General features: G+C 37.9%; 4 protein-coding genes across 4 annotated transcripts; all 4 read left to right on the forward strand.

Annotated features, from left to right (window-relative positions):
• The first annotated feature begins 8,848 nt into the window (after window positions 1-8,848).
• LOC120341189 (uncharacterized) lies at window positions 8,849-10,885 on the forward strand. Its single transcript, XM_039409662.2, has 3 exons — window positions 8,849-9,140; window positions 9,353-9,526; window positions 9,747-10,885. Exons 1-3 carry the CDS (start codon window positions 8,858-8,860, stop codon window positions 9,977-9,979), a joined length of 690 nt encoding a protein of 229 aa, XP_039265596.2. The 5' UTR covers window positions 8,849-8,857; the 3' UTR covers window positions 9,980-10,885.
• Window positions 10,886-17,156: 6,271 nt separating this feature from the next.
• Window positions 17,157-20,077, forward strand: LOC144432099 (uncharacterized). The gene is made up of 3 exons (XM_078120159.1): window positions 17,157-17,470; window positions 17,631-17,804; window positions 19,041-20,077. The coding sequence occupies exons 1-3, from the start codon at window positions 17,188-17,190 to the stop codon at window positions 19,271-19,273; spliced, it is 690 nt and encodes a 229-aa protein (XP_077976285.1). The 5' UTR covers window positions 17,157-17,187; the 3' UTR covers window positions 19,274-20,077.
• A 3,755-nt stretch (window positions 20,078-23,832) lies between these two features.
• Window positions 23,833-24,986, forward strand: LOC144432020 (uncharacterized). Its single transcript, XM_078120026.1, has 3 exons — window positions 23,833-24,132; window positions 24,345-24,518; window positions 24,808-24,986. The coding sequence occupies exons 1-3, from the start codon at window positions 23,850-23,852 to the stop codon at window positions 24,984-24,986; spliced, it is 636 nt and encodes a 211-aa protein (XP_077976152.1). The 5' UTR covers window positions 23,833-23,849.
• An 11,062-nt stretch (window positions 24,987-36,048) lies between these two features.
• On the forward strand, window positions 36,049-39,079 carry LOC144432073 (uncharacterized). The gene is made up of 3 exons (XM_078120115.1): window positions 36,049-36,273; window positions 36,433-36,606; window positions 37,731-39,079. The coding sequence occupies exons 1-3, from the start codon at window positions 36,102-36,104 to the stop codon at window positions 37,961-37,963; spliced, it is 579 nt and encodes a 192-aa protein (XP_077976241.1). The 5' UTR covers window positions 36,049-36,101; the 3' UTR covers window positions 37,964-39,079.
• Window positions 39,080-72,089: the final 33,010 nt, after the last annotated feature.

The following is a 72,089-nucleotide window of genomic DNA, read 5'->3' on the forward strand; positions in this document are numbered from 1 at the left end:
GCACCAGCTCATTTGCACAATAATGTTTTCCAGCAAAAGAGACAATCCTCACTCTAACACCTACTTGTTATATAAAAAGTCTATTTCATAACGCTCTATAGAAATTTAAAATTGATCGCGCAAAACTGCTATCTTCAATTTTCGATAAAAGAATACCTCTATCAAGTATGTAATGTACATAATCTCACACATTACATACACTCACTCGCTACATAAACGAACCAGAGATGCTATTTTCCGTTTGTAATATTTTTGCGATCGACGTCATGTTTTCGTTCACAATTCATTCGCTGACGTTTCATATTTCTGAATTCAATTCATGTAATCGTTTAAATTGTTCTACACTACAGAGACCCATTCCGGACGCACAGAGAATTCAAATCTTATTTTAATACACGTATACGTTTACTTTGGTGTTTTTAAGTTTTGCTTGTGGTCTTCCACGAAACTAATAAAATTGTGTTACAATTGAGTTATGTACAAAGCTTTTGAATACGAAATATACAACATACCATGCCAACATCGCTGCAATAAAATTTGAAACGTATTATAATCCGACCCCTTAAATTTCGAGACATTAGAGTTTTACTGGTCCCGTTCATATTTATGGCATATTTGCAAATATGATAATTATATCTAACATACCTACCAGTAATATTACGAGTGATAATATATATAAACCTTTTGGCTAATGTTCAGAACAAAATCCTCCAAAACTTTGCACTCCTCTAGGTATCAGTAGTCTTATCAAGAGATATTATTGATGAAAATGTGAACACTCCCATCTTTTATGTCATTGTGGTATCAATATTTCAAATTCTTACAAGAATTTTACACGCCTATTTACAGCCGCTTTACTGAAGCCTTATTCCGAGTGAATGTGCGTGGTAGCATATAGATACAAATAGTTTGTTTTATAGATACATATAGCTTTTCAATAGAAAAATTATTTTGAATTTTTCTAAACCTTTGCGTCTTTCTAGATGCCTTTGGTGGTATTGCCGTAGTATGTGTACCAGATTAAGGTTAGAACATAATTTTATTTCAATTTTCTTTATTTTAGTTCTATAATGAGTTCGGGGACTGTTTGTGTTAGCCAAGTGAATATCCCCCTGCCCATAGATTGAAGTCTTTTTACACAATTTGGTGTAAAGTAGTCAAACAAAATTAGTTAACTCCCTATTGATACACATACTTCTGGAGCGCCACATTGGTCTCTTGTTCAAAGCCTTCTGCAGAGAGCGATACTTACAATAACGAATGAAACTATATAGCTTGTGCTGCTACTATTTGAATTAAACAAATATTTTCTGTCTACTGATTTATATTTTACGTCCGTTCTCATCAGATTAATGAGACAATTGAAAATTTGTACAAGGCGACAAGAGCTCTTCACATGTCAGATACAAGATAAGTCGAAATCAAACTTGAAAAAAGTCAGTGAATTTACTTGCTTTTATCGGTATGTATATAAAAAAAAATTCAGCACGTCCAGCTACTATAACAGTGGGTCTCAACCTTTTATGGCTTGATGGCCTCCTGTTTTATCATTCCAGTGGTATTTATATGGTTATTTTGGTTGGTAGATTCCAAATCTCATTATGTTCAAACAACTCGTGCTCAGCAAAGTGAAAAAAAAAGCTGTGAAATAACGTTCACGCATTGAAAGTAGAAAGAATGTTTTTGTGTGAAGAAATATTAAACGAGAATATCGGTCAGAGACCGGAGACTTATCGTAAAATTAGGGGATCCCCCAAAACAGCGCTCTTACTCCATAGTGACACCTTGTGTCCCATCACTAATTAATTAATAACTCGCTAATTATACGACATAATTTATCCAAAATCGATAGGCTTCTGGTTCGACATATTATGAATGAACATGCAAAATCTGGAGCAGATTCAATCTCGCTTTCGTGAGATATCGCGTGCATCTAACAGAAACAAACAAATACCTACCAACATACTTACCGATTAAAATCGATAAGTAATCAACTCTGCGCCTAGCATTGTGCCCCCCTTTGTTCTCCACTCCTCCAGGGGCCCTCGGTTGGGAACCGCTGTACTATAATATATGCTCAATCCTTCACAGCTGCTGGTACATACCAAATGAATATAAACGACGGAATAGTTGTTTGCAAATCATTACAAATGTCGGTAGATATTGGCTGGAACCGATAGACGAGTAGAAAGAATCCGGTTATCCGGGTTTTTATAAAAGAATAATATTAATGTATATACATACTATCGGGCTCATACAACAGATGCACGATCATACAAATAGTTTTTTATCATCGGCAATAAAACCGTTTGCAGGTACCGTCATGGGAGATATCCGTCATAAAAGGGTTTACGTTGGTCAATTACGGCTTATTCTAAACATGGTATTTTTCCTTTGTGCATTCTAGTTTCCATGTGACAGATTGGCATCATCGGCAATAAAACCGTTTGCGCGAACCAGAATGCTGGTGCCATTTGAATGGAAGGCGTTTCCGCGAATGGCTAGATGTGAAGATACGAAATAATGCATGAGGTTGATTGTGGCGTCAAGTGAATTCACATCAAGGAAAGCTGAGCGATACTCCGTGAATTTTTTATTAACATGTTTATCTTAAAGATTAAGCTGAAAATTGTTGGGCGATATCTTCGTGAAATTTGTTTTGTTAGAAAATCAAAATGACAAAAATATTACCGCTTTGTCTCTACAGTACAACATACTCCGAATGCGTTAGGAAAGTTAAATTTCTTGGATCCAAACCCCGAATTCGATAGGCCATAACGAACCGGCAATTTTCCACGTAAAATGGATTCAATTTTTGTCAATGGCTGCTTGTTGTGGAGTGGATGCATGAAATCACATAAAAAATACTAATGCCGAGAGAAGTCTATTCCCATCTGCCCCGCCACTGTATTGCGAAATCTGAATAATTGAATAAGGATTGGGTCCTTCTGTTGCAATAGATCTTGCCGTTCTCATCAAAACTTGAAAAATAAATGTATTTTCATCATGGAAATGTACTTATCATATCTTGAGCCACTTCAGACTGTCTGTATGGGACGTAACACTTCAACTCTGTACAATACACATTGTTTTCCCATCCCAACTCCGAACAAGGCTTGCGAAAAGAATCACTGATTACGTAATGACGAACCGCATTCAAATCCTGTTGAAAATTAACTCAATCCTCATTAATTGGTGGGTGATTGTAATGAGGTCGAAGCGTGCCATGTGTCGCTCATGCATGGGAACTTTCATCATACTCGATAGGAATGAGAACAATCGCGGAACAAGAATAGGAAATAAAGATGAAAACAGAAAAATTAAATGTACTTTGGACATGTGGAAAGCCCTTGTCATATATTCAAGCCACTTTAGACTGTCTGTCTGGGCCGCAACCCTTCAACTTTATACAATATAAGTTGTTTTCCTACACAAACTCTGAACAAGGCTTCAGGCCAGCAGTCACTGATTACGTAATGAGCTTCCATACTAGAAAACAGGAATGCAAGAGTACTCACTCGAACATCTTTAACCTGCGACAACAAACTTAGATTTAACGCTCTAACAGGTCATCGTGCCATACTGGTTCGGAGCATAGTACTGCTTTAGTATATAATTTTTTTGACATAAGTACTCTTCAGTAAGGCAATACTACATTTAAGTAGCTTGAGAGAGCGACAAGGACTTATACTTTCGATCGAGCTTGGATCGAGCGTAGCCTAGTGAATAAAGCGTTGACTTGACTAACTTGGCAGCACAGGGGACACATCCCAGACTCAAAATTCCACGTCTACCGCATCATCCAAGGTGTAATGACTTTGGTAGGTCAGGGGTGTGCAACCTGCGTCCCGCGGGCCAAATGCAGGCTTCATGAAAAATATATTCGGCCCGCGGAGAAGTGCCAACTTTGAATGATGTGCGGCCCGCGAAACGAGTTTCCAATAAAAATTGGTACGTGCGTAATTCTTCAAATGAAAACATTTTTCTTCGCTTACTTTAGCAAGTGCATGATTTGAAAATTCCAGGCGACAAATCTTACGATGCCAGTTTTTCTCTTGACGTCGACTGATGATACGACCACCGATCGTTTTAGTCGGATAAACAATTCAACAAACCCAAGTAAATAAATTGCGCTCAACATGCTGTCCGTGTCTGAGCCTAGGCTTGTTTGTAAGCGAAGAATAGTTTGCACACCTTCGAATTGGACTATACGCTCAGGCAATTCATTTTCAATATAAAGCAGACTTTGTCACTGCCTAATTCAAGTATTACTACGAAAAAATATAAAAATAAAACGTACTTTCGACATGATAAGAGCTCTTACGATATCTTGGGCCACTTTAGACTGTCTGCATAAAGCGTAACACTACAACTTTATACATTAAAAGTTGTTACTTACTCTCCACAAGGTAGTAGACAAGCAGTCTCCAAATACGTCATACGTCATACGTCGTGACCAAATGTCGTTAAAGATGAACATTTTTCCTCCTTAACTTTCTTTTGTCATGGAACGATTTTCAAAGGTCAGACGCTAAATGTCAGTTTTTCTATCGACTTCGACTCGAAATACGACCACTGACTGTTTTTTCAATTAACCTAAAATAAATAAATAGCGCGAACCATATTTAGTGTTTGACCCCAGATCATGTCGTACAAAATCTAAAGCTTTAACGGTGAACCCCATATAAACCCGGAAGTGCTGATATAATTTCTTCAGTATGTCCAATAGGTAAAATAACTCAATCCAGTTTCCCAAATTCCAAGCAAACTCACCCCGCATTTCTGTAATACAAATCGCGACGCACTGGTACGAAAATTGCACTTTAGTAACGATTTATTACGATAAGAAAATTGCTGATTAAAAAACAACTTGTTTAAGATATATTGAGAACCGACTTCATAACAAAATTGTTGAGGAAACCTCTCGACACCCTGTATGTGTACATTCATTCATTGAAAATATGAGCTTGTTATCCGCATTTAAATAAAATAATGTCCAATATGGAAGGCCATATTTCTCCACCAAAGTTGATTTGAACAGATTTGATCATTTATATCAAGTTCAAAATGCGGCACATATTTTGCAATTATTTGATAAAGTGGATTAATGTTTGCGTTTATAGCCCAAACTATTACAATTTTATTCGGCATAAATTAAGATTTATCACATCTAAAATGTATGAATCCCACAAAATAGTTACCGCCCCTCAGTTCTGTTACTGATTGAACTCTAATGCATTAGTTCCCGACTTCCTACAGCCCTGTATATCCTTTTCACGGTGTGAAGGGAGCTGTATACTTTTCCAATGAAATGGGACAGTACTGCACAATTGGCCTGCACAAGTAACAATGCTTTACGCCGAAACTTTTTATAGTACAAAATGTTTCCTGTTGTCCCTTGCAAGCTATATCAAAAGGTCAGTACTTTCGATATTTTATTTTACGTTATGAAAGCCCATGGATTGTTTAGATCACCGGTTCTCAACAAGTAGGCCATTGTAAGGTTTTATTTGTGTCACTATAGGTAATTTTGATTGTAGCAGCAATAAATGGCGATGCTGTTTTCTGCTACTGAGTGGTAATGCTCATTCCAATTATTATTACGAAAATCCCCATTTATGTGGGAAGATTATGTTTTTCTTGTAGTTCTTCCTTTGCCTAAAAAAGTTGATGGGCCCAGAATTTTTGTTAAAAGAAAATGGGTAACAAAAAATTGGCCATAGTATGAGTGAAAATAATAAGCTCCATCCGTGCAGTGAACATTAACAAATTGTTTGAAATTTTTGAATGTACTTTGGGAGTATTAATAATCCAATACAATTCTACAGCCAAGTTGTATGCGATGGGGCTTTTTCTCCTCCTTGTTCATTTTTCGAAGTTCAAAACTGTAGGGCAGGGGTGAGCAACAGGCAGCCCGCGGGCCACAACACGGCCCGCCAAGCCATTTAGTGTGGCCCTTGTTAACACTCAGATTTTCCCCATTAAGCATAAAATCATAATCAGACAGTTTATGCTTGAAAAGGCACTCACACGGGGTAAAATACATAATGTAATCCTGTTGTATCCGCTAAAACCTTCGTCGTTTTGCCTTTATAGGGCTATGCGATATCCGCATTCTCTTCTCTCGCTATTCCTGCGGCTATTCTCTGGTTGTCGCTAAAGTATTTCGTTGTTGCCTGTTTCATAGCACTTGTGTATAATATTATATTGTCATGTAATAATCCTTCATTGTGGTTGCTGGGACTAGAATTTGAAGCAGTTTAGTAATATATTTTGCTATTCTGCAAAAATTAATTTTTGTGTGGCTCAGCTTGAATGTCTGAAGTTGGTTATATGACCCGCCGACAAATATGTCGCACATCCTTACTATGACGCGTTTGTCATTGTCGTCGTCCCCGCAGCGACACCTTATGCTTATCGAAATACAATTTTAAAATAATAACTGTAAAAGTAATACAGCTGTGAAAACAAAGAAGGTATGTAGTACACATAAAAAAGTAACCGAGATTGCTGTAATACACATAAAGAACATGTAATTCAATTCAATTATTTCTCGCTCCCTCCTTTCTAAATTTAAACTCTTGCATACAATACACCTGCAGCAGTTTAGCGCATTCTGCCACACTTGACGAGTGATGAAAATTTGTTATTTCCAATAATAATGCGATGAAATAATTGAGAATGCATTGGAAATGGACCGTTACACGCCTTTCTTTTCCAGTGTTCCCTGCTTCCTAAATGTGCATTCTTGCCTGAAATATAAATACAACAATGCAGAGCAGTGAAAACCATTGTCAATGTATATGTTACATTTAACTAGTACACTTCCCATTTGAGTGTTCCCTGTTTCCTAAATGTGTATTCTTTTCTGAAAAAAATATACAACATTGCAACGGAGTGGGAACACTTGCCAATGTACGTTACTTATAAATAACTTTATGAACTAATAATTGAGACCGCTTATACAGTTCAGTGGGCCATTACACTTCCCCATTTTTCCGTGTTCACTGTTTTCTAAATCCGCATTCTTGTCTAAAATAAACCGACACAACAACATATTACAATGATTTAAAATTCCATTATACATACAATTTTTTCAACCACAGCGCAAAAAGTAAATGTAAAGAAGGCCAGGTTCGGGCAACTTTATCAATGCGGTAAGCCGGTCGTTGCCGTATTCAAGGCATCAATTTTTAGTTAATTTAGATTAGTACAATAGTACACTGGCACTGGAAAATGAGTTATTTCGAGGTGATAGGGATTTTCTATCCAAGTATATGGCTTTATGCTTGATGAACATTTTCAAAGCGAGGTTTGTATGTATCAAATAGTGGAAAAATAGACGAGAGTAGACGAGATGAAATGTAATTTCATGAAAACATCAGCGTGAAATATCGTTGACAAAAACGCTAGGATAGGATTAGCCGTCTAAGGATTAAAATTTGGTGTAATAAGGGCAGTTCAGACTAACAAATTCTGTTACAGGTTATTAAGAATCAATACCAATACATACATACGATCAATAAAACACAGTGACAGACGTATAGTAACTATATTAAGCTAACGAGATCAGAATCGTGATATTTAGCTACTTTATGTATTATGATTTAGAACAGGGTGGTCTAAACCCAGGCCCGCGAGCCACATGTGGCTCGCCGCTTCATTATCTGTGGCCCGCGTCACATTCGGAGAGTAATCAAAAAATCGCATTTCGTGTTGTTTCGTCATAAAATCAATCAGAAAAATCATTTGACATATTGTCATCACTGATGTCACTAAATTAAACAGTGTTATGGCTAGCAGGGAAAACTAGCGATGTTGAATGATGTGCTTGGCAGTCTAAATTGTTATTTGGCTTTCTAACTTTTTGGTCGGGAATATATGCTAACAATATAGGCATTATAGAAAACTAAAAATCAAATGCGAATTCTATTAGCTAAGAATGGCTATGCCTATGGTTTGTTTTGTATTGCACTGTTTACCTATTCTTGGCACTATTGTGGCCCGCGAACAATGCAAAAATAATAATGTGGCCCGCGGAGCCGACAACCTTGGACCACCCTGATTTAGAACGATTATGCCTATCCTAATTAATTTGAAGTAATCATGTTATAACTAGCTAATTAGCCGCAAATACTATCAAACTTACTGTTGAATGTTTTTCTAAGTAAATTATATCAAAAACATCTTAAAAATAGTGTACGACCGTTTCAAATAAATTTAAATTTAGTGGAGATCAATATAAAATTTCTCGATGGTTTTGTAAGCCCATGCAATTCTTCTACAAATTCGTGGCAATATATACTCACATCATTATTCGATATACACCCTGTATCAGTGTTTCCCAGCTTACGTGTCGGTGACCAAAGCTGAGTAGCATGAAAATCTTCTTCGTGTGTAGCTCGTATCTATCTAAAATCTAAAAGTTTCTGATTTTATTACCTAATCAATTATTTTTATATTCAATATTTTGCTTTGAAATGTTTCCCCATAGTAATTTGCAGGAAAGCATTACAGCTTTAAAACTTGGACACTTCAATTTTGCTCAAGTTTAGCCACACCACGATATCAAAAAATCGCTGATGACAAGCAAACGCAGCTGTCTCTCTTCGAGTTCTTAATGTAACGTAAAAATGATGTTTACATATTAGGCACTACATGTCATTTAGTATTGGCGAATACCCTTGAGACGCGAGATTTTACAAAATTTCTTGTTATGAAAAATCAGGGTCGTTGAGAAAGGCTGGGACCACTGCCCTATTAAACCCAGGCATGAATTTCCAATAAATCATAATTAGAAACTGAATACTTGATTCGTATTAGCAGTTAATTAATAAGATACCATAAATTAAAAAGCATGCCGTCCTTTTGCTGTTTTGAGTTCACCTGCTCAGCGGATCATTGCAAGTGTGGCAAGGACTGGAAATCTAAAATCGTGCATAGAGTAGTATCTGTAGAAAATCTGATTATGAATATCTACTCTATTCTCTCCACCACATGGCTGGTTACTGTAAATGACACCATAACACAAGGATTATCTAATTACTGTGGAGCTGGGAACGAAGTCAACTGTACAGTAACCGGAGAAAATTGCATAGTTTGCGTGGATCTTGGAAAAAATAATGAATGCAAAGAGCTAGGTAAGGCATATTCAGATCTCCTAACTAATCTGAGACTGTTTGAGTTAATTTCATCTCTGCTACAGCATCCTTGTATAACTTGCTTACTTCATATAGCAGCAGCGAGGAATATCATTCATTGCCTGGGTATGTATGCGATGCTCAAATCGCGGGCCTGTCATCAATTCTCCAGAATATTTAAATGAATTCGAATGAAAAAATCCTTTTTTTAGAACAAGAAGTTGATGAACTCGTCGTGTTTTGGCTTCTTGTAGTATCCGCTATCCTGAGACTAATTGTAACAGCTGTTTTACTGCTCATGGACTGGGTATGCAGAATCGAGAAATGTTGCATAAATTGCAATAATCCTCATCGCAGAACACTGTACGCTTTGCAGTTTTTTGCAGGTAATTCGTTTATATAACTTTATTGGTAAACGGAATGTGATGTCAGATAAATACAGTCGAATTGAATAGTAGCTTTTCTAATTTTCTTCAACACCGATAGATTTTTGTATTCAATGCGCCAATGTCATAGTAGAAAAAGCATTTCAAATAAAAGGGCATTTTAAATAATTGCATAAACATGTACACCGGCCGGATGTTTAGATATATACTGATTATTTAGATTTGATTGGTCTGACGGCTTCCAGTATCTACACGGCATACAATCAAAGCCAAAAGCTGGACGACCCAGTTCCGGGAGAAGAAATATGCGGAAGATTCGGTGCCGCATTCATCGTCTCGTGGGTTCTTGGTTCCCAAACAGTTTTCAAAGGACTGTGTCTGTGTCTATGTGACGACGAGGAAGACAATGAAAGTGGAGGAGGCGGTGGAGGAAGCGCTCAGACAACCATGTAACGGGCAATTACTGACGGAAAACTTTCCGCATTCAATAAAACGACTTTTTGTGTTGACCTATAAAATACCACATACGGACAAATCGCAAGCGAGGAAAATTTCTGTTATGTCGGCTGTCGAGTGCTTGTTTATATAACTGTTCGATTCACAGCATCTTCCTACCGCAACCATGCAATATCGCATGGAACATCGCGTGGATTCGAAATGTTCATATATCTCAATTCCGTAACAGTAAGAATTAAAACCCCGCTTTATTGATCTGCATTTAACAAATCTTTTCCCGTCTTTGACAAAAACGACAAATAATAATTGTAGTCGATATATTATCCGCTGATTTTATTTGTTCACATTAGAGATCTATGCTTGTCAAAAACTTTCACTCCACTGGCTGATTATCGATAGTTATAGTTTAGTAAAATCGCCTTTGCTTTGCAGTTTTGTTAATAACGTGGAGTTGGAATGCGCCGTCAATGCTGATTCCACATTGTTCCATATGTATATAGCTTTCTTCCATATGTTTCATTCTGTTTTATGTGTAGCTTTTAACTGTGACCCCTTTCAAATATTTGAATATTATGTGACCCATTACTGGTGCCATGCTGTACTACATATGTATGTAGATATTTTTATATGTATGCAGCATGTTGTTTTAATTAAATGTAGCTTTTAGCAAACTGCTTTCAAATTTTCGAGTATAAGTCTATGTATCCATATTTTGTGTTGAAATCCTATAATTTTTCTTGAGGTAAACCTTCTTAGGACAGGTGGAGCAGTTGTGCTATCGGTTTTATATATGGATTTTAAATTGCCAAATAATTTATAATGAATATATAAATGGTACCGATTTCAAAATTTCCTTTCAAATATGTCATTGGATGAAGCTTGAAACTGGCAAGAAGGAAGAAGCTTTTTTATTTGGTTTCTATTTTCTAATAGCTTACTAAACACTAATAAATATAAAGCAAGAAGAAAGTAATTTGATTTTATATGTTTTTTGTGTGGGATGGAAGCATCACATTCAGTTTTAGCTGTTTCATCATTTTGTAGTTATCGAATGTTATTCGGAGTCTTACAATATGCCTTTGACTGGATAAATTACAAACCAAACAAGAGTGCCTTTCATTCTATCAAATGGAACATAAAACTACAAATTTTTGTTGCAATTTCTATAGGAATGCGCCCACAAAATCGAGCTTAATGACAGCGGCAGAATTATTTGTATGCGCGCGTGGGGTTATCTGCATATTCAGTATTCTGACCGATATTCTATTTTTAAAATGTTAGTCGGTCGCGGTCAAAAGCATTTTAGCCACCACTTATATAAGGAATGCGGGTTCTAGTAATATAGCCCATGGAGAAACACCTCCGAATTTGATGAAATCGAAGCGATTTCTGTAACCTTGTGAAATAGTGCAAGAGAACAGAACTAAATATGCTATTTTTTCATCGATGTCGATACTGATTCAATATGTCTGAAAAGCACTGATACAGCGATGATGATGCCAACTTTATTTAATGTATTGTAGTGAAATATCACAAATACTCTGAGCCTGAATATTCCGTGCGCATACTCCTAAAATGGTACTAAATTCGTTGTGTGTTATATTTGCCGAACATGAAAAAAAGTGGCAACGCAAATATTCAATTATTTTAGGTTTAACTATTTATACATATAGAGCAGGGTGGTCCAAGATTGGCAGCTCCGCGGGCCACAAAATCACTTTTGCATTGTTCGCGGGCCACAATTGTGCCAAGAACTTCGCTCGTTTAACTTCGCTAGTTGCCTATTTCGATATTGAATTTACTGAATATTTTCTGACTCGCATTCCTTTTATCAGGGGTGGCCAACCTGCTTTCGACCGCGACCGACTAAAATTTTCAAAATAGCTCGCGATCGACTAACCGGTAATAAGGTCGTACATGAACGTTGCACGACTTTGTGGTCACATTCTTAATGAAATCGCCACAAAAATTTGTATTTTTATGATCCATTTAATTTGAATATAGAATTTTACCCGAAGTAAATGTTTAATCAGCTATATATTTTTTTAACCTATACAATACAAATCTAACATATTAAATTGTATATATATATAAAATTATAGCTTTCGAGGAATTGTTTAACACGCTCCCCAGCTGACTATACAAATAAAACGAAAACAAGTTCAACCACAACATAATAGTAAAACGATCCGACCGTTTTTCAAGAGTTTCGAGGGTTTAAAAAGTGTTTCAAGCTACAAAAAGTGTATTACAGAATTTTTTTGTTCACATTCATAATGAGAGGGGGTTCCAAAACGCAAAACCCACCCCCAGATCCATTTGTACACTTCTTATCCAAAAATGCAATTTTAGTTATAATTTAAGAATAAAAGTCTTACCCCGTGGAATAATTATTTTATTGCTTATTATAATGATACAATAAATATTAGCATGACATCCTGCCAGAGGACGGAGAGGTTATCTTCAATTTATAATGGGAAACAAAAGTAATTCCCTAAATTCGAGTACAAGCTTCGCACTAGTACTAAGTATCACGACGTGAAATGTTTCAAAACAAAAGCCAGTTAAAATAAACTCTTATAACATTCCTTGTCGGCTTGTAATTAGATCTATTTATTTAAATAGTCACTGTTTGTTCCTCTGGCCTTTAACTAAACGCCACCATCACCACTACAAACAGGCAACCAATAAAGCACTGTGACAGACTATAGTAATTATATTAGGCCGTGAAGATCATAATTGAGATAAGTTTTTTCTAATGTTGCTGTATGTAGAATGATATAAAACAATGGTTCCCAAACGGCGAGGCGTAGATAATTTTTTAGGGGCGTAGACCAAATAAAAATACCATTTTCAACAACGTATTTGTGCAAAACTAAAAAATTAATACTCGCGTCGTGATTCGGCATATACCCTAAATATAAATGATAACAATAGCATCTTGAATCAGTGGAACATTTTCGAAAAAAATATATTGCTTAAAGTTTGATCGAATACCTGAATAAAGATAGTTTCTGCAAGCAGGGGCAATTCCTCTGCAAATGCTGAAATGCAGCATCCATTGATTTTTCGCATATCAACATTAGACATGTATTTCCGCGAGGGCGGCCATTTGCTTAGTGCGTCTTGAAAACTATCAGAATTGTGTTGAACATAACTGATATATAATTGAATATGTTACATGTTGGATTTAATATAAATGTTTTATTGTTTCCTATTTTAAATGTTGTATATAGGAATTAATAAATTTATTTTACCGTTATATGTTTTTTGTTACGTACTGTTTTTTTTTTCGCGTAAGTCCGTGAGTTTTTCCCTGACAATTATTCGACCTAGTTTGAGAATCTGAGTTAAGACAAAAAATATGTGAAATACGGCAGAGCAACAGTCAAAGCATAGTGACAAACAGTAATTAGATTAAGCCATCGATATCAGAATTGTGATAAGATAGATAGATACACACTGTCATACCACATGTGGTATTTTCCAAGAGAGTAATTCATATCAAAAGCATCTTGTTGAACTAGAACAATTTTGAAAAAAGTTCAATTGAGTAAAGTTCACTAAAATTCTTCTTTCAATAAACCGGGTGTGCGCGTTATACGTCGACGCGCATAATATATAAGTCAGATAGTGCTTTATTGCCTATTCTTTATTGTTCCTTATGTATGAAGAAAACTCCAATCTAAGCATTTTATCGCTGGGGCGCTTTATATCCCGGAGACATTTTACTCAGAGATTTATATTCTAAGAAACCTTGTATAAGAAGCTCGTTTTAAATTTGATTAAAATATAAAAAGTAAAAAAAAAACATTGTAATGATAATACACACATCAAGGTAGTTAGGTCGCTAATATGATGGCAATTATTTTGCCTGTTTCATTTAAATCTTCACAAGCTGTCAATGAAATCAGAAATCTATAGCATGCATTCAAATCCAATAAAATAAGACTTAATCATATGGCGATCCACGGTTCTCGTTGGATCACCATGGTGGGTATTGGATTATTTAGTCAGTTAAGCATGGGCTTAATAGTGAAGGAAGCCATAACCGACCAGCGGTTAGAATTTCGGCTAGAAACTAAATTCTCACTTCAAATAGAAGTTTTACAGTTTCAATCCCAGCTCCATATAGTTCAAAAACATTCCTCTTGATTCTAATTTCTGCAAAAACATGACAGATTTGAATACATAGAGTCCCATGTTATGGTATAACAAATTCTGGTAACAAAAAGTAGTCTTGTTACGGTTGCTCCGAGCAGGACTCCAAGATAGTGGTACCCGGCCGTTCATGGCTCGTGGCCCTTTCCGGAGGCTTTTAAATAGTTCAATTCAAAGTCAAATAAAACCAAACAATGAGAACTTTTAAAGACCGTAGATTGCAAATTCTAAAATTTAGCCTCATTTTCTATTACGGAACGGCGAGTTTTCGTGTAAAAAGTGAAATCGGTTTAGCGCCTATTATTGTGCCCCTCTACAACTGCTCGGCGCCCCTCTCGGTTGGCCAAGGGTTCCCGGTCGAGAACCACGGCTCTAAGGAATCAATCGTGTAGATCAGGAGTGGCAAACACGTCGATGACCACGTCTCGAGTAGTCGATCGCGTTTGATTTTAAGTGTATTCAATACCATAACCCAAAAATTATCTTGAACCAGTTTCATACATCGCTTGTCGCATGTTTTGAAACAGGAAGAACACAGCAGGCCTACTGTACATGCGCCAAATACGGTAGATAGAACATATTATTACGTAACAAGTTAAAGGGTCGCCGCTGCCAAGGTTTAGAAATGAACGTGCCAATTATCGGGTGTCTTGACTGGCAAGCCATCCCACAATACCTCCTCAAATATACGAAAGTTATTATCTCGCTATTGCCAGCAATAGCAGCGTCATCAGAATGTCCAAAATTTTCTAATTCCAAGCCAGTAAAGAATCTGACTCGGAGGAAATTGTAAATAGAATACTGAAGTTTGAGCAGTCATGTAACATTTATTATTTAGGTATATATAATATTTTTCTCTGTTTGGATAATACATGTAGGGGGGTGTTAAACCTGTATTGTATGATTTGAATAAATCTGAAATTAATGGAACATGGAAAAAACAAGTTTCTGTGGTGATTTGATTAAGAATGCGCCAAAAAAAAAACGATTTTATTGGCAGTAGCGGAATTTAAGATTCCTGTGTGTAGATATCTGAATATTCCGTACTGATTCGTTTTTGTGTATGACCTTATTAACGATCAGTCGATCGAGAGCTATTTTGGCGATTTTATTCGATCGCGGTCGAAAGCAGTTTGGCCACCCCTGGTGTAGATCAACATGCTCAAATGAATTGAACCATGGTTTATTATGTTTGGCATAGCACGCTCAACTCAGTAAAATAGTCGGTCTATGTTGAATAATGGACTGTTCCATGTCCAGATTTGTAAACTTTTAACTCATTCATTTTCAAACACGTGAAACAATTCAATTATTTCTCGCTCACTACTTTCTAAATTTAAACCATTGCATACAATAAACCCGCAGCAGTTCAACGCATTCGACCACGCTTGACGAGCGATGAATAATTGTTATTCCCAATAATAATACGATGAAATATTTGGGAATGCATTGGAAATGGACCGTTACACAACTTCATTTCCAGTGTTCCCTGCTTCCTAAATGTGCGTTCTTGCCTGAAATATAAATACAACATTGCAACGCAGTGGGAAACATTGTCAATGTATATGTTACATTTAACTAGTACACTTCTCATTTTGAGTGTTCCCTGTTTCCTAAATGTGTATTCTTGTCTGGAATAAATATACAACGTTGCAACGCAGTGGGAACACTTGTCAATGTACGTTACTTATAAATAACTTTATGAACTAATATTAGAGACCGCTTATCTTATAAAGTTCAGTGGACCATTACACTTCCCCATTTTTTCGTGTTTACTGTTTTCTGTAAAATAAACCTACACAAAAACATATCACAATGATTTAAAATTTCATTTAGACATACAATTTTTTCAAGCACAGCGTACAATGAAATGTGAAGATGGGCGGTTTTAGTCAACTTTTTAATGCGTTAAGCCGGTCGTTGTCATATGCAAGGCATCAATTTTTACTAAATCTAGATTAGTACAATATGTTCTCGAAAATATAAAATGTATTTGGCCCTGAAAAATGAGTTATTTGGGCGTGTTAGAAATTTTCTATCTATATGAAGTGCACGGCTTGATGTCTGTGGAACATTTTTGAAGGAAAGTTCGCATGTAGTAAATAAAAGATAAATAAGTAGACTAACGACTTCTGCTACAGGTTATTAACAACCAATACCAATACAAACGACCGATAAAGCACAGACATGACAGACGTATAGTAATCAAAATATTCTAACGAGATTAGAATTGTGATGTAGTTTTAGTAGCCTAATTATTGTCAAGAATTATGTTGTAACTGATGGGCAGCACATACTATCCAATATACTGTTGAATTATTTTTTGAGGAAGATTCAAAGTAAATTATATCAAAAACACTTTAAAAATAGTGTAATATAGTTTCAAAAATTTTTATATTCAGTGAAGTTCAATATAAAATTTCTAGATAGTTTTGCAAGCCAATGCAATTCTTCTACAAATTCGTGGCAATATATACTCACATTAAAATTAGATATACACTATGATATCAATGTTTCCCAGCCTACAGGGTCACCGCCCAAAACTGGGGGGCACGAAAATCAAAATTTATTTCGCGGAACTTGTCTATCTAAAATAAATCTAAAATAAATTTTTTTTATGCAATATTTGGTGTTGGAATATTGCCCCATAGTAATTGCATATGCGGGAAGTATTACCAGGTAAAAATTTAGGAACTTATTTTTTGCTTTAAGTTAGGCCACACTGCGATTTCAAAAATTCGCTGATGGCAAACAAATGCCGCTTTTTTACTTCGAGTTCTTGATTTAATGTAAAAATGATGAATATATATTATTTATGCAATTTTACGACCATTAAAGTACTACATGCCGTTTAGTCTTGGAGAATGTCCTTGGGTCGCGAGATTTTACAAAATTTATTGTTATGGAATATCATGGTCGTTAAAAAAGGCTGGGACCACTGCCCTATTTTAACCCACGAGTTTCCAGTAAATCATATTTGGAAACTAAATACTTTATTCGTATTAACAGGTATTTAATACATAAAATTTCCTAAATTAAAAAGCATGCCGTCTTTAGGCTGTTTCGAGTTCACCTGCTCAACGGAATATTGCACGTGTGGCAATGACTGGAAATCTAAAATCGCGCATAGAGTAGTACCTGTGGGAAACCTGATTATGATAATCTACTCCATATTCTCCAATAGATGGCTGGTTACTGTGAATGATACAATAACCCAAGGATTATCTGATTACTGCGGAGCTGGGAACGAAGTCAACTGTACAGTAACCGAAGGAAATTGCACAGTTTGCGTGGATCTTGGACAGAATAATGAATGCAAAGAGTTCGGTAAGGCATATTTGTATACTTCTAACTAATCTAGGACTCTTCGAGCTAATTTAACCATTGCCACAGCGTTCCTTTATATTTGACAATGCTTAAATCGTGCGCATTTAATCATTTCTGCAGAATATATGAATTGAATTTAAATGATAAATCCTTTTATTAGAACAAGAAGTTGATGAACTCGTCGTGTTTTGGCTTCTTGTAGTATCCGCTATCCTGAGACTAATTGTAACAGCTGTTTTACTGCTCATGGACTGGGTATGCAGAATCAATAGATGTTGCATAGATTGCAATAATCCCCATCGCAAAACACTGTACGCTTTGGAGATTATTGCAGGTAATTCTTTTTCATTACTTTATTGGTAAACGGAACTTTGGTGTTAGGTAAATACAGCCGAATTAAGTAGTAGCTTTTCTAATTTCTTCTTCAAAATAACCTGTGTTAGAATTTTGTATACTCTACGCCAGGCCTGCACAACTCAAATTACTACGAGGGCCGCAAGCATAAATCTGAAGGCCCGGCGGGCCGCAACTTGTGCCACATACATATTTCACAAGATGAACTACAAATCAAAATAATATTGTGAAACAGTTAAATTTAATGAAACACTTTCATTACTGGGGAGCTTAAAAATATGAAGAATCTTATTTCTTGAGAGTAAAAACAAGGTACAGTATTTTTGCTATGAGATGGCAAATATGTATTTGGTGGTTCATCTACCTTGAAAACCCACCCTTCATTTTTATCATTTCTTTTTTATTAGAATTAGGTATTGCGTGTTGCAGTATAAACTGACTGCAGGGAAATATTTTACTCAGGTTCAGTTTTGTAAAATCGTCCCAAATATGTGCATCTACCATTATTGGATATTTCCATTGTAGGCTAGACAAACAATTTGTTTAGTAGCAATAGATCTTCCTCTGTTGTACTTTTTTGACTGCTAAATTACATTTTTCTACAAAATCTGCTCCAATTTATTTGAAATTTTACAGTAAATAGCAAAATCTTTTGTGCGAGAATTTCTGCACCATTCATAAATGAAGGAATTGTTTTTTAAGTTCTAAATTTGAATTAAAAAAAACTTCAGTTTCATAAGCTGCTAGTAAAAATTATTGGGTTTATTAATAGGTTGCTAATATGCACTAATGGGTGTGAGATTGTATACCGATATTGTTTTAATCGTGATTCAGTCTGAATACTGAGATATCTAAATCAGGGTTTTCCAAACTGGGGGGCGAGGGGTCGCGAAGGGCACACCAATTTCAAAGTTCGATATTTATTGAAAGTAGTGCAAAAGATAAATCTCACGATTTCGAATATGATCGGAGAAGCGGAGCTGGCATAGCAATGCCGGCGTGTTTCTAAATCACCCGCGGGCCGCACAGAAGTATCTAGCGGGCCGCATGCGGCCCGCGGGCCGTATGTTGTGCAGCCTTGCCCTAGGCCTATACGGCCTACGCAAATGTCAAAGTAGAAAATTTTGAATATTTGCATAAACATATAAACATCTAATAATAGATCAATTTGTACACGGGTCGGACGATTGGTCATATATATATATTTATCATTTAGATTCTATTGATCTGACGGCAGCTAGTATTTACACGGCATACAATCAAAGCCGAAAGCTGGACAAGCCAGTTCCGGGAGAAGAAATATGCGGAAGATTTGGTGCCTCATTCATCGTCACTTGGGTTCGTGGTTGCCAAGTAGTTTTCAAAGCAGTGTGTCTGTGGCTATGTGGCAACAAGGAAGACAATGCAAGTGGGGGAGGGGGTGGAGGAAGCGCTCAGACAAGCGTGTAGCGGACAATTTACGGACGGAAGACATTGCGCATTTAAATAACGACTTTGTGTGCTGACCTATAAAATAACACATACAGGCAGATAAATTACATCAGTTAATATATCTTACAGATATACCGCAAATATTTGATTCACAGCATCTTTATACCGCTACCATTTAATATCGCATGGAAAAATCCAGTCGATTCGAAACTCTCATATTTTTAATTTGTAATAGCAACAAGTAAAACCCCTCAGATTGATTCGTGTTTTACAAAACTTTTTCCGTCGATGAAATATCCACTATGCCTTTTTTGCAGTTATAGAAACATTCCTTACTTTTTGATAAAAACGACAATTTCAATGCGATTGCGTTATTATTCGCTGTTTTACTCACATTAGAGAACCATACCTGCCAATGAAATCTCCAGACCACCCGCTAGTGATCGATAATTTTGGCTTGGACAAATCGATTTTGCTTTGCAGTTTCGCAACGTGGAGTTAATTTGCGTCTATCTATAAGCGCTTTCACATATTTGATTAGTATGTAACCCAATTACTAGTGTCACGCTGATCCACATATGTATGTAGGTATTTTCTATATAAATGTAGCATGCTGTTTTAAATGTAGCTTTTAGCAAACCGCTTTCCAATTTTCTAGTAGTAGGCTATGTGCCCATATTTTGTGTTGAAATCCTATAATTTTTCTCAAAGTAAACCTACTTTTTAGAGGTGCAGCATTTGCGCTATCGATTTTGTATATGATTTTTAAATCGCCAAATAATTTATAATGAATTTATAAATGGTACCAATTTCAAAATTTCTTTTCAAATATTTCATTAAATGAAGGTTGATATTGTCTTGGGATAAGCTTACTTGTTTGGTCGTCTGCTGCTCACTAATAAATGTATAGAAGCAAAAAATGAATCGATTTTATGTGTTTTTCGTGTGGAACAAAACAAGCATCACAGTCACTTCTGTCTATTCCATCATTTATTTATTTTTTACTTGTAGTTGTAATGATAATACAGACAATATATATGTCCAATAGGGAAGGCCATATTTCTCCACCAAAGTTAATTTGAACAGATTTGATCATTTATATCAAGTTCAAAATGCGGCACATATTTCGCAATTATTTGATGAAGTGGATTAACGTTTGCGTTTATAGCCCACAATATTGCAATTTTATTCGGCATAAATTAAGATCTATCACATCTAAAATGTATGAATCTCACAAAATAGTTACCGCCCCTCAGTTCTGTTAGTGATTGAACTCTAATGCATTAGTTCCCGACTTCCTACAGCTCTGTATATCCTTCTCACGATGTGAATGGGAGCTGTATACTTTTCCAATGAAATGAGACAGTACTACACAAGTGGCCTGCACAAGTAACAATGCTTTACGCCGAAACTTTTTATAGTACAAAATGTTTCCTGTTGTCCCTAGCAAGCTATATCAAAAGGTCAGTCCTTTCGATATTTTATTTTTACGTTATGGAAGCCCACGGATTGTTTAGAATTTAGATCACCGGTTCTCAACCAGTAGGCCATTGTAAGGTTTTATTTGTGTCACTATAGTTAATTTTGATTGTGGCAGCAATAAATGGCGATGCTGTTTTCTGCTACTGAGTGGTAATTCTCATTCTAATTAATATTACGAAAATCCCCATTTATGTGGGAAGATTATGTTTTTCTTGTAGTTCTTCCTTTGCCTAAAAAAGTTGATTGGCCCAGAATTTTTGTTAAAAGAAAATGGACCACAAAAAAAAGGTTGAGAAGCAGTATCTTTCTGGAGACCCTCCTGCAAAGCATTGCTCTACTGTTAAGGTTTCATTCTCTTACCAGATTGATCTAGCGATTGATCTCCTACCAGATTGATCTGAAATGTGCAACACAAGCTTGTTCTTTTCAAACATGTTTATTTAAACCCAATCTAGTGGAGACAATTAAAAAATTTCAAATTTTAAAGTTTTCTCACAAATATTGAAAAATAGTATTGTCATGTAATTATTAAAAACTGGTTCAATCAAGTCCAGAATAATAGTATATATATATAATTACTTTATTCTCATTCTCGAATACCCGAAAAAAAATTGGCCATAGTATAGGTGAAAATAATAAACTCCATCTGTGCAGTAAACATTAACGAATTGTTTGAAATTTTTGAATGTACTTTGGGAGTATTAATAATCCAATACAATTCTATAGCCAAGTTGTATGCAATGGGGCTTTTGCTCCTCCTTGTTATTTTTTCAAAGTTCAAAACTGTAAAGCAGGGGTGAGCAACAGGCAGCCCGCGGGCCACAACACGGCTCGCCAAGCCATTTAGTGTGGCCCTTGTTAACACTCAGATTTTCCCCCATCAGGCATAAAATCATAATCAGACAGTTTATGCTTGAAAAGGCACTCACACGGGGTAAAATACATAATGTAGTGCTGTTGTATCCGCTAAATCCTTCGTCGTTTTGCCTTTATTACTATAAGGCTAAGCGATATCCGCATTCTCTTCTCTCGCTATTCCCGCGGCTATTCTCTGGTTGTCGCTAAAGTATTTCGTTGTTGCCTGTTTCATAGCACTTGTGTATAATATTATATTGTGATGTAATAATCCATCATTGTGGTTGCTGGTCATTTCCCAGCAACCAGCTTCCTAGAATTTGAAGCAGTTTAGTAATATATTTTGCTATTCTGCAAAAATTAATTTATGTGTGGCTCAGCTGGAATGATGTCTGAAGTTGGTTATATGACCCGCCGACAAATATGTCGCACATCCTTACTATGACGCGTTTGTCATTGTCGTCGTACCCGCAGCGACACCTTATGCTTATCGAAATACAATTTTAAAATAATAACTGTAAAAGTAATACAGCTGTGAAAACAAAGAAGGTTTGTAGTACACATAAAAAAGTAACCGAGATTGCTGTAGTACACATAAAGAACATGTAATTCAATTCAATTATTTCTCGCTCCCTCCTTTCTAAATTTAAACTCTTGCATACAATACGCTTGCAGCAGTTTAGCGCATTCTGCCACACTTGACGAGTGATGAAAATTTGTTATTTCCAATAATAATGCGATGAAATAATTGAGAATGCATTGGAAATGGACCGTTACACGCCTTTCTTTTCCAGTGTTCCCTGCTTCCTTAATGTGCATTCTTGCCTGAAATATAAATACAACAATGCAGAGCAGTGGAAACCATTGTCAATGTGTATGTTACATTTAACTAGTACATTTCCCATTTTGAGTGTTCCCTGTTTCCTAAATGTGTAATCTTGTCTGGAAAAAATATAGATCATTGCAACGGAGTGGGAACACTTGCCAATGTACGTTACTTATAAATAACTTTATGAACTAATATTTGAGACCGCTTATACAGTTCAGTGGACCATTGCACTTCCCCATTTTACAGTGTTCACTGTTTTCTAAATCCGCATTCTTGTCTAAAATTAACCGACACAACAACATATTACAATGATTTAAAATTCCATTATACATACAATTTTTTACACCACAGCGCAAAATGTAAATGTAAAGAAGGCCAGGTTCGGGCAACTTTATTAATGCGGTAAGCCGGTCGTTGCCGTATTCAAGGCATCAGTTTTTAGTTAATTTAGATTAGTACAATAGTACACTGTCAAATGAGTTATTTCGAGGTGATGGGAATTTTTTATCCAAGTATATGGCTTGATGATTGATGAACATTTTCAAAGCGAGGTTTGTATGTATCAAATAGAAGAAAAATAAGTAGACGAGATGAAATGTAATTTCATGAAAACTTCAGCGTGAAATATCGTTGACAAAAACGCTAGGATAGGATTAGCCGTCTAATGCTTAAAATTTGGTGTAATAGGGGCAGTTCCGACTAACAAATTCTGTTACTATACTATCAAACATACTGTTGAATTATTTTCAAATTAAATATATCAAAAACATCTTAAAAATAGTGTACAACCGTTTCAAAAAAATTCATATTTAGTGAAGTTCAATATAAAATTTCTGGATGGTTTTGCAAGCCCATGCAATTCTTCTACAAATTCGTGGCAATATATACTCACATCATAATTCGATATACACCCTGTATCAGTGTTTCCCAACTTACGGGTCGCGGACCAAAGCTGGGTAGCATGAAGTGTAGCTCGTATCTATCTAAAATCTAAAAGTTTCTGATTTTATTACCTAATCAATTATTTTTATATTCAATATTTTGCGTTGAAATGTTTCTCCATAGTAATTTGCAGGAAAGCATTACAGCTTTAAAACTTGGACACTTCAATTTTGCTCAAGTTTAGCCACACCACGATATCAAAAAATCGCTGATGACAAGCAAACGCAGCTGTCTCTCTTCGAGTTCTTAATGTAAAGTAAAAATGATGGTTACATATTAGGCACTACATGTCATTTAGTATTGGCGAATACCCTGGAGTCGCGAGATTTTACAAAATTTTTTGTTATGAAAAATCAGGGTCGTTGAGAAAGGCTGGGACCACTGCCCTATTAAACCCACGCATGAGTTTCCAATAAATCATAATTAGAAACTGAATACTTGATTCGTATTAGCAGTTAATTAATAAAATACCATAAATTAAAAAGCATGCCGTCCTTTTGCTGTTTCGAGTTCACCTGCTCAGCGGATCATTGCAAGTGTGGCAAGGACTGGAAATCTAAAATCGTGCATAGAGTAGTATCTGTAGAAAATCTGATTATGAATATCTACTCTATTCTCTCCACCACATGGCTGGTTACTGTAAATGACACCATAACTCAAGGATTATCTAATTACTGTGGAGCTGGGAACGAAGTCAACTGTACAGTAACCGGAGAAAATTGCATAGTTTGCGTGGATCTTGGAAAAAATAATGAATGCGAAGAGCTAGGTAAGGCATATTCAGATCTCCTAACTAATCTGAGACTCTTTGAGTTAATTTCATCTCTGCTACAGCATCCTTGTATAAATTGCTTACTTCATATAGCAGCAGCGAGGAATTTCATTCATTGCCTGGGTATGTATGCGATGCTCAAATCGCGGGCCTGTCATCAATTCTTCAGAATATTTACATGAATTCGAATGAAAAAATCCTTTTTTTAGAACAAGAAGTTGATGAACTCGTCGTGTTTTGGCTTCTTGTAGTATCCGCTATCCTGAGACTAATTGTAACAGCTGTTTTACTGCTCATGGACTGGGTATGCAGAATCGAGAAATGTTGCATAAATTGCAATAATCCTCATCGCAGAACACTGTACGCTTTGCAGTTTTTTGCAGGTAATTCGTTTATATAACTTTATTGGTAAACGGAATGTGATGTCAGATAAATACAGTCGAATTGAATAGTAGCTTTTCTAATTTTCTTCAACACCGATAGATTTTCGTATTCAATGCGCCAATGTCATAGTAGAAAAAGCATTTCAAATAAAAGAGCATTTTAAATAATTGCATAAACATGTACACCGGCCGGATGTTTAGATATATACTGATTATTTGGATTTGATTGGTCTGACGGCTTCCAGTATCTACACGGCATACAATCAAAGCCAAAAGCTGGACGACCCAGTTCCGGGAGAAGAAATATGCGGAAGATTCGGTGCCGCATTCATCGTCTCGTGGGTTCTTGGTTCCCAAACAGTTTTCAAAGGACTGTGTCTGTGTCTATGTGACGACGAGGAAGACAATGAAAGTGGAGGAGGCGGTGGAGGAAGCGCTCAGACAACCATGCAACGGGCAATTAACTGACGAAAAACTTTCCGCATTCAAATAGCGACTTTTTGTGTTGACCTATAAAATACCACATACGGACAAATCGCAAGCGAGGAAAATTTCTGTCACGTCGAGTGTCTTATTTATATAACTGTTCGATTCACAGCATCTTCCTACCGCGACCATGCAATATCGCATGGAAAATCGCGTGGATTCGAAATTTTCATATATATATCTCAATTCCGTAACAGTAACAAATAAACCCTATTAATTAATTGATCTGCATTTAGCAAATCTTTTCCCATCGATGAAATATCCACTTTGCTTTTTTACAGTTATAGAAACTCTTTCCTTCTTTGGCAAAAACGACAAATATTAATTGTAGTCGCTTTACTATCCGCTGTTTTTATTTGTTCATAATAGAGATCAATGCCTGTCAAAAAAATCCTCAGTCCATTGGCTGATTATCGATGTTATAGTTTAGTAAAATTGCCTTTGCTTAGCAGTTTTGTTAATAACGTGGAGTTGGTATGCGCCGTCAATACTTATTCCACATTGTTCCATATATTGTAGTGTTCTCCCATATGTTTCATTCTGTTTTATGTGTAGCTTTTAACTATGACCGCTTTCAAATATTTGATTATTATGTGACCCATTACTGGTGCCATGCTGTACTACATATGTATGTAGATATTTTTATATGTATGCAGCATGTTATTTTAATTAAATGTAGCTTTTAGCAAACTGCTTTCAAATTTTCGAGTATAAGTCTATCCTATAATTTTTCACGCAGTCAACCTTCTTAGAACAGGTGGAGCAGTTGTGCTATCGATTTTATATATGAATTTTAAATTGCCAAATAATAAATAACGAACACATAAATGGTACCGATTTCAAAATTTCCTTACAAATATGTCATTGGATGAAGCTTGAAACTGGCAAGAAGAAATGAGCTTTTTACTTATCGATCTTAAGATCGGTAAGTATATTGATAGGTATTTGTCTGTATGTCTGTCTGTGTGTCTGTTAGATGCACGCGATATCTCACAAAAGCGAGATTGAATCTGCTCCAGATTTTGCATGTGCATTCATCTTATCTCGGACCAGAAGCCTATTGATTTTGGGCGAAATATGTCGTATAATTAGCGAGTTATCAATCAATTATCGATATAGTGATCTAGATTTTTGTAAAGCGAGAGAATTTTGAAACCCGCCGAGTGTGTGTGTGCGATGCGCAGTGCGCAAGTTACAAGAGCGGATGAATCGAAACTGCAGTTTCTGTTTTGGGGGATCCCCTAACTATCGATCGATAAGTCTTCGGTTTCCAACCGATATTCTCGTTTATTTGGTTGCTATTTTCTAATAGCTTACTACACACTAATAAATATATAGCAAGAAGAAATTAATTCGATTTTACATGTTTTTCGTGTGGGATAGAACAAACATCACATTCAGTTTTAGCTGTTCCATCATTATTTATCGATTTTAATCGGTAAGTATGTTGATAGGTATTTGTCTGTCTTTGTCTGTTTGTTTGTCTGTCTGTTAGATGCACGCGATATCTCACGAAAGCGGGATTGAATCTGCTCCAGATTTTGCATGTGCATTCATCATATGTCGTACCAGGAGCCTATTGATTTTGAATGAATTTTGTCGTATAATTAGCGAGTTATTAATTAATTAGTGATGGGACACAAGATGTCACTATGGAGTGAGAGCGCTGTTTTGGGGATCCCTAACTTTAGATCGATAAGTCTTCGGTCTCTGACCGATATTCTCGTTTTTTAGTTGTCGAGTGTTATTCGGAGTCTTACAGCACGCCTTTGACTGGATAAATTACAAACCAAACAAGAATGCCTATTATTCTATCACATGGAACATAAAAGTACAAATTTTTGTTGCGATTTCTATAGGAATGCGCCAACAAAGTCGAGCTTGATGGCAGCGGCAGAATTATTTGCATGCGCGCGCGCGCGGTTATCTGCATATTCAGTATTCATTCGTTTTAATGTACGACCTTGTTACCAATCAGTCGATCGCGAGCTATTTTTAAAATGTTAGTCGGTCGCGGTCGAAAGCAGTTTAGCCACTACTTGTATAAGGAATGCGGGTCCCAGTAATATTGACCATGAAAAACACCTCCGAATAGGATGAAATCGAAGCGATTTCTGTACCTTGTGAAATAGTGCAAGAGAACAGAACTAAATATGCTATTTTATCATCGATGTCGATACTGATTCAATATTTCGGAAAAGCACTGAAAGCGATGATGATACCAACTTTATTTTATGTATTGTAGTGAAATATCACAAATATTCTGAGCCTGAATATATCGTGCGCATACTCCTAAAATAGTACTGAATTCGTTGTGTGTTTTTTTTTTTTTATTTAAAAAGTGTGTGTTATATTTGCCGAATATGAAAAAAAGTGGCAACGCAAATATTCAATTATTTTAGGTTTGACTATTTGTACATATAGAGCAGGGTGGTTCAAGATTGGCAACTCCGCGGGCCACAAAATTACTTTTGCATTGTTCGCGGGCCACAATTGTGCCAAGAACTTCGCTCGTTTAACTTCGCTAGTTGCCTCAGCAAGCCATAACACTATTCAATTCAGTAACATGAGTGATGCAGCAATATGTCAGAAGATATTTTGGTTAATTTCATGACGAAACAACACAAAATGCGATTTTCTAATTCCTCTCCGAATGTGACGCGGGCCACAGATAATGAAGCGGTGGGCCACATGTGGCCCGCGGGCCTGGGTTTGGACCACCCTGATATAGAGCGTTATTTATGGGTCTGAAAATTTTCGAATCAGTTATTCGAATAATATCGAATAGTGAAATATTCGAATCGGTTCAGACAAATTTTGTTTTGTTTTTCTGTCCGCTATAAGTCGGGGTGAAAGTTCTCCAATATTCTCTAATTGGAGCCATATCCTGACATAGAACTATTTCGAAATTGAATCTACTGATTATTTTCTGACCCGCATTCCTTTTATCAACCAGCTTTCGACCGCGACCGACTAGAATTTTCAAAATACCTCGCGATCGACTAACCGGTAATAAGGTCGTACATGAATGTTGCACGACTTTGTGGTCACATTCTTAAAGAAATCGCCACAAACATTTGTATTTTTATGTCCCATTCAATTTGAGTATAGAATTTTACCCGAAGTAAATGTTTCATCATCTATATAATTTTTTTTAACCTATACAATACAGATCTAATTTTTAGTCATATTAAAGTGCTGAAAACGCCTTGAAAAATAGTCAAGTAGCCTACCCATGTATTATTTAAACCGCGGTCCGGGAGCGGAATATAACTATTCTAAAACGATAAATGTTACATGACTGATCAAACTTCAGTATCTAATTTATTATTTCCTCCAAGTCTAATTCTTCGTTCGCTTGAAATTAGAAAATATGGGCATTTTGTTACTTTTGAAGTGAGACAATACCTTTCGCATAACAACTTTTCGCAAGTTCATTTATAAACCTTGGAAGCGGTGAAATTTGCATTTGATACGCAATAAGATGCTCTATCGGGCTTGCTCATGCTAAAATACTGCTGCATGTGTATATCGTATTTTGCGCATGTGCAGTACTGTGTTCTTCCTGCTCTAAAACACACAACAGGCGCTTCATGAAACTGATTCAAGGCAAGTTTTTGGGGTATTATATGAAATTCATTCAACATCAGACGCGATCTACTTGAGACGGGACGATCGGCCGGTCGATCGCGATCGACGAGTTGGCCACCCCCGTCATATATGACCAATGCTAAGCCGTCATAGAGCGTTCTAGTCTTTAATCGGGTCTTCGTGCTACTGAGTCCTAGTATTCAAGGCGCTTATGTGTCATTTTTCGTTTTTAGTTATTGCATGGAAACAGGACGCGATTTCGTGTCCCATTGCACGCCCTCAAGTCCGACTAAGTGTCTCCCGGCCATGGAAACACTCTTATTGTGTTACTTGGTAACATGTTACCAAATGTTTCCTGCCACAATACCACGTTGAATACGTCCAATCTCGGAAGTTGAGTGACGTCGTTCTCGGTTCCTTGCGTCACCGACCGGGAATACCGGGTGTTGTAGGATTTTCGCCTCAGAGTAGTTGAACATAATGCTAACGAAATCCATCCTTTCGTATGCAAGAGAGACAAGTTTCTAAGTATGTTCTGCAAGTATTCTCAGCGATGATATTATTAGCCCACTCGATTTAAGTGCTTCCTCGTTAATTTTTTTCCAATTTTTTTTATATATTTATTATTATATAAAACACAGTTGATCGGTATATCGACAGTAACTACAAAATTATTGATCAATAATCATAGAAAATACACACTCACAATTCATCATATAAAATAATCAATTATTGTGCATACATTATAAAATTTTTCATTTTCGATTATGTTTCATTATTTTGCCATTTTTATATGCAATGAACGATTCAATGTCCCTCGCATCATACAGATATGAGGTAAAAACATTGAATAGTGGTTTCTTTTTCTGTATCTTACAACGATATAAATAAAACCGGGCAGCAAGTAGTATACAATTACACAATTTGTGTTTTTTCCAATTTTCAAAGCTTTGTTTTTTCTATTTGCTTCACAGCGACACCGTGTGCTTGCTTGCCGTAATACAATTTCAAAATTATAACTGTTGTATTATTACATTCATGGCAAAAAGAAGTAAGATCTAATCCTTGTTGGTAATACAAATACATATTATCAATATACATATGTTACTTTCAGTTTTGGTGTTCGCATATCACAGATTGAAGATTAAGATCACGGGGTTCGAGTAATATGCTTATCACTTATCACTTGGAGTGTGTTAAGTCATTGACTACAAGATACACTTGTGAATTTGCTGCTCAGAGCGTAAAAACAACTGATTTATACTATGATTATCAGGCGGGGGTCTGGAACTTTAAAGGGGGGGGGGGGGGGGGTAATCTGGTATCCAGGCCGGATAGCGACCGTCAGAGCAGCGACTGTCATAATGGCGACTTCATAAAACAGACGAAATCAAGTGAGCGACTGTCAAAACAGCGACTGCCACAACAGCGACATCACTTACGTCATTAAATCCAAGGCTTACGCGCACACGTCCTCTTTCACCATTTCAAACGATTGTAAAGCAATGTATTTCATGTCTCCAAATTAAGACATACCAAAATTTGAATTGTGAATAACATGTAAATATAAAAAAGACTTGGACACGCCATGTCCACCACATCATCAAGCACTACCTGCGTACCGGGTTATAACTTATAAGGCACACAATCTATTTTGAAAAAAGTCTTTGAAGCACGCCTCATGTTTGTGAAATACAGCACTGGGTATATTAAATTATAAAAGGTAACTAATGCATCTTTCTCGATACATAGCGCACCTAGTGCCAATAATCCTTCTCTTGTCACAAAAAAATTGCCAAGATGGACACTTCTAATTCAATAATGAGAATTGCCACTCACTAGCAATGACAACATCATATTTTATTGAAAGTTACTACTAATAACTCTAGGAATTTTCAATAGGTCTGTGGTCCAAGTGGGCAATCTCCCACTGGGTAAAAACCAGTAGTCTAGATATATAGTTCAAACTGCAAATTCGATATTCAGGCACGATCAGTGAGAAGATGCTTCATGGAAGTTGCGTATAAAAATGATCGTTATTATTACTTTTAATGGCGCACCCGTAGTATGTGTACGAAGATGGCGCGCAATCTGATAACCCTAACCTAGTACACATACTATGTTCAATTTGTGCGCCATCTTCGTACACATACCACGGGAGCACGCTTTCCATCACCGTTGCACATATTAAATTGTATATACGAGTATATATATAAAGGTATAGCCTTCGAGGATTGGTTTAACACGCTCCCCAGCTGACTATACAAATAAAACGAAAACAAGAACAACCACAACATAATAGCAAAACAATCCATACACAGGCGTGGCCAGGAATTTTTAAATGAGGGGGGGGGGTCCCAAATTTTTTTAATCGCAAAGTTGGACCGTAACAGCATGCGGGTCCGACCGGATGCGGTTTTTCAAGAGTTTAAAAAGTGTTTCAAGTTACGGAAAAGTATGTTACAGAATTTTTTTGTTTACATTCATAATGGGAGAGGGTTCCAAGACGCAAAACCCACACTTCTTGTTCAAAAATGCAATTTTAGGTATAATTTAAGAATAAAAGTCTTACCCCGTGGAATAATTATTCGATTGCTTATCATATTGATACAATAATTATTGAGGACGAAGAGGTTATCTTCAATTGATAAAGGGAAACAGAAGTAATTCACTGAAATTCGAGTAAGCCGCCCAAGCTTCGCTTTAGTACTAAGTATCCCGACGCGCGCGTGAAATGTTTCAAAACAAAAGCCAGTTAACAATAAACTCCTATAACATTCCTTGTCGGCTTGTAATAAGATCTATTCATTTACATAGTTACTGTTTATTCCCCTTGTCTATTAACTAAACGCCACCATCACCACTACAAACAGGCAACCAATAAAGCACTGTGACAGACTATAGTAATTATAATAGGCCGTGAAGATCATAATTGAGATAATTTTTTTCTGGTGTTGCTGTATGTAGAACGATTTAAAACAATGGTTCTCAAACGGCTAGGCGTAGATAATTTTTTAAGGGGCGTAGACCAATTAAAAATACCATTTTCAACAACGTATTTGTGCAAAACTAAAAAATTAATACTCGCGTCGTGATTCGGCATATACCCTAAATATAAATGATAACAATAGCATCTTGAATCAGTGGAACATTTTCGAAAAAAATATATTGCTTAAAGTTTGATCGAATACCTGAATAAAGATAGTTTCTGCAAGCAGGGGCAATTCCTCTGCAAATGATGAAATGCAGCATCCATTGATTTTTTGCATATCAACATTAGACATGTATTTCCGCGAGGGCGGCCATTTGCTTAGTGCGTCTTGAAAACTATCAGAATTGTGTTGAACATAACTGATATATAATTGAATATGTTACATGTTGGATTTATTATAAATGTTTTATTGTTTCCTACTTTAAATGTTGTATATAGGAATTAATAAATTTATTTTACCGGTATATGTTTTTTGTTACGTACTGTTTTTTTTTCGCGTAAGTCCGTGAGTTTTTTCCTGACAATTATTCGAACTAGTTTGAGAATCTGAGTTAAGACAAAAAATATGTGAAATACGCAGAGCAACAGTCAAAGCATAGTGACAAACAGTAATTAGATTAAGCCATCGATATCAGAATTGTGATAAGATAGATAGATACACACTGTCATACCACATGTGGTATTTTCCAAGAGAGTAATTCATATCAAAAGCATCTTGTTGAACTAGAACAATTTTGAAAAAAGTTCAATTGAGTAAAGTTCACTAAAATTCTTCTTTCAATAAACCGGGTGTGCGCGTTATACGTCGGCGCGCATAATATATAAATCAGATAGTGCTTTATTGCCTATTCTTTATTGTTCCTTATGATGAAGAAAACTCCAATCTAAGCATTTTATCGCTGGGGCGCTTTATATCCCGGAGACATTTTACTCAGAGATTTATATTCTAAGAAACCTTGTATAAGAAGCTCGTTTTAAATTTGATTAAAATATGAAAAGTAAAAAAAAAACATTGTAATGATAATACACACATCAAGGTAGTTAGGTCGCTAATATGATGGCAATTATTTTGCCTGTTTCATTTAAATCTTCACAAGCTGTCAATGAAATCAGAAATCTATAGCATGCATTCAAATCCAATAAAATAAGAATTAATCATATGGCGATCCACGGTTCTCGTTGGATCACCATGGTGGGTATTGGATTATTTAGTCAGTTAAGCATGGGCTTAATAGTGAAGGAAGCCATAACCGACCAGCGGTTAGAATTTCGGCTAGAAACTAAATTCTCACTTCAAATAGAAGTTTTACAGTTTCAATCCCAGCTCCATAGAGTTCAAAAACATTCCTCTTGATTCTAATTTCTGCAAAAACATGACAGATTTGAATACATAGAGTCCCATGTTATGGTATAACAAATTCTGGTAACAAAAAGTAGTCTTGTTACGGTTGCTCCGAGCAGGACTCCAAGATAGTGGTACCCAGCCGTTCATGGCTCGTGGCCCTTTCCGGAGGCTTTTAAATAGTTCAATTCAAAGTCAAATAAAACCAAACAATGAGAACTTTTAAAGACCGTAGATTGCAAATTCTAAAATTTAGCCTCATTTTCTATTACGGAACGGCGAGTTTTCGTGTAAAAAGTGAAATCGGTTTAGCGCCTATTATTGTGCCCCTCTACAACTGCTCGGCGCCCCTCTCGGTTGGCCAAGGGTTCCCGGTCGAGAACCACGGCTCTAAGGAATCAATCGTGTAGATCAGGAGTGGCAAACACGTCGATGACCACGTCTCGAGTAGTCGATCGCGTTTGATTTTAAGTGTATTCAATACCATAACCCAAAAATTATCTTGAACCAGTTTCATACATCGCTTGTCGCATGTTTTGAAACAGGAAGAACACAGTAGGCCTACTGTACATGCGCCAAATACGGTAGATAGAACATATTATTACGTAACAAGTTAAAGGGTCGCCGCTGCCAAGGTTTAGAAATGAACGTGCCAATTATCGGGTGTCTTGACTGGCAAGCCATCCCACAATACCTCCTCAAATATACGAAAGTTATTATCTCGCTATTGCCAGCAATAGCAGCGTCATCAGAATGTCCAAAATTTTCTAATTCCAAGCCAGTAAAGAATCTGACTCGGAGGAAATTGTAAATAGAATACTCAAGTTTGAGCAGTCATGTAACATTTATTATTTAGGTATATATAATATTTTTCTCTGTTTGGATAATACATGTAGGCGGGTGTTGAACCTGTATTGTATGATTTGAATAAATCTGAAATTAATGGAACATGGAAAAAACAAGTTTCTGTGGTGATTTGATTAAGAATGCGCCAAAAAAAAAACGATTTTATTGGCAGTAGCGGAATTTAAGATTCCTGTGTGTAGATATCTGAATATTCCGTACTGATTCGTTTTTGTGTATGACCTTATTAACGATCAGTCGATCGAGAGCTATTTTGGCGATTTTATTCGATCGCGGTCGAAAGCAGTTTGGCCACCCCTGGTGTAGACCAACATGCTCAAATGAATTGAACCATGGTTTATTATGTTTGGCATAGCACGCTCAACTCAGTAAAATAGTCGGTCTATGTTGAATAATGGACTGTTCCATGTCCAGATTTGTAAACTTTTAACTCATTCATTTTCAAACACGTGAAACAATTCAATTATTTCTCGCTCACTACTTTCTAAATTTAAACCATTGCATACAATAAACCCGCAGCAGTTCAACGCATTCGACCACGCTTGACGAGCGATGAATAATTGTTATTCCCAATAATAATACGATGAAATATTTGGGAATGCATTGGAAATGGACCGTTACACAACTTCATTTCCAGTGTTCCCTGCTTCCTAAATGTGCGTTCTTGCCTGAAATATAATACAACATTGCAACGCAGTGGGAAACATTGTCAATGTATATGTTACATTTAACTAGTACACTTCTCATTTTGAGTGTTCCCTGTTTCCTAAATGTGTATTCTTGTCTGGAATAAATATACAACGTTGCAACGCAGTGGGAACACTTGTCAATGTACGTTACTTATAAATAACTTTATGAACTAATATTAGAGACCGCTTATCTTATAAAGTTCAGTGGACCATTACACTTCCCCATTTTTTCGTGTTTACTGTTTTCTGTAAAATAAACCTACACAAAAACATATCACAATGATTTAAAATTTCATTTAGACATACAATTTTTTCAAGCACAGCGTACAATGAAATGTGAAGATGGGCGGTTTTAGTCAACTTTTTAATGCGTTAAGCCGGTCGTTGTCATATGCAAGGCATCAATTTTTACTAAATCTAGATTAGTACAATATGTTCTCGAAAATATAAAATGTATTTGGCCCTGAAAAATGAGTTATTTGGGCGTGTTAGAAATTTTCTATCTATATGAAGTGCACGGCTTGATGTCTGTGGAACATTTTTGAAGGAAAGTTCGCATGTAGTAAATAAAAGATAAATAAGTAGACTAACGACTTCTGCTACAGGTTATTAACAACCAATACCAATACAAACGACCGATAAAGCACAGACATGACAGACGTATAGTAATCAAAATATTCTAACGAGATTAGAATTGTGATGTAGTTTTAGTAGCCTAATTATTGTCAAGAATTATGTTGTAACTGATGGGCAGCACATACTATCAAATATACTGTTGAATTATTTTTTGAGGAAGATTCAAAGTAAATTATATCAAAAACACTTTAAAAATAGTGTAATATAGTTTCAAAAATTTTCATATTCAGTGAAGTTCAATATAAAATTTCTAGATAGTTTTGCAAGCCAATGCAATTCTTCTACAAATTCGTGGCAATATATACTCACATTAAAATTAGATATACACTATGATATCAATGTTTCCCAGCCTACAGGGTCACCGCCCAAAACTGGGTGGCACGAAAATCAAAATTTATTTCGCGGAACTTGTCTATCTAAAATAAATCTAAAATAAATTTTTTTTATGCAATATTTGGTGTTGGAATATTGCCCCATAGTAATTGCATATGCGGGAAGTATTACCAGGTAAAAATTTAGGAACTTATTTTTTGCTTTAAGTTAGGCCACACTGCGATTTCAAAAATTCGCTGATGGCAAACAAATGCCGCTTTTTTACTTCGAGTTCTTGATATAATGTAAAAATGATGAATATATATTAGTCATGCAATTTTACGACCATTAAAGTACTGCATGCCGTTTAGTCTTGGAGAATGTCCTTGGGTCGCGAGATTTTACAAAATTTATTGTTATGGAATATCATGGTCGTTAAAAAAGGCTGGGACCACTGCCCTATTTTAACCCACGAGTTTCCAGTAAATCATATTTAGAAACTAAATACTTTATTCGTATTAACAGGTATTTAATACATAAAATTTCCTAAATTAAAAAGCATGCCGTCTTTAGGCTGTTTCGAGTTCACCTGCTCAACGGAATATTGCAAGTGTGGCAATGACTGGAAATCTAAAATCGCGCATAGAGTAGTACCTGTGGGAAACCTGATTATGATAATCTACTCCATATTCTCCAATAGATGGCTGGTTACTGTGAATGATACAATAACCCAAGGATTATCTGATTACTGCGGAGCTGGGAACGAAGTCAACTGTACAGTAACCGAAGGAAATTGCACAGTTTGCGTGGATCTTGGACAGAATAATGAATGCAAAGAGTTCGGTAAGGCATATTTGTATACTTCTAACTAATCTAGGACTCTTCGAGCTAATTTAACCATTGCCACAGCGTTCCTTTATATTTGACAATGCTTAAATCGTGCGCATTTAATCATTTCTGCAGAATATATGAATTGAATTTAAATGATAAATCTTTTTTTAGAACAAGAAGTTGATGAACTCGTCGTGTTTTGGCTTCTTGTAGTATCCGCTATCCTGAGACTAATTGTAACAGCTGTTTTACTGCTCATGGACTGGGTATGCAGAATCAATAGATGTTGCATAGATTGCAATAATCCCCATCGCAAAACACTGTACGCTTTGGAGATTATTGCAGGTAATTCTTTTTCATTACTTTATTGGTAAACGGAACTTTGGTGTTAGGTAAATACAGCCGAATTAAGTAGTAGCTTTTCTAATTTCTTCTTCAAAATAACCTGTGTTAGAATTTTGTATACTCTACGCCAGGCCTGCACAACTCAAATTACTACGAGGGCCGCAAGCATAAATCTGAAGGCCCGGCGGGCCGCAACTTGTGCCACATACATATTTCACAAGATGAACTACAAATCAAAATAATATTGTGAAACAGTTAAATTTAATGAAACACTTTCATTACTGGGGAGCTTAAAAATATGAAGAATCTTATTTCTTGAGAGTAAAAACAAGGTACAGTATTTTTGCTATGAGATGGCAAATATGTATTTGGTGGTTCATCTACCTTGAAAACCCACCCTTCATTTTTATCATTTCTTTTTTATTAGAATTAGGTATTGCGTGTTGCAGTATAAACTGACTGCAGGGAAATATTTTACTCAGGTTCAGTTTTGTAAAATCGTCCCAAATATGTGCATCTACCATTATTGGATATTTCCATTGTAGGCTAGACAAACAATTTGTTTAGTAGCAATAGATCTTCCTCTGTTGTACTTTTTTGACTGCTAAATTACATTTTTCTACAAAATCTGCTCCAATTTATTTGAAATTTTACAGTAAATAGCAAAATCTTTTGTGCGAGAATTTCTGCACCATTCATAAATGAAGGAATTGTTTTTTAAGTTCTAAATTTGAATTAAAAAAAAACTTCAGTTTCATAAACTGCTAGTAAAAATAATGGGTTTATTAATAGGTTGCTAATATGCACTAATGGGTGTGAGATTGTATACCGATATTGTTTTAATCGTGATTCAGTCTGAATACTGAGATATCTAAATCAGGGTTTTCCAAACTGGGGGGCGAGGGGTCGCGAAGGGCACACCAATTTCAAAGTTCGATATTTATTGAATATAGTGCAAAACATAAATCTCACGATTTCGAATATGATCGGAGAAGCGGCGCTGGCATAGCAATGCCGGCTTTAATTGTAAGACCCGAGAAGTGGCGTGTTTCTAAATTACCCGCGGGCCGCACAGAAGTATCTAGATATATATATCTAGATATATATATATATTTATCATTTAGATTCTATTGATCTGACGGCAGCTAGTATTTACACGGCATACAATCAAAGCCGAAAGCTGGACGAGCCAGTTCCGGGAGAAGAAATATGCGGAAGATTTGGTGCCTCATTCATCGTCACTTGGGTTCGTGGTTGCCAAGTAGTTATCAAAGCAGTGTGTCTGTGGCTATGTGGCAACGAGGAAGACAATGCAAGTGGGGGAGGGGGTGGAGGAAGCGCTCAGACAAGCGTGTAGCGGACAATTTACGGACGGAAGACATTGCGCATTTAAATAACGACTTTGTGTGCTGACCTATAAAATAACACATACAGGCAGATAAATTACATCAGTTAATATATCTTACAGATATACCGCAAATATTTGATTCGCAGCATCTTTATACCGCTACCATTTAATATCGCATGGAAAAATCCAGTCGATTCGAAACTCTCATATTTTTAATTTGTAATAGCAACAAGTAAAACCCCTCAGATTGATTCGTGTTTTACAAAACTTTTTCCGTCGATGAAATATCCACTATGCCTTTTTTGCAGTTATAGAAACATTCCTTACTTTTGGATAAAAACGACAATTTCAATGCGATTGCGTTATTATTCGCTGTTTTATTCACATTAGAGATCCATACCTGCCAATGAAATCTCCAGACCACCCGCTAGTGATCGATAATATTAGCTTGGACAAATCGATTTTGCTTTGCAGTTTCGCAACGTGGAGTTAATTTGCGTCTATCTATAAGCGCTTTCACATATTTGATTGGTATGTAACCCAATTACTAGTGTCACGCTGATCCACATATGTATGTAGGTATTTTCTATATAAATGTAGCATGCTGTTTTAAATGTAGCTTTTAGCAAACCGCTTTCCAATTTTCTAGTAGTAGGCTATGTGCCCATATTTTGTGTTGAAATCCTATAATTTTTCTCAAAGTAAACCTACTTTTTAGAGGTGCAGCATTTGCGCTATCGATTTTGTATATGATTTTTAAATCGCCAAATAATTTATAATGAATTTATAAATGGTACCAATTTCAAAATTTCTTTTCAAATATGTCATTAAATGAAGGTTGATATTGTCTTGAAATAAGCTTACTTGTTTGGTCGTCTGCTGCTCACTAATAAATGTATAGAAGCAAAAAATGAATCGATTTTATGTGTTTTTCGTGTGGAACAAAACAAGCATCACAGTCACTTCTGTCTATTCCATCATTTGTTTATTTTTTACTTGTAGTTGTAATGATAATACAGACAATATATATGTCCAATATGGAAGGCCATATTTCTCCACCAAAGTTAATTTGAACAGATTTGATCATTTATATCAAGTTCAAAATGCGGCACATATTTCGCAATTATTTGATGAAGTGGATTAACGTTTGCGTTTATAGCCCACAATATTGCAATTTTGTTCGGCATAAATTAAGATCTATCACATCTAAAATGTATGAATCTCACAAAATAGTTACCGCCCCTCAGTTCTGTTAGTGATTGAACTCTAATGCATTAGTTCTCGACTTCCTACAGCTCTGTATATCCTTTTCACGATGTGAATGGGAGCTGTATACTTTTCCAATGAAATGGGACAGTACTGCACAATTGGCCTGCACAAGTAACAATGCTTTACGCCGAAACTTTTTATAGTACAAAATGTTTCCTGTTGTTCCTTGCAAGCTATATCAAAAGGTCAGTACTTTCGATATTTTATTTTTACGTTATGAAAGCCCACGGATTGTTTAGATCACCAGTTCTCAACCAGTAGGCCATTGTAAGGTTTTATTTGTGTCACTATAGTTAATTTTGATTGTAGCAACAATAAATGGCGATGCTGTTTTCTGCTACTGAGTGGTAATTCTCATTCTAACTATTATTACGAAAATCCCCATTTATGTGGGAAGATTATGTTTTTCTTGTAGTTCTTCCTTTGCCTAAAAAGTTGATGGGCCCAGAATTTTTGTTAAAAGAAAATGGACCACAAAAAAAAAAGGTTGAGAACCAGTATCTTTCTGGAGACCCTCCTGCAAAGCATTGCTCTATTGTTAAGGTTTCATTCTCTTACCAGATTGATCTAGCGACCTCTGAAATGTGCAACACAAGCTTGTTCTTTTCAAACATGTTTATTTAGACCCAATCTAGTGGAGACAATTAAAAAAAATTCAAATTTTAAAGTTTACTCACTAATATTGAAAAATAGTATTGTCATGGTAATTTTTAAAATCTGGTTCAATTAAATCTAGAATAATAGTATATATATATAATTACTTTATTCTCATCCTCGAATTCCCGAAAAAAAAATTGACCATAGTATGAGTGAAACTAATGAACCCCATCCGTGCAGTAAACATTAACGAATTGTTTGAAATTTTTGAATGTACTTTGGGAGTATCAATAATCCAATACCATTCTACAGCCAAGTTGTATGTAATGGGGCTTTTGCTCCTCCTTGTTCATTTTTCGAAGTTCAAAACTGTAGGTCAGGGGTGAGCAACAGGCAGCCCGCGGGCCACAACACGGCCCGCCAAGTCATTTAATGTGGCCCTTGTTAACACTCAGATTTTCCTCATTAGGCATAAAATCATAACAGTTTATGCTTAAAAAGGCGCTCAAACGGGTTAAAATACATAATGTAATGCTGTTGTATCCGCTAAATCCTTCGCCGTTTTGCGCAGTGCCTTTATTACTATAAGGCTAAGCCAGGGTTCTTCAACCTTTTTTATCGTGGTATACCTATTACAATTTTTCAAGAACTTTGTATACCTTACAAATACCAAAGTTTATCTAGGCCCTAGATTCTAGGGCTTAAATAAACATTAATTTTTAAGCACATATTGTACTGCAATATCATCATGCAATCTAATCGGCTAGCGTCCGCAAGTTATGAATTTGACTGACGGCCTTAGCGTCAACGGGAATAATGTTTAACGTAAATCAAACGAAGAGCTTGGCAGCTGAAATCACCAACCCAGCCATGTGACCGCATTATCTATATAATTTGTGCCAATTGTGATGTAAAATTTGTGCTCACGTCGTTTATTAGCGTTAATGACATTTTATAATGCATGTGCGCCTCGTTTGCATTGTTGTCTCCACTTGAATTGTACACCCTCCGTATACCCTTTATCAGGGGTATACCCAACTTATGGTCTGGTATACCGTATACCCGGTTGAAAAGCACTGGGCTAAGCGATATCCGCATTCTCTTCTCTCGCTATTCCCGCGGCTATTCTCTGGTTGTCGTAATGTATTTCGTTGTTGCCTGCTTTAATAGCACTTGTGTATAATATTATATTGTGATGTAATAATACATCATTGTGTTTGCTGGTCATATATTTTGCTATTCTGCAAAAATTAATTTTTGTGTGGCTCAGCTGGAATGATGTCTGAAGTTGGTTATATGACCCGCCGACAAATATGTCGCACATCCTTACTATGACGCGTTTGTCATTGTCGTCGTACCCGCAGCGACACCTTATGCTTATCGAAATACAATTTTAAAATAATAACTGTAAAAGTAATACAGCTGTGAAAACAAAGAAAGTATGTAGTACACATAAAAAAGTAACGGGATTGCTGTAGTACACATAAAGAACATGTAATTCAATTCAATTATTTCTCGCTCCCTTCTTTCTAAATTTAAACTCTTGCATACAATAAACCTGCAGCAGTTTAGCGCATTCTGCCACATTTGACGAGTGATGAAAATTTGTTATTTCCAATAATAATGCGATGAAATATTTGAGGATGCATTGGAAATGGACCGTTACACGCCTTTCTTTTCCAGTGTTCCCTGCTTCCTAAATGTGCATTCTTGCCTGAAATATATATACAACAATGCAGAGCAGTGGAAACCATTGTTGTTGTTGTTGTTGTTATGTTTTATGGCGCTTATAACTTCAGTGGTCTTTTGCGCCTTTGATCATTTTGAATTTAAAAATCCTATACTAACATATAATACAATATTTACGAATATATAATTATACAATTGAATCAATTACAATAGGTAATTTTTCTAAATATTTCTGCCCGTAGACAAATCAAATTCGATAACAGTTTCAATAATATCCATGTTACTAAACACTTCTTCCAAAGTCATTTCCAGTTTAAGTTTTCTGGCTTTGCTAATGACTGGTCTTCTTTGATGATTATATCGTTGACAATGCAATAGGTAGTGGTCTACGGTCTCGGGTACGAAACACTGTTCACAAAATCCGTCAGAATGACAGCCAATTTTATGTAAATGTGCATTCAGGGCGCAATGGCCAGTTTGCAATCGGAATAAAATAACTTGATATTTACGTGACAAAGTTTCGTTCTCTTGTCGTGACATCGTGGTAGGATGAAATCTTTTATAATGGCTTGCTGATTCATTATTAACATATTCCGTATTCCATTTTTCTCGAGCCAATATATCAAAATATGATTTTGCTTCTGAGACGGAAAGTGGCAGAATTGCATCGAGGGAAAGTTTGTTGATTGCTCCTTTTGCCAGGTTATCCACTATTTCGTTTCCGATAATTCCGACGTGAGCTGGTGACCATAGGAATGTAATTTGTATTCCTTGTTTTGTTAACACCGAGTTTATTGTAGCTATTTTCGCTATTAATATGTTTTTGAATGTTGAATAATTAAGAAGAGCTGAAAGGACATTGAGACAGTCTGTTATTATCAATACACGTTCCGGTCTTGTTGTTGCGATCCATCTGAGACAACCCAGAATTGCGTATAGCTCCGATGTATGTGAAGAGACATATCGATGTATTTTCAGTTTTTTTCTCTACTTTCGCTTGAGGCACATAATATGCAGCACCCACGCCAAATGTGTTTTTCGAACCGTCAGTAAATACTTGTACATAGTCTCGATAGTTTTCGGGTATATGGTCAAGGAATGACGTTTGAAGTATTGTTGGTGAACATGTTGTACCATAAATAGTTAACGATGTATCAATTTGCGGTGGCTTCATTATCCAGGGAGGAATCTCGAAATTGACATATTTTGCAACAGAGAAGTCGGTAAAAAAGCTGTTGGTTGTTTTAATATTAAACGTTGCAAATGATGGTTTGTCAGGAAAATATTCTTCCCACGACTGTTTGAATAATTGTGCTGTAATTTCGCTGTCATGAGGAATCATTCTGCATTTGTAATGTAGACATTTTCTATGATGTATAACATGTAAGGGCATTTCTTTACACTGGGATTGTAAAGCTATATTGGGAGTACTTTTCAATGCACCCAAGCAAATGCGTAAACATTGTGATTGGATTACAGCCAGTTTCTGCAATATAGTCGGGGATGCAAAATAAATTGCTTCCATGCCGTACTCGATAACTGGCTTTATTATCGCTCTATATACTGTGAGCAAGGTATTCTTATTTGCACCCCACTTCGTACCCGATAATGCACGTAACAAATTCACTATTTACCGCATCTTTTTTCTATGTATTCAATATGTTGTCTGTATGTCAATCTTGAATCAAATATGACTCCCAGGTATTTGCAGTCCTTCTCAAATTTGAAACTAGATCCTTCTATTTTCAATATTGTATACGATAGTTTTCTTCGTCTCGTGAAAAGAATGGCTTTTGATTTTGTTTTCGAGAGGCGAAACCCCCAATCATTGTACCAGTAATTAATATTGTCTAGATTAGTTTGGACCTTTGTAAAAAGATGATCAATATTTAACTCAACTTCCCAAATACTGCAGTCGTCCGCAAAGAGCGCTATGTTTGAAGAAACGCACTGGGGCAAATCGTTTGTCAAAACATTAAAAGGAAGTGGTGATAAAACGCTACCTTGAGGAATTCCGTTATCGAGCTTGAATATATCGGACATTGTGTTGCCGATACGGACTTGAAAGGTACGGATCGACAAAAACGATTTAATCCACATAAAAGATCGTCCACGTATCCCAATATTATACAGTTTGTATAAGAGGCCACAACGCCAGACCATGTCGTAAGCCTTTTCTATATCGAGAAACACTGCTAGAACAGATCTTTTATTTGCCAAAGCTTTATAGATATCATCATGTATTCGAAGGATATTATCGGTTGTTGAGCGATGATTTCTAAATCCAGATTGTTTCGTCGTTATCAAATTAAACTTTTCAAGATACTATTTGAGGCGGTTTGCAATTAGTCGTTTCATTACCTTACATAAGTTGGACGTCAACGAAATGGGTCTGAATGATGATATAAGATTATTTGGTTTGTTAGATTTTAATATGGGAACTACGATGGAGTGGCGCCAATGAGCTGGTAATTGTCCTTTTATCCAAATAAGATTAAAAAGTTGTAGGAGTATTATTTTGCATTTAAGGGGCAAGTGTCTGAGCATAGGATAACATATTTCATCATATCCGGGAGATGTATTCTTTCTCGGTCGCAAAACGTTGTCTAGTTCCCATTCCGAAAAAGGAACATCTAGAATGCCGTCCGTATCTTTTACTTCAACTTGACACCATTGGAAACCATTGTCAATGTATATGTTACATTTAACTAGTACACTTCCCATTTTGAGTGTTCCCTGTTTCCTAAATGTGTATTCTTGTTGTCTGAAATTAATATTCGCAACGCAGTGGGAACACTTGTCAATGTACGTTACTTATAAATAACTTTATGAACTAATATTTGAGACCGCTTACACAGTTCAGTGGACCATTACACTTCCCCATTTTTCCGTGTTCACTGTTTCCTAAATCCGCATTCTTGTCTAAAATAAACATACACAACAACATATTACAATGATTTAAAATTCCACTATATATACAATTTTTACACCACAGCGCAAAATGTAAATGTAAAGGAGGCCAGGTTAGGGCAACTTTATTAATGCGGTAAGCCGGTCGTTGCCGTATTCAAGGCATCAATTTTTATGTAATTTAGATTAGTACAATAGTAAACTGGCACTGTCAAATGAGTTATTTCGAGGTGATGAGAATTTTCTATCCAAGTATATGGCCTGATGATTAATGAACATTTTCAAAGCGAGGTTTGTATGTATCAAATAGAAGAAAAATAAGTAGACGAAATGAAATATAATTTCATGAAAACTTCAGCGTGAAATATCGTTGACAAAAACGCTAGGAAAGATTAGCCGTCTAATGGTTAAAATTTGGTGTAACAAGGGCAGTTCAGAATAATAAAATTCTGTTACAGGTTAAAATTTAGAAAACTGTCATTCCCAACAAGAAACCATCAGTAGCCCAATTAGTAACACATTTTTAAACTGCCAATTATGGTTATTGTTTACCATTTGAGATTCAAGCCTACATTTACGAATGCCGTCAATCATGTTTTGTCGACGTACAAATGAATCATCCCATTGGCATACACGACCAGTATAACCAATGGAAGTTGGTCGCAAGATAGTAAAGTTCAGTGTGGTGATCGGGTCGTGAATAAAACGCCGTTAGGTCAGGTTCTAAATAGTATAGCACTGTAGGTCAAAGATAGGAAAGTTGTGGCAGATAGGGCAGTGGGTCAAGAACAGAAAGGTTGAGGGAGATAGAGTGGTGGTTCGAGGATGGGGAAGTTGGGCAGATAGGGCAGTGGGTCGAGGATAGAGAGATAGCGTAGAGGGTCGAGGGTAGGAAGGTTGAGGGAGATAGGGCAGTGGGTCGAGGATAGCAAAGTTCAGGCAGGTCGGTCAATGGGTCGAGGATAGGTAAGTAGATGGACATAGGGCAGTGGGTCGAGGACTGTTTCCGAGTAAACGAATAGCTGGCGGAGGCCCTAAGCGTCTCCTGAGGCTCCGTACGGAGCGCTTTAAGAACCTAAAATCTACGTAGAAGGATATAGCAATTCGAACAACTGAGTAACGAATGTTTCCCGGACTTTTGATCTGTTGAATTCTTCCTCTTTACACTCTACCATTGAAAAATTATTGGTATTTATTTCAAGAATGGTTTTGCGAGTTTAGGACTTATATTTACCAAAACACAACTAAAATCTAACAAATAACACGCGAAAACTGACAAAACGAGGTAACATTCACAACCATGAAAATTCAATCATTCATCCCAATTCAATTCTCGACCCTCTGCCCTATCTCCCTCTACTTTCCTATTCTCGATCCGCTGCCCTGTCTCCCTCGCCTCGGCCAACTGCTCCACCTCCCCCAACTTTCCTTTCCTCGACCCACCGCCCTATCTCCTTCAACATTCGATCCACTGTCCTATTTCCTCCAACCTTCCTATCCCCTTCAACTTTTTTATCCTTGTCTCATTGCCCTATCTCCCTAAACTTTTCCATCCTCCACCCACTGCACTATCTGCCTCAAGCTTCCCACCCTCGACCCACCGTCCGACCTCCCTCAACTTACTTACTTAACTTATGGCCAATTATTAAGGGCATAAAACGGCTTGTTTTTTTTTTTTTTTTTTTTTTCTCTTTGATTTACGGATCAGAGTTTTCTGGTCTCGGATCAGTGTCTCAAAGACACGTCATATCCGAGTCACATCGGTACTAACGCTTCGTAGTCATGTCGCGGGGTACACGACCGTCATACATATCTGGGAGCTTCCGTATATGCTATGCATTGCACGGTAAAAAACTTCTACCCCGAGCTTCTGTACATGCTATTTGCCAGATAGCATGACGTTAGCCCAGGGCTTCCGTTAATGCCATGCATAGCTCAACTTCCGCTGCCCTGGCTTCCGTACATACTGTGTGAAGACGTGTAGCGCGCACACAGCATGACATCCACCGTGAAGCTAGGTACCTTTTCATCATTTCCGTAGGGGTTGTGATGGTATTAGCAGTTTTACGCTCCCGTTTGTGGGGGGCGGGGATGCAGTTATTATGGGGGGGGGGGGGCTAAGTCGCTACTCTGTTCTGAAGTAGTAGAGTTTTCCAGTCTGACCTGAGTTCAAATATTTGGGCTGATCCAAGCGTAAGTATTACGTTGTCCATATACTGAGTAAATTTTGATATTACTCTTTGATATACACTTTCTATATCGCAGACGGTTCCATATCTATTTTGCCTGTCTAATTCAATTTTTAGTTGGATGACTTCAGATTTTAGTACAGAGAAAATTTTGAGTACAACAAGTTGGTATTTATCTTCAAAAGTGTTGTCGAATATTTGTTGCCGACTTAATGGTAATTTGTGGCCTGTTATAATTTCCAGTGTTTGGCTAACTGAGTTATGAAGCTTTAGATATTGGGGGCACCTCAGAAAGATGTGGGGAGTGGTATCCGGGTTTTCTCTACAGAATTTGCAGTTCAATTTCAGCAAGTGAGAGTTTTCGTTGTTTCGTAATATACCAAACCTCCACTTCCTGTGGCCAAAGAGGTACCCATCTCTCTTAATCCTATATGACGTTTGTCGTTCGGCATTTGAAAAGTGTTGCTTTAGTCGGTCATCTGCTAAGTGTATTTTTGGCCATTCACATATTTCTGTTCGGTCGAATTCATAAGACTTCTCTTTCAACCTATCGTAAAGAAAGCGCAAGGTTGCTCCTTCCCTTTCGGATTGGCCAAGGTTCATAATATAACCAATATTCAGGATATGCTGCCAGTGCTGGTCTATTTGGAGTGCATGGGGTGCCGAGTTGTTGTATAGCGACTTGTCGAAGATTCTTATTCTCGCGCCGAGAGTATATAGCGCCTCAAAGTGCCAGAATTCGGTTGGGGCATTTATGCTAAGTATTGTGGTCAGTTTTTGGAAAAGACATGCATGAGATTTTAGTTTAATATCTATCATACTTATTCCGCCCTTTCTCACGGGAAGGAGCAACGTTTTCCGAGCGATACTCTCTAGGTATTCAGGATACCATAGATATTTAAAAAATATGGACTGAATATTGTTAAGGTATCGGGTTGGTATTATTCTTGTTTTAGCTTCCAGTAGTGTTAACGGTAGAGCGAGAGATTGTATTATCAAAAGTTTTCCACGCCATGTTAAATGACGCGACTTTGTGTTGTTTAAAATTTGGGTAATTTTACGAATCTTTTCATCTTGCACTTTGTATTTTACTTCTTTCCCGTAATAAACCCCCAAGATTTTGACGGTGTCGTGTCGGTATTTATTTAGCCAATTGTCCTTTAAACGCAGTTCTGCCTCTTCATTTATACATAAAATTTGTGATTTTTCCATGTTCAAGGCTTGGCCGGTTGCTTGCTGGAAGATCCCGAATTCTTTAAAGACGAGTTCTAAGGAATAGAGTGTTGTTGTTACTAAGCTAGTGTCGTCGGCGAATTGTTCTATTTTTTCTTCCTTTTTCCCGAGTTTGATGCCTCTGATGTATATATTTTTTGTTACGGCTCTCGCGATTGGTTCGATATTTAAAGTGTATAATAACATGCTTAGGGGGCATCCTTGGCGGATTCCTCTCACGATATGGATCTCAGATGTGAAAGCTCCGTTTACTTCTATGGTACTTCTAATGTCCGAGTACAGGGATTTTATTAGATTACATGTTCTTGTTCCAACCCCGATTTTTGCTAGCAGCTTATGAATGAAGATATGATTGACCATGTCAAACGCTTTCATTTGATCAACTGTCAGGATATATGTTGGAATTTGTTTTTTTTTGGAGTATCTAATTAGGCTTTCTATGTTTCTGTGAATATCTGAGATTTGTCTATTTGGGATGGATGATTTTTGAGCCGGGTGAATTATTGATGCAAATTTGTGACGTAGGCGGTTAGAGATGATTTTGGTAAGTATTTTGTAATCAAGGTTCAAGTTCGAAATCGGTCTCCAGTTTTTGAGGTTTGCTGTACTGCCCTTTTTGTGTATGAGGATGACCCTAGCGAGCTTCCAACTACTAGGCGTTTTCCCAAAGAAAAGGACGTTATTTAGTATCTGGAGAAATTGGTTTTTGATGATTGCCCAAAATGTTATATAGAATTCCTTACCCAGGCCATCGACTCCCGGGGATTTATGATTACCAAAGGATTTGATGGTTTGGAGAAGTTCGCATTCTGTGATTTCCCTACCTAAATCTTCCACATCCGAGCTATTTAGAGTGGGATTGGCCATGAGCTGGATGTATGCCTCTTGTGCACTTAGCTCTATGGTTGATGTTGTGCCCCACAGGTCCTTGTAGAATTCGTAGATCTTATTGTTAATCCGTTGTGGGTCATCCGTTATATCGTTAGGGCTTATCTCGAGTTTTTGTATCGAGCATTGCTTTTCTCGTGCTATTATAGTTTCAAAGAAGTATTTGGTAGGCTTCTCGTGGTACTCGGCGTCTGGTACCCCTGAGACGGTCTTTTGGAATTCTTTTTGTTGGAATGTTATGTCTTGTAGGTCTTTTTTCAATTTATTTAGTTCCTCTGGGGACAAGGTGGAGACACCGCGTGCATAGTTTTTTAGTTCGTCTTCCAGTCTTTTTTGTTTCGCTATAGCGATCTTCCTCTGCCGTATTCCGTACGCAATAGCGTCTTTTTTGATTTTTGTTTTAGCATTATCCCACCATTCCAATAGGTCACTGAAACTTTCTCTCTCTTCGCAGAGATTGCTATAACTGTGTTTTATCATTTCTGTGAATTCCTGGTTTTTGTAGTGGGCCGTATTGTTTCGCCAAATTCCTTTTCCCCATTTAATTTTTTGGTACTTGTTTATTTCAATAATTGGGTATAGGATATGGTCGGATATTAAATTGGGGTGGTATGAAAAGGATTTGATTTGAGTTTCGGCGTTATCGGAAATGTACATCCTATCAATTCGGCGGGCTTGGTTTTGACGTTTTATAGTGTATAGGGGCTGATTTTTGCAGTGGTCAAAATATGGGTCTACGAGATATGCTTCCTGGATGTAGTTTTTTAGAATCATTTCTCCTTTTGTCAGCCTGAAATTTTTGGTGTTTAATACGTCTAATTTGTCCGTGACGGCATTGAAGTCGCCAGCGAGGATGAAAAGATCAAAGTTTTTTGCTTCGGATTCTAATATTGGCGTCAAAGTTTTGTAAAAGTCTGTTTGAACTTTCTTTCCTGTGTAAGGGGGTCCGTATACGTTTATGATCTTGATTGATTTGTTAAAATGCTCGAGTTCCAAACTACACACGCGATGTCGAATAATTTCTTTATACTGAGTAACTTGTTCCGCAATCGTGGTAATGACCATGACGGCCGTTCCGGAATAGTAGTTTTCTTGGTTCGAAGGGTGCTCTATGGTGTTGAAAAATATTTTATAACCTATCATGTTTGCCCACTTTTCTACCTTCGCCCGGCTAACCTTATGGACCTCTTGGAGAAGGGCCACTTCTGGTTTGTGGGTAAGAAGAGTGTATTTTATTTCATCTATGTGACACATGAGCCCGTTAATGTTTAGAGAGATAAGTTTCATAACGTATATAGTCTGTTTATTAGTGCTACCTTAGGCCTACTTTCCTTTTTTGGGTGTTGGCGGAGGGATTGACGTAGACGAAGAGGACTTCGTTTCGGCTCTTTCCCTTTTGTTTCGGTTAGGCGACCTTGCTATGGTAGGTGTAGTTGAGTTTGGTAGCACATTGTTTTCTGTACCTAAGCATGCCGGCGCGGAGGAGATGAGAGGGAAGTCGGAAAAAACCGACGAGTATGAGGTGGATTGAGGACCGTATTCCGGGATGTACGTTTTGATGTAAGATCCAAGGTTTTGAGGCCGAAATGGAGTGTTTCCAATTGTTGATGTAATTTTCAGTTTTCTGGTAGCTACTGGGGGTGGTGTGACCTGATATTTTGGTGGAACGTAGGTTTCAGGACTAAGGGACCAATCTTTTGTTTCTTTACTTTCAACATCTATCGTTTCTGGGGAAATATCTTGGGACGAGGTGTTATTGGGCGTGGTGGTTTTAGTTGGAGTAGGTGTCGATTGCGTTATCACTGTTTCGTTTTGTGTGTCGAGATTTTTCTTTGGGGTTACATTTTGGATTTGTGTCGGTTTAGAGACCACATTGTTTCTCAGCCAAGTGGAGAGGGCTTCTTGTTTACCTCTGTTATTTTGGGGACAGTTGCTTTTAATGTGACCATCTTTGAGGCACAAACGGCATTTTTGTACAGCAGTACAGTTTCGTTGGGTATGACCCCTTTCGAGACACTTTACGCAAGTTGGTGTATAGAGCTCGGATGGAAGATATGTCTTGTAACGCGTACCATTTATATTAAGAAAGGGCGGAAATCGGGTCTGGTTGAAATCGGTAATCCATGCCGCTATATATCCATTATACAGAGATGTTCCACGGTGGTACTGTTTACTTAAATTACGCAGCTTTCCGCAATTTGTTTTGATTAGGGAATCCCAGACTAATTGCTTTCGCACTTCGTCGGTCACGCCTTTGATGCTAATTCTGGTTGCGGGCTTTGTAGGTGGAAGGAAGCGTATGTTTACCTGGGGTGTCGATAGTATTTCAATGTTATCCTTTAAAAATTCATCGCGCTTTGAAATGTTCTCATTATCGGGGTCGAGTTGTTTAAACGACAATACCCACTCTTTGGGTCGTTGCTCATAAAGGGCCGTGAGGTGCTCGACATAGTTTCTGGTAGACGCCGAATTCCTTAGAGTTTCTAGGAAACTATTAAAATCAAGATCGTCGCTTACCTCTGCAATCACCGAGCGTGGGCGATTTTCTTGCACTGTACCTTGGTTGGATACGGCTGCTGAGTTTAACATTTGAGATTCAAGCCTACATTTACGAATGCCGTCAATCATGTTTTGTCGACGTACAAATGAATCATCCCATTGGCATACACGACCAGTATAACCAATGGAAGTTGGTCGCAAGATAGTAAAGTTCAGTATGGTGATCGGGTCGTGAATAAAACGCCGTTAGGTCAGGTTCTGAATAGTATAGCACTGTAGGTCAAAGATAGGAAAGTTGTGGCAGATAGGGCAGTGGGTCTAGAAGAGAAAGGTTGAGGGAGATAGAGTGGTGGTTCGAGGATGGGGAAGTTGGGGAGATAGGCAGTGGGTCGAGGATAGGAAGGTTGAGGGAGATAGGGCAGTGGGTCAGGGATAGCAAAGTCCAGGCAGGTCGGTCAGTGAGTCGAGGATAGGTAAGTAGATGGACATAGGGCAGTGGGTCGAGGACTGTTTCCGAGTAAACGAATAGCTGGCGGAGGCCCTAAGCGTCTCCTGAGGCTCCGTACGGAGCACTTTAAGAACCTAAAATCTACGTAGAAGGATATAGCAATTCGAACAACTGAGTAACGAATGTTTCCCAGACTTTTGGTCTGTTGAATTCTTCCTCTTTACACTCTACCATTGAAAAATTATTGGTACTTATTTCAAGAATGGTTTTGCGAGTTTAGGACTTATATTTACCAAAACACAACTAAAATCTAACAAATAACACGCGAAAACTGACAAAACGAGGTAATATTCACAACCATGAAAATTCAATCATTCATCCCAATTCAATTCTCGACCCTCTGCCCTATCTCCCTCCACTTTACTATTCTCGATCCGCTGCCCTGTCTCCCTCGCCTCGGCCAACTGCTCCACCTCCCCCAACTTTCCTTTCCTCGATCCACCGCCCTATCTCCTTTAACATTCGATCCACTGTCCTATTTCCTCCAACCTTCCTATCCCCTTCAACTTTTTTATCCTTGTCTTATTGCCCTATCTCCCTAAACTTTTCCATCCTCCATCCACTGCACTATCTGCCTCAAGCTTCCCACCCTCGACCCACCGTCCGACCTACTTATCTTCGACCCACGGCGCTATACCACTCAGTACCTAACCTAACGGCGCTATAACCACGACTCGATCGTCAAAACGAACTCTACCATCTTGCGACCAACTTCCATGTGTTATACTGGTCGAGTATGCCAATGAGAGGATTCAATCGTACGTCCACAAAACATGATTGGAGGCATTTGTAAATGTAGGCTGAATTGCAATTGGTAATCAATAACCATGATTAGTGGCTTAAAATGTGCTACTAATTAGGCTACTGATGGCATCAGGTTTGGAGTCACTGTTTTTTGAAATTTTAACAGGCCATTCGATATCGAAGTATCTGAGTTCCTTTCCACAAACTCATTCAATGTCGCCTGTACTTCTGTGCAAGGCAAAACGACGAGGAAATATTCAAATATTTACGCGCTTGGTCTTTTTCAACGAATATTCTGCCATATCCTGCATTTTTTAATCCTACTCAGATAGTTGTATATACAAATTTCTTTTATGTTACTGAGAAGGCTTAAAACTCAAAACCGGTCAAAAATATAAGTCTCTCAGTGAGTGTAATCCCATCCAAACTATTTTTAATCCCAGAAATGTTTTGTCGTAGCTAGCGTTGCCAACTGCCCTTTAATTCAGCGTATAGTCGCAAAATTGAGCTTATCTTATCTGCAACTTAATGAAGTTGCAAAGGACGCAGTTCCTACGTAATCTTTGGCATCGCTTTTACTATAGAATGTTGAAAAAATTACTTTATACGGGCCAGAGCACTATTGCTTATTTCGGATCAGCATCATATTGTCACAAGACTCACGACATGGCCAATTATTAAGGGCATCAAACGGCTTGTTAAAATTTAGGAAACTGTCATTCCCATCAAGAAAGCATCAGTAGCCCAATTAGTAACACATTTTTAAACTGCCAATTATGGTTATTGTTTGCCATTTGAGATTCAAGCCTACATTTACAAATGCCGTCAATCATGTTTTGTCGACGTACAAATGAATCATCCCATTGGCATTCACGACCAGTATAACCAATGGAAGTTGGTCGCAAGATAGTAAAGTTAAGTGTGGTGATCGGGTCGTGGATAGGGCTGGGCATTTCGAATCGAATATTCGAATCGAATAGTAAATTATTCGAATCGGTTCAGAGCTAATTTTCGAATCGCCGCCATCTTGTTTTTATCTTTCCCCTAATGGTCGAGGTGAATTCCCCAATTTTTTTTTCATTGGAGTCATATTTTTTCAACGAAATTCTAACATATGACTATTTTCTGTAGTGAGTTATTGATAAAACATGTTTGTTATTCTGTGTGAGCGCTCAGTAATCTATCTGGGTGATTCATTATATGTCTTCGGTAATTCATGTGTTGAGAGGACCAATTACTATATTAAAATCGCTTACAATTATATATTTTCAAGTATTCGAGATTCGATTCGATTCGAAAAATATTATTCGATTCGATTCTGAAATCACAAGATATTCGAAAATGCCCAGCCCTAGTCGTGGATAAAGCGCCGTTAGGTCAGGTACTGAATATTATAGCACTGTAGATCAAATAAGTTGTGGCAGATAGGGCAGTGGGTCGAGTGAAGGAAGGTTGAGGGAGATAGAGCGGTGGTTCGAGGCTGTGGAAGTTGGGGAGGAGGGTCGAGGATAGGAAGGTTGAGGATAGGAAGGTTCAGGGAGGTCGGGCAGTGGGTCGAAGATAGGTGAGTAGATGTACATTGGGCAATGAGTCAAGGACAGTTTTCGATTAAACGAATAGCTCGCGGAGGCCCTAATTGTCTCCCGAGGCTCTGTACGGAGCACTTTAAAAACTAAAAGTCTACGTAGAACGATATAACAACGCGAACAACTAAGTAGCGAATGTTTCCCCGACTTTTGATCTGTTGAATTCTTCCTCTTTACACTCTACCATTGAAAAACTATTGGTACTTATTTCAATAAGGGTTTTGCGAGTTTGGGACTTATATTTACCAAAACACAACTAAAATCTAACAAATAACACGCGAAAACGGACAAAACGAGGTAATATTTACAACCATGAAAATTCAATCATTCATCCCAATTCAATTCTCGACCCACTGCCCTATCTCCCTCCACTTTCCTATTCTCGATCCGCTGCCCTGTCTCCCTCGCCTCGGCCAACTGCTCCACCTCCCTCAACTTTCCTTTCCTCGACCCACCGCCCTATCTCCTTCAACCTTCCTATCCGCGATCCACTGTCCCATTTCCCCAAACCTTCATATCCATTCAATCTTTTTATCCTCGACTCATTGCCCTATCTCCCTCGATCCACTGCACTATCTGCCTCAAGCTTCCCACCCTCTACCCACTGTCCGACCTCCCTCAAGCTTCCCACCCTCGACCCACGACGCTATACCACTCAGTACCCAACCTAACGGCGCTATAACCACGACTCAATTTTAAAAACGAACTTTATCATCTTGCGACCAACTTCCATGTGTTATACTGGTCGAGTATGCCAATAAGAGGATTCAATCGTACGTCGACAAAACATGATTGGAGGCATTCGTTACTGTAGGCTGGAATCTCAATTGGTAATCAATAACCATAATTAGTGGCTTAAAAATGTGCTACTAATTGGGCTACTGATGGCATCTGATCTGGAGTCACTGTTTTTAAAATTTTAACAGGCCATTCGATGTCGACGTATCTGAGTTCCTTTCCACAAACTCATTCAATGTCTCCTGTATTTCCGTGCAAGGCAGAACAATGAGGAAATAATCAAATATTTACACGCTTGGTCTTTTTCAACGAATGTTCTGCCATATCCTGCATTTTTCAATCCTACTCAGACAGGTGTATATACAAATTTTCTTTACGTGACTGAGAAGGCTGAAAAGTCAAAAACAGTCGAAAATATAAGTCTCTCAGTGAGTGTAATTCCACCAAACTATTTTTAAGCCATGAAATGTTTTGTCGTAGCTAGCGTTGCCAACTGCCCTTTAATTCAACGTATAGTCCCAAAATTGAGCTTAAATTATCTGCAACTTAATGAAGTTGCAAAGGACGCAGTTCGTACGTAATCTTTGGCATCGCTTTCACTATAAAATGTTGAAAAAAAATATTTCATATGGACCAGAGTCTATTACTTATTTCGGATCAGCATCATATTGTCACAAGATTTACGACATGGCCAATTATTAAGGGCATAAAACGGCTTGTTAAAATTTAGAAAACTGTCATTCGTAACAAGAAAAGATCAGTAGCCCAATTAGTAACACATTTTTAAACTGCCAATTATGGTTATTGTTTACCATTTGAGATTCAAGCCTACATTTACGAATGCCGTCAATCATTTTTTGTCGACGTACAAATGAATCATCTCATTGGCATACACGACCAGTATAACCAATGGAAGTTGGTCGCAAGATAGTAAAGTTCAGTGTGGTGATCGGGTCGTGAATAAAGCGCCGTTAGGTTCAGGTACGGAATAGCATAGCACTGTAGGTCAAAGATAGGTAAGTTGTGGCAGATAGGGCAGTGGGTCGAGAAGAGAATTCCTGAATGTAGGCTGAAATCTCAATTGGTCTTAAAAAAGCGCTACTAATTAGGCTACTGATGGCATCGGGTTTGGAGTCACTGTTTTTGAAATTTTGTCAGGCCTTTCGATATCGAAGTATGAGTTTCTTTCCACAAACTCATTCAATGTCGCCTGTATTTCCGTGCAAGGCAAAACGATGAGGAAATAATCAAATATTTATCAACGAATGTTCTGCCATATCCTGCATTTTTTAATCCTACTCAGATAGGTGTATATACAAATTTCTTTTACGTGACTGAGAAAGCTGAAAAGTCAAAAATATAATCGCTCAGTGAGTGTAATCCCATCCAAACTATTTTTAAGCCATGAAACGTTTTGTCGTTGCTAGCGTTGCCAACTGCCCTTTAATTCAGCGTATAGTCCAAAAATTGAGCTTATCTTATCTGCAACTTAATGAAGTTGCAAAGGACGCAGTTCCCACGTTTTAGTATAAAATGTTGGAAAAAATACTTTATACGGACCAGAGCACTATTGCTTATTTCGGATCAGCATCATATTGTCTCAAGACATGGCCAATTATTAGGGCATCAAACGGCTTGGTAAAATTTAGAAAACTGTCATTCCCAACAAGAAACCATCAGTAGCCCAATTAGTAACGCATTTTTAAACTGCCAATTATGGTTATTGTTTAACATTTGAGATTCAAGCCTACATTTACGAATGCCGTCAATCATGTTTTGTCGACGTACAAATGAATCATCCCATTGGCATACACGACCAGTATAACAAATGGAAGTTGGTCGCAAGATAGTAAAGTTCAGTATGGTGGTCGGGTCGTGAATAAAACGCCGTTAGGTCAGGTTCTGAATAGTATAGCACTGTAGGTCAAAGATAGGAAAGTTGTGGCAGATAGGGCAGTGGGTCTAGAAGAGAAAGGTTGAGGGAGATAGAGTGGTGGTTCGAGGATGGGGAAGTTGGGGAGATAGGGCAGTGGGTCGAGGATAGAGAGATAGAGGGCCCTGTCTCCTTCAACCTTCCTATCCGCGATCCGCTGTCCCATTTCCCCCAACCTTCATATCCCTCCAATCTTTTTATCCTCGACTCATTGCCCTATCTCCCTCGATCCACTGCACTATCTGCCTCAAGCTTCCCACCCTCGACCCACTGTCCAACCTCCCTCAAGCTTCCCACCCTTGACCCACGACGCTATACCACTCAGTACCCAACCTAACGGCGCTATAACCACGACTCAATTTTAAAAACGAACTTTACCATCTTGCGACCAACTTCCATGTGTTATACTGGTCGAGTATGCCAATAAGAGGATTCAATCGTACGTCGACAAAACATGATTGGAGGCATTCGTTACTGTAGGCTGGAATCTCAATTGGTAATCAATAACCATAATTAGTGGCTTAAAAATGTGCTACTAATTGGGCTACTGATGGCATCTGATCTGGAGTCACTGTTTTTAAAATTTTAACAGGCCATTCGATGTCGACGTATCTGAGTTCCTTTCCACAAACTCATTCAATGTCTCCTGTATTTCCGTGCAAGGCAGAACAATGAGGAAATAATCAAATATTTACACGCTTGGTCTTTTTCAACGAATGTTCTGCCATATCCTGCATTTTTCAATCCTACTCAGACAGGTGTATATACTAATTTCCTTTACGTGACTGAGAAGGCTGAAAAGTCAAAAATAAAAGTCTCTCAGTGAGTGTAATTCCACCAAACTATTTTTAAGCCATGAAATGTTTTGTCGTAGCTAGCGTTGCCAACTGCCCTTTAATTCAGCGTATAGTCCCAAAATTGAGCTTAAATTATCTGCAACTTAATGAAGTTGCAAAGGACGCAGTTCGTACGTAATCTTTGGCATCGCTTTTACTATAAAATGTTGAAAAAAAATACTTTATACGGACCAGAGCACTATTACTTATTTCGGATCAGCATCATATTGTCACAAGATTCACGACATGGCCAATTATTAAGGGCATAAAACGGCTTGTTAAAATTTAGAAAACTGTCATTCGTAACAAGAAAAGATCAGTAGCCCAATTAGTAACACATTTTTAAACTGCCAATTATGGTTATTGTTTACCATTTGAGATTCAAGCCTACATTTACGAATGCCGTCAATCATTTTTTGTCGACGTACAAATAAATCATCTCATTGGCATACACGACCAGTATAACCAATGGAAGTTGGTCGCAAGATAGTAAAGTTCAGTGTGGTGATCGGGTCGTGAATAAAGCGCCGTTAGGTTCAGGTACGGAATAGCATAGCACTGTAGGTCAAAGATAGGTAAGTTGTGGCAGATAGGGCAGTGGGTCGAGAAGAGAAGAGAAGAGAATTCCTGAATGTAGGCTGAAATCTCAATTGGTCCCAAAAAAGAGCTACTAATTAGGCTACTGATGGCATCGGGTTTGGAGTCACTGTTTTTGAAATTTTATCAGGCCTTTCGATATCGAAGTATGAGTTTCTTTCCACAAACTCATTCAATGTCGCCTGTATTTCCGTGCAAGGCAAAACGATGAGGAAATAATCAAATATTTATCAACGAATGTTCTGCCATATCCTGCATTTTTTAATCCTACTCAGATAGGTGTATATACAAATTTCTTTTACGTGACTGAGAAAGCTGAAAAGTCAAAAATATAATCGCTCAGTGAGTGTAATCCCATCCAAACTATTTTTAAGCCATGAAACGTTTTGTCGTAGCTAGCGTTGCCAACTGCCCTTTAATTCAGCGTATAGTCCAAAAATTGAGCTTATCTTATCTGCAACTTAATGAAGTTGCAAAGGACGCAGTTCCCACGTTTTAGTATAAAATGTTGAAAAAAATACTTTATACGGACCAGAGCACTATTGCTTATTTCGGATCAGCATCATATTGTCTCAAGACATGGCCAATTATTAGGGCATCAAACGGCTTGTTAAAATTTAGAAAACTGTCATTCCCAACAAGAAACCATCAGAAGCCCAATTAGTAACGCATTTTTAAACTGCCAATTATGGTTATTGTTTAACATTTGAGATTCAAGCCTACATTTACGAATGCCGTCAATCATGTTTTGTCGACGTACAAATGAATCATCCCATTGGCATACACGACCAGTATAACCAATGGAAGTTGGTCGCAAGATAGTAAAGTTCAGTATGGTGATCGGGTCGTGAATAAAACGCCGTTAGGTCAGGTTCTGAATAGTATAGCACTGTAGGTCAAAGATAGGAAAGTTGTGGCAGATAGGGCAGTGGGTCTAGAAGAGAAAGGTTGAGGGAGATAGAGTGGTGGTTCGAGGATGGGGAAGTTGGGGAGATAGGCAGTGGGTCGAGGATAGGAAGGTTGAGGGAGATAGGGCAGTTGGTCGAGGATAGCAAAGTCCAGGCAGGTCGGTCAGTGAGTCGAGGATAGGTAAGTAGATGGACATAGGGCAGTGGGTCGAGGACTGTTTCCGAGTAAACGAATAGCTGGCGGAGGCCCTAAGCGTCTCCTGAGGCTCCGTACGGAGCACTTTAAGAACCTAAAATCTACGTAGAAGGATATAGCAATTCGAACAACTGAGTAACGAATGTTTCCCAGACTTTTGGTCTGTTGAATTCTTCCTCTTTACACTCTACCATTGAAAAATTATTGGTACTTATTTCAATAAGGGTTTTGCGAGTTTGGGACTTATATTTACCAAAACACAACTAAAATCTAACAAATAACACGCGAAAACGGACAAAACGAGGTAATATTCACAACCATGAAAATTCAATCATTCATCCCAATTCAATTCTCGACCCACTGCCCTATCTCCCTCCACTTTCCTATTCTCGATCCGCTGCCCTGTCTCCCTCGCCTCGGCCAACTGCTCCACCTCCCTCAACTTTCCTTTCCTCGACCCACCGCCCTATCTCCTTCAACCTTCCTATCCGCGATCCACTGTCCCATTTCCCCAAACCTTCATATCCATTCAATCTTTTTATCCTCGACTCATTGCCCTATCTCCCTCGATCCACTGCACTATCTGCCTCAAGCTTCCCACCCTCGACCCACTGTCCGACCTCCCTCAAGCTTCCCACCCTCGACCCACGACGCTATACCACTCAGTACCCAACCTAACGGCGCTATAACCACGACTCAATTTTAAAAACGAACTTTATCATCTTGCGACCAACTTCCATGTGTTATACTGGTCGAGTATGCCAATAAGAGGATTCAATCGTACGTCGACAAAACATGATTGGAGGCATTCGTTACTGTAGGCTGGAATCTCAATTGGTAATCAATAACCATAATTAGTGGCTTAAAAATGTGCTACTAATTGGGCTACTGATGGCATCTGATCTGGAGTCACTGTTTTTAAAATTTTAACAGGCCATTCGATGTCGACGTATCTGAGTTCCTTTCCACAAACTCATTCAATGTCTCCTGTATTTCCGTGCAAGGCAGAACAATGAGGAAATAATCAAATATTTACACGCTTGGTCTTTTTCAACGAATGTTCTGCCATATCCTACATTTTTCAATCCTACTCAGACAGGTGTATATACAAATTTTCTTTACGTGACTGAGAAGGCTGAAAAGTCAAAAACAGTCGAAAATATAAGTCTCTCAGTGAGTGTAATTCCACCAAACTATTTTTAAGCCATGAAATGTTTTGTCGTAGCTAGCGTTGCCAACTGCCCTTTAATTCAACGTATAGTCCCAAAATTGAGCTTAAATTATCTGCAACTTAATGAAGTTGCAAAGGACGCAGTTCGTACGTAATCTTTGGCATCGCTTTCACTATAAAATGTTGAAAAAAAATATTTCATATGGACCAGAGTCTATTACTTATTTCGGATCAGCATCATATTGTCACAAGATTTACGACATGGCCAATTATTAAGGGCATAAAACGGCTTGTTAAAATTTAGAAAACTGTCATTCGTAACAAGAAAAGATCAGTAGCCCAATTAGTAACACATTTTTAAACTGCCAATTATGGTTATTGTTTACCATTTGAGATTCAAGCCTACATTTACGAATGCCGTCAATCATTTTTTGTCGACGTACAAATGAATCATCTCATTGGCATACACGACCAGTATAACCAATGGAAGTTGGTCGCAAGATAGTAAAGTTCAGTGTGGTGATCGGGTCGTGAATAAAGCGCCGTTAGGTTCAGGTACGGAATAGCATAGCACTGTAGGTCAAAGATAGGTAAGTTGTGGCAGATAGGGCAGTGGGTCGAGAAGAGAAGAGAATTCCTGAATGTAGGCTGAAATCTCAATTGGTCTTAAAAAAGCGCTACTAATTAGGCTACTGATGGCATCGGGTTTGGAGTCACTGTTTTTGAAATTTTGTCAGGCCTTTCGATATCGAAGTATGAGTTTCTTTCCACAAACTCATTCAATGTCGCCTGTATTTCCGTGCAAGGCAAAACGATGAGGAAATAATCAAATATTTATCAACGAATGTTCTGCCATATCCTGCATTTTTTAATCCTACTCAGATAGGTGTATATACAAATTTCTTTTACGTGACTGAGAAAGCTGAAAAGTCAAAAATATAATCGCTCAGTGAGTGTAATCCCATCCAAACTATTTTTAAGCCATGAAACGTTTTGTCGTTGCTAGCGTTGCCAACTGCCCTTTAATTCAGCGTATAGTCCAAAAATTGAGCTTATCTTATCTGCAACTTAATGAAGTTGCAAAGGACGCAGTTCCCACGTTTTAGTATAAAATGTTGGAAAAAATACTTTATACGGACCAGAGCACTATTGCTTATTTCGGATCAGCATCATATTGTCTCAAGACATGGCCAATTATTAGGGCATCAAACGGCTTGGTAAAATTTAGAAAACTGTCATTCCCAACAAGAAACCATCAGTAGCCCAATTAGTAACGCATTTTTAAACTGCCAATTATGGTTATTGTTTAACATTTGAGATTCAAGCCTACATTTACGAATGCCGTCAATCATGTTTTGTCGACGTACAAATGAATCATCCCATTGGCATACACGACCAGTATAACAAATGGAAGTTGGTCGCAAGATAGTAAAGTTCAGTATGGTGATCGGGTCGTGAATAAAACGCCGTTAGGTCAGGTTCTGAATAGTATAGCACTGTAGGTCAAAGATAGGAAAGTTGTGGCAGATAGGGCAGTGGGTCTAGAAGAGAAAGGTTGAGGGAGATAGAGTGGTGGTTCGAGGATGGGGAAGTTGGGGAGATAGGGCAGTGGGTCGAGGATAGAGAGATAGAGGGCCCTGTCTCCTTCAACCTTCCTATCCGCGATCCGCTGTCCCATTTCCCCCAACCTTCATATCCCTCCAATCTTTTTATCCTCGACTCATTGCCCTATCTCCCTCGATCCACTGCACTATCTGCCTCAAGCTTCCCACCCTCGACCCACTGTCCAACCTCCCTCAAGCTTCCCACCCTTGACCCACGACGCTATACCACTCAGTACCCAACCTAACGGCGCTATAACCACGACTCAATTTTAAAAACGAACTTTACCATCTTGCGACCAACTTCCATGTGTTATACTGGTCGAGTATGCCAATAAGAGGATTCAATCGTACGTCGACAAAACATGATTGGAGGCATTCGTTACTGTAGGCTGGAATCTCAATTGGTAATCAATAACCATAATTAGTGGCTTAAAAATGTGCTACTAATTGGGCTACTGATGGCATCTGATCTGGAGTCACTGTTTTTAAAATTTTAACAGGCCATTCGATGTCGACGTATCTGAGTTCCTTTCCACAAACTCATTCAATGTCTCCTGTATTTCCGTGCAAGGCAGAACAATGAGGAAATAATCAAATATTTACACGCTTGGTCTTTTTCAACGAATGTTCTGCCATATCCTGCATTTTTCAATCCTACTCAGACAGGTGTATATACAAATTTCCTTTACGTGACTGAGAAGGCTGAAAAGTCAAAAATAAAAGTCTCTCAGTGAGTGTAATTCCACCAAACTATTTTTAAGCCATGAAATGTTTTGTCGTAGCTAGCGTTGCCAACTGCCCTTTAATTCAGCGTATAGTCCCAAAATTGAGCTTAAATTATCTGCAACTTAATGAAGTTGCAAAGGACGCAGTTCGTACGTAATCTTTGGCATCGCTTTTACTATAAAATGTTGAAAAAAAATACTTTATACGGACCAGAGCACTATTACTTATTTCGGATCAGCATCATATTGTCACAAGATTCACGACATGGCCAATTATTAAGGGCATAAAACGGCTTGTTAAAATTTAGAAAACTGTCATTCGTAACAAGAAAAGATCAGTAGCCCAATTAGTAACACATTTTTAAACTGCCAATTATGGTTATTGTTTACCATTTGAGATTCAAGCCTACATTTACGAATGCCGTCAATCATTTTTTGTCGACGTACAAATAAATCATCTCATTGGCATACACGACCAGTATAACCAATGGAAGTTGGTCGCAAGATAGTAAAGTTCAGTGTGGTGATCGGGTCGTGAATAAAGCGCCGTTAGGTTCAGGTACGGAATAGCATAGCACTGTAGGTCAAAGATAGGTAAGTTGTGGCAGATAGGGCAGTGGGTCGAGAAGAGAAGAGAAGAGAATTCCTGAATGTAGGCTGAAATCTCAATTGGTCCCAAAAAAGAGCTACTAATTAGGCTACTGATGGCATCGGGTTTGGAGTCACTGTTTTTGAAATTTTATCAGGCCTTTCGATATCGAAGTATGAGTTTCTTTCCACAAACTCATTCAATGTCGCCTGTATTTCCGTGCAAGGCAAAACGATGAGGAAATAATCAAATATTTATCAACGAATGTTCTGCCATATCCTGCATTTTTTAATCCTACTCAGATAGGTGTATATACAAATTTCTTTTACGTGACTGAGAAAGCTGAAAAGTCAAAAATATAATCGCTCAGTGAGTGTAATCCCATCCAAACTATTTTTAAGCCATGAAACGTTTTGTCGTAGCTAGCGTTGCCAACTGCCCTTTAATTCAGCGTATAGTCCAAAAATTGAGCTTATCTTATCTGCAACTTAATGAAGTTGCAAAGGACGCAGTTCCCACGTTTTAGTATAAAATGTTGAAAAAAATACTTTATACGGACCAGAGCACTATTGCTTATTTCGGATCAGCATCATATTGTCTCAAGACATGGCCAATTATTAGGGCATCAAACGGCTTGTTAAAATTTAGAAAACTGTCATTCCCAACAAGAAACCATCAGAAGCCCAATTAGTAACGCATTTTTAAACTGCCAATTATGGTTATTGTTTAACATTTGAGATTCAAGCCTACATTTACGAATGCCGTCAATCATGTTTTGTCGACGTACAAATGAATCATCCCATTGGCATACACGACCAGTATAACCAATGGAAGTTGGTCGCAAGATAGTAAAGTTCAGTATGGTGATCGGGTCGTGAATAAAACGCCGTTAGGTCAGGTTCTGAATAGTATAGCACTGTAGGTCAAAGATAGGAAAGTTGTGGCAGATAGGGCAGTGGGTCTAGAAGAGAAAGGTTGAGGGAGATAGAGTGGTGGTTCGAGGATGGGGAAGTTGGGGAGATAGGCAGTGGGTCGAGGATAGGAAGGTTGAGGGAGATAGGGCAGTTGGTCGAGGATAGCAAAGTCCAGGCAGGTCGGTCAGTGAGTCGAGGATAGGTAAGTAGATGGACATAGGGCAGTGGGTCGAGGACTGTTTCCGAGTAAACGAATAGCTGGCGGAGGCCCTAAGCGTCTCCTGAGGCTCCGTACGGAGCACTTTAAGAACCTAAAATCTACGTAGAAGGATATAGCAATTCGAACAACTGAGTAACGAATGTTTCCCAGACTTTTGGTCTGTTGAATTCTTCCTCTTTACACTCTACCATTGAAAAATTATTGGTACTTATTTCAATAAGGGTTTTGCGAGTTTGGGACTTATATTTACCAAAACACAACTAAAATCTAACAAATAACACGCGAAAACGGACAAAACGAGGTAATATTCACAACCATGAAAATTCAATCATTCATCCCAATTCAATTCTCGACCCACTGCCCTATCTCCCTCCACTTTCCTATTCTCGATCCGCTGCCCTGTCTCCCTCGCCTCGGCCAACTGCTCCACCTCCCTCAACTTTCCTTTCCTCGACCCACCGCCCTATCTCCTTCAACCTTCCTATCCGCGATCCACTGTCCCATTTCCCCAAACCTTCATATCCATTCAATCTTTTTATCCTCGACTCATTGCCCTATCTCCCTCGATCCACTGCACTATCTGCCTCAAGCTTCCCACCCTCGACCCACTGTCCGACCTCCCTCAAGCTTCCCACCCTCGACCCACGACGCTATACCACTCAGTACCCAACCTAACGGCGCTATAACCACGACTCAATTTTAAAAACGAACTTTATCATCTTGCGACCAACTTCCATGTGTTATACTGGTCGAGTATGCCAATAAGAGGATTCAATCGTACGTCGACAAAACATGATTGGAGGCATTCGTTACTGTAGGCTGGAATCTCAATTGGTAATCAATAACCATAATTAGTGGCTTAAAAATGTGCTACTAATTGGGCTACTGATGGCATCTGATCTGGAGTCACTGTTTTTAAAATTTTAACAGGCCATTCGATGTCGACGTATCTGAGTTCCTTTCCACAAACTCATTCAATGTCTCCTGTATTTCCGTGCAAGGCAGAACAATGAGGAAATAATCAAATATTTACACGCTTGGTCTTTTTCAACGAATGTTCTGCCATATCCTACATTTTTCAATCCTACTCAGACAGGTGTATATACAAATTTTCTTTACGTGACTGAGAAGGCTGAAAAGTCAAAAACAGTCGAAAATATAAGTCTCTCAGTGAGTGTAATTCCACCAAACTATTTTTAAGCCATGAAATGTTTTGTCGTAGCTAGCGTTGCCAACTGCCCTTTAATTCAACGTATAGTCCCAAAATTGAGCTTAAATTATCTGCAACTTAATGAAGTTGCAAAGGACGCAGTTCGTACGTAATCTTTGGCATCGCTTTCACTATAAAATGTTGAAAAAAAATATTTCATATGGACCAGAGTCTATTACTTATTTCGGATCAGCATCATATTGTCACAAGATTTACGACATGGCCAATTATTAAGGGCATAAAACGGCTTGTTAAAATTTAGAAAACTGTCATTCGTAACAAGAAAAGATCAGTAGCCCAATTAGTAACACATTTTTAAACTGCCAATTATGGTTATTGTTTACCATTTGAGATTCAAGCCTACATTTACGAATGCCGTCAATCATTTTTTGTCGACGTACAAATGAATCATCTCATTGGCATACACGACCAGTATAACCAATGGAAGTTGGTCGCAAGATAGTAAAGTTCAGTGTGGTGATCGGGTCGTGAATAAAGCGCCGTTAGGTTCAGGTACGGAATAGCATAGCACTGTAGGTCAAAGATAGGTAAGTTGTGGCAGATAGGGCAGTGGGTCGAGAAGAGAAGAGAATTCCTGAATGTAGGCTGAAATCTCAATTGGTCTTAAAAAAGCGCTACTAATTAGGCTACTGATGGCATCGGGTTTGGAGTCACTGTTTTTGAAATTTTGTCAGGCCTTTCGATATCGAAGTATGAGTTTCTTTCCACAAACTCATTCAATGTCGCCTGTATTTCCGTGCAAGGCAAAACGATGAGGAAATAATCAAATATTTATCAACGAATGTTCTGCCATATCCTGCATTTTTTAATCCTACTCAGATAGGTGTATATACAAATTTCTTTTACGTGACTGAGAAAGCTGAAAAGTCAAAAATATAATCGCTCAGTGAGTGTAATCCCATCCAAACTATTTTTAAGCCATGAAACGTTTTGTCGTTGCTAGCGTTGCCAACTGCCCTTTAATTCAGCGTATAGTCCAAAAATTGAGCTTATCTTATCTGCAACTTAATGAAGTTGCAAAGGACGCAGTTCCCACGTTTTAGTATAAAATGTTGGAAAAAATACTTTATACGGACCAGAGCACTATTGCTTATTTCGGATCAGCATCATATTGTCTCAAGACATGGCCAATTATTAGGGCATCAAACGGCTTGGTAAAATTTAGAAAACTGTCATTCCCAACAAGAAACCATCAGTAGCCCAATTAGTAACGCATTTTTAAACTGCCAATTATGGTTATTGTTTAACATTTGAGATTCAAGCCTACATTTACGAATGCCGTCAATCATGTTTTGTCGACGTACAAATGAATCATCCCATTGGCATACACGACCAGTATAACAAATGGAAGTTGGTCGCAAGATAGTAAAGTTCAGTATGGTGATCGGGTCGTGAATAAAACGCCGTTAGGTCAGGTTCTGAATAGTATAGCACTGTAGGTCAAAGATAGGAAAGTTGTGGCAGATAGGGCAGTGGGTCTAGAAGAGAAAGGTTGAGGGAGATAGAGTGGTGGTTCGAGGATGGGGAAGTTGGGGAGATAGGGCAGTGGGTCGAGGATAGAGAGATAGAGGGCCCTGTCTCCTTCAACCTTCCTATCCGCGATCCGCTGTCCCATTTCCCCCAACCTTCATATCCCTCCAATCTTTTTATCCTCGACTCATTGCCCTATCTCCCTCGATCCACTGCACTATCTGCCTCAAGCTTCCCACCCTCGACCCACTGTCCAACCTCCCTCAAGCTTCCCACCCTTGACCCACGACGCTATACCACTCAGTACCCAACCTAACGGCGCTATAACCACGACTCAATTTTAAAAACGAACTTTACCATCTTGCGACCAACTTCCATGTGTTATACTGGTCGAGTATGCCAATAAGAGGATTCAATCGTACGTCGACAAAACATGATTGGAGGCATTCGTTACTGTAGGCTGGAATCTCAATTGGTAATCAATAACCATAATTAGTGGCTTAAAAATGTGCTACTAATTGGGCTACTGATGGCATCTGATCTGGAGTCACTGTTTTTAAAATTTTAACAGGCCATTCGATGTCGACGTATCTGAGTTCCTTTCCACAAACTCATTCAATGTCTCCTGTATTTCCGTGCAAGGCAGAACAATGAGGAAATAATCAAATATTTACACGCTTGGTCTTTTTCAACGAATGTTCTGCCATATCCTGCATTTTTCAATCCTACTCAGACAGGTGTATATACAAATTTCCTTTACGTGACTGAGAAGGCTGAAAAGTCAAAAATAAAAGTCTCTCAGTGAGTGTAATTCCACCAAACTATTTTTAAGCCATGAAATGTTTTGTCGTAGCTAGCGTTGCCAACTGCCCTTTAATTCAGCGTATAGTCCCAAAATTGAGCTTAAATTATCTGCAACTTAATGAAGTTGCAAAGGACGCAGTTCGTACGTAATCTTTGGCATCGCTTTTACTATAAAATGTTGAAAAAAAATACTTTATACGGACCAGAGCACTATTACTTATTTCGGATCAGCATCATATTGTCACAAGATTCACGACATGGCCAATTATTAAGGGCATAAAACGGCTTGTTAAAATTTAGAAAACTGTCATTCGTAACAAGAAAAGATCAGTAGCCCAATTAGTAACACATTTTTAAACTGCCAATTATGGTTATTGTTTACCATTTGAGATTCAAGCCTACATTTACGAATGCCGTCAATCATTTTTTGTCGACGTACAAATAAATCATCTCATTGGCATACACGACCAGTATAACCAATGGAAGTTGGTCGCAAGATAGTAAAGTTCAGTGTGGTGATCGGGTCGTGAATAAAGCGCCGTTAGGTTCAGGTACGGAATAGCATAGCACTGTAGGTCAAAGATAGGTAAGTTGTGGCAGATAGGGCAGTGGGTCGAGAAGAGAAGAGAAGAGAATTCCTGAATGTAGGCTGAAATCTCAATTGGTCCCAAAAAAGAGCTACTAATTAGGCTACTGATGGCATCGGGTTTGGAGTCACTGTTTTTGAAATTTTATCAGGCCTTTCGATATCGAAGTATGAGTTTCTTTCCACAAACTCATTCAATGTCGCCTGTATTTCCGTGCAAGGCAAAACGATGAGGAAATAATCAAATATTTATCAACGAATGTTCTGCCATATCCTGCATTTTTTAATCCTACTCAGATAGGTGTATATACAAATTTCTTTTACGTGACTGAGAAAGCTGAAAAGTCAAAAATATAATCGCTCAGTGAGTGTAATCCCATCCAAACTATTTTTAAGCCATGGAACGTTTTGTCGTAGCTAGCGTTGCCAACTGCCCTTTAATTCAGCGTATAGTCCAAAAATTGAGCTTATCTTATCTGCAACTTAATGAAGTTGCAAAGGACGCAGTTCCCACGTTTTAGTATAAAATGTTGAAAAAAATACTTTATACGGACCAGAGCACTATTGCTTATTTCGGATCAGCATCATATTGTCTCAAGACATGGCCAATTATTAGGGCATCAAACGGCTTGTTAAAATTTAGAAAACTGTCATTCCCAACAAGAAACCATCAGAAGCCCAATTAGTAACGCATTTTTAAACTGCCAATTATGGTTATTGTTTAACATTTGAGATTCAAGCCTACATTTACGAATGCCGTCAATCATGTTTTGTCGACGTACAAATGAATCATCCCATTGGCATACACGACCAGTATAACCAATGGAAGTTGGTCGCAAGATAGTAAAGTTCAGTATGGTGATCGGGTCGTGAATAAAACGCCGTTAGGTCAGGTTCTGAATAGTATAGCACTGTAGGTCAAAGATAGGAAAGTTGTGGCAGATAGGGCAGTGGGTCTAGAAGAGAAAGGTTGAGGGAGATAGAGTGGTGGTTCGAGGATGGGGAAGTTGGGGAGATAGGCAGTGGGTCGAGGATAGGAAGGTTGAGGGAGATAGGGCAGTGGGTCGAGGATAGCAAAGTCCAGGCAGGTCGGTCAGTGAGTCGAGGATAGGTAAGTAGATGGACATAGGGCAGTGGGTCGAGGACTGTTTCCGAGTAAACGAATAGCTGGCGGAGGCCCTAAGCGTCTCCTGAGGCTCCGTACGGAGCACTTTAAGAACCTAAAATCTACGTAGAAGGATATAGCAATTCGAACAACTGAGTAACGAATGTTTCCCAGACTTTTGGTCTGTTGAATTCTTCCTCTTTACACTCTACCATTGAAAAATTATTGGTACTTATTTCAATAAGGGTTTTGCGAGTTTGGGACTTATATTTACCAAAACACAACTAAAATCTAACAAATAACACGCGAAAACGGACAAAACGAGGTAATATTCACAACCATGAAAATTCAATCATTCATCCCAATTCAATTCTCGACCCACTGCCCTATCTCCCTCCACTTTCCTATTCTCGATCCGCTGCCCTGTCTCCCTCGCCTCGGCCAACTGCTCCACCTCCCTCAACTTTCCTTTCCTCGACCCACCGCCCTATCTCCTTCAACCTTCCTATCCGCGATCCACTGTCCCATTTCCCCAAACCTTCATATCCATTCAATCTTTTTATCCTCGACTCATTGCCCTATCTCCCTCGATCCACTGCACTATCTGCCTCAAGCTTCCCACCCTCGACCCACTGTCCGACCTCCCTCAAGCTTCCCACCCTCGACCCACGACGCTATACCACTCAGTACCCAACCTAACGGCGCTATAACCACGACTCAATTTTAAAAACGAACTTTATCATCTTGCGACCAACTTCCATGTGTTATACTGGTCGAGTATGCCAATAAGAGGATTCAATCGTACGTCGACAAAACATGATTGGAGGCATTCGTTACTGTAGGCTGGAATCTCAATTGGTAATCAATAACCATAATTAGTGGCTTAAAAATGTGCTACTAATTGGGCTACTGATGGCATCTGATCTGGAGTCACTGTTTTTAAAATTTTAACAGGCCATTCGATGTCGACGTATCTGAGTTCCTTTCCACAAACTCATTCAATGTCTCCTGTATTTCCGTGCAAGGCAGAACAATGAGGAAATAATCAAATATTTACACGCTTGGTCTTTTTCAACGAATGTTCTGCCATATCCTACATTTTTCAATCCTACTCAGACAGGTGTATATACAAATTTTCTTTACGTGACTGAGAAGGCTGAAAAGTCAAAAACAGTCGAAAATATAAGTCTCTCAGTGAGTGTAATTCCACCAAACTATTTTTAAGCCATGAAATGTTTTGTCGTAGCTAGCGTTGCCAACTGCCCTTTAATTCAACGTATAGTCCCAAAATTGAGCTTAAATTATCTGCAACTTAATGAAGTTGCAAAGGACGCAGTTCGTACGTAATCTTTGGCATCGCTTTCACTATAAAATGTTGAAAAAAAATATTTCATATGGACCAGAGTCTATTACTTATTTCGGATCAGCATCATATTGTCACAAGATTTACGACATGGCCAATTATTAAGGGCATAAAACGGCTTGTTAAAATTTAGAAAACTGTCATTCGTAACAAGAAAAGATCAGTAGCCCAATTAGTAACACATTTTTAAACTGCCAATTATGGTTATTGTTTACCATTTGAGATTCAAGCCTACATTTACGAATGCCGTCAATCATTTTTTGTCGACGTACAAATGAATCATCTCATTGGCATACACGACCAGTATAACCAATGGAAGTTGGTCGCAAGATAGTAAAGTTCAGTGTGGTGATCGGGTCGTGAATAAAGCGCCGTTAGGTTCAGGTACGGAATAGCATAGCACTGTAGGTCAAAGATAGGTAAGTTGTGGCAGATAGGGCAGTGGGTCGAGAAGAGAAGAGAATTCCTGAATGTAGGCTGAAATCTCAATTGGTCTTAAAAAAGCGCTACTAATTAGGCTACTGATGGCATCGGGTTTGGAGTCACTGTTTTTGAAATTTTGTCAGGCCTTTCGATATCGAAGTATGAGTTTCTTTCCACAAACTCATTCAATGTCGCCTGTATTTCCGTGCAAGGCAAAACGATGAGGAAATAATCAAATATTTATCAACGAATGTTCTGCCATATCCTGCATTTTTTAATCCTACTCAGATAGGTGTATATACAAATTTCTTTTACGTGACTGAGAAAGCTGAAAAGTCAAAAATATAATCGCTCAGTGAGTGTAATCCCATCCAAACTATTTTTAAGCCATGAAACGTTTTGTCGTTGCTAGCGTTGCCAACTGCCCTTTAATTCAGCGTATAGTCCAAAAATTGAGCTTATCTTATCTGCAACTTAATGAAGTTGCAAAGGACGCAGTTCCCACGTTTTAGTATAAAATGTTGGAAAAAATACTTTATACGGACCAGAGCACTATTGCTTATTTCGGATCAGCATCATATTGTCTCAAGACATGGCCAATTATTAGGGC

This window comes from Styela clava, chromosome 14 (genome assembly GCF_964204865.1).
Source record: "Styela clava chromosome 14, kaStyClav1.hap1.2, whole genome shotgun sequence".
Classification (NCBI taxonomy): Eukaryota; Metazoa; Chordata; class Ascidiacea; order Stolidobranchia; family Styelidae; genus Styela; species Styela clava.

Bases quoted from the DNA above. Each gene is read 5' to 3' on its own strand.
- LOC120341189 (XM_039409662.2), top strand. From the start codon at position 8,858: ATGCCGTCCTTTTGCTGTTTTGAGTTCACCTGCTCAGCGGATCATTGC. The intron at 9,141-9,352 runs GTAAGGCATATT...TCCTTTTTTTAG, and splicing joins TAATGAATGCAAAGAGCTAG to AACAAGAAGTTGATGAACTC. The intron at 9,527-9,746 runs GTAATTCGTTTA...CTGATTATTTAG, and splicing joins CGCTTTGCAGTTTTTTGCAG to ATTTGATTGGTCTGACGGCT.
- LOC144432099 (XM_078120159.1), top strand. From the start codon at position 17,188: ATGCCGTCTTTAGGCTGTTTCGAGTTCACCTGCTCAACGGAATATTGC. The intron at 17,471-17,630 runs GTAAGGCATATT...TCCTTTTATTAG, and splicing joins TAATGAATGCAAAGAGTTCG to AACAAGAAGTTGATGAACTC. The intron at 17,805-19,040 runs GTAATTCTTTTT...TTTATCATTTAG, and splicing joins CGCTTTGGAGATTATTGCAG to ATTCTATTGATCTGACGGCA.
- LOC144432020 (XM_078120026.1), top strand. From the start codon at position 23,850: ATGCCGTCCTTTTGCTGTTTCGAGTTCACCTGCTCAGCGGATCATTGC. The intron at 24,133-24,344 runs GTAAGGCATATT...TCCTTTTTTTAG, and splicing joins TAATGAATGCGAAGAGCTAG to AACAAGAAGTTGATGAACTC. The intron at 24,519-24,807 runs GTAATTCGTTTA...TGGACGACCCAG, and splicing joins CGCTTTGCAGTTTTTTGCAG to TTCCGGGAGAAGAAATATGC.
- LOC144432073 (XM_078120115.1), top strand. From the start codon at position 36,102: ATGATAATCTACTCCATATTCTCCAATAGATGGCTGGTTACTGTGAAT. The intron at 36,274-36,432 runs GTAAGGCATATT...ATCTTTTTTTAG, and splicing joins TAATGAATGCAAAGAGTTCG to AACAAGAAGTTGATGAACTC. The intron at 36,607-37,730 runs GTAATTCTTTTT...TTTATCATTTAG, and splicing joins CGCTTTGGAGATTATTGCAG to ATTCTATTGATCTGACGGCA.